Raw genomic sequence first — 70122 nt, 5'->3', positions numbered from 1 at the left:
AACACCCGCCGCTGGGCTGGGCTTGCGCTGGGGTTTTTGCCTTTTTCTGTTTCTTTTTTGCCGTGGCCCCCCTGCTGTGCTGTGACTCACCCGGCGGCTGCAGACACCAGTCCCTCGCTTAGAAAACCGCACGTCTGAAGAAGTTTCCCACGCTCTGCTCTTTAAATAGCTGCCGCAAGCGTGGCTGGACCGCGCCGGTGCTCGAGCATCGCTTCCCCCATCCTCTTCCTCTCCCGTATGCCTTCCCCTTTCCCTGTCACCCCCACAACACCCCACGGAGGGAACTTTCTCCCAGTGTGAACCCACCGCTGCTTCACTCCCAAACTCTCAGGGGTGCCCTGAAGCCCCTCCAAGCATCGTGTGGTGCTGCCCAGAGGTTTCCTTGCCCAGGCTGGGGGCTGCTCCCTGGTGCTCCACAGCCATCCCCTGCCAAATCCTGCCCGCGGTGCTGCCGTTGTCCCTATCACCTGCCACCGCCTTCGTGACAAGGCGCCCCACGGTGCTGCTTCCGCCGGGGCTCGCTCCTGACGCACTGAGCCCTCACTCGAAGGGTTTCAATGAAAAAAGAAAGAGCAAGAGAAAAAAAACTCGTGGTGAGAAAGGAAGGAGCTGCCCGGGGCCTCCTGCACCCTTCCAGTAACCAAACGCGGGGCCGTGGCCCTTCTGAGAAGCCGCAGTGCTGGGGGAGGCACGGGGGGGTTTCTGTGAAAGCAGGAGGTGTTGAGGGGAATCAGGTGCTGTAGGTGGTGGACGTGCCCCCTCCTGCGCATGAGCATCCCCCACCACCACGGATTCTTCTTTGAGTAGCAAAGGTGAACCCTGGACGTGCCACCAGCACTGTCTCCCAGTGGGTGGCCCTCGCAGGGCCCTTTGCATCTCACAGGGAAGGGCTGGGGGGTCTCGGGCTGTTATCGCTGTGCTTACATTTGGGGATGCTGCAGCTGCAGTGTTAAACCTTCCCCGCGCCGGCTATGGTGAGATGCCACCAATAATCATCAGCGTAATTTGGGCCGCAAATGACTCGATGTGTATTTACGGTGGGTGGAAGTTTGCAGAATTTGGCAGCTGGGGGCAAAGTGCCCCCATCCTGCTGCGAACGAGCCCCTGCTCCTGGTGTCTCTGCTCCCAGCATCCCCACGTCCTGGCTGCTCCCTGGCAGGGATGCTTGTTGCTCCAGGCAGATCCCACTGCAGCTCCTCACCCCGGCCATGCATGGCTTTGTCAGCCCCCAAATCTGGGGCAGCCATATTTGGCCCTCGATTGTTTTTTTCTGTGGTTAAAAGATGCTGTTTGTGTTTGAGCTGCCTTTGCGTGTGTCGATGGGTCTCTTTGTCCTCAGCAGGGTTATAGCTGCTTTGCACCAGGACAGGGGAAAAGCAAGTTTGACCATTGCTTTCCTAGGCCCAAGCAGATGAGGCTCTGCAGAAGCTGCCTATTAAGCAGCATCTCGGAAGCCCCTCGACCGCTGCCTGTCACCATCCCGCTGCCTGTCACCAGCCCAAAGCGCCATATTAAAACCAAAACCTGCCCGAGGTGATGTGGTGAAACCTCGCAGCGGTGGGTGCAGAGCTGGGTGCAGTTGGGTCACCCCAGGGTGCCTTTCCCAGGCAGCAGTAGCTCTCCATCCTCTCCAAAATACCAGCCCCACCTTGCAGGGGTGAAGTGACACAGGGGAACCTTCTGCCGACCTCCTTTTGGCATTGCCCTGCTCTGCAGCAAAGTGCCCTCAGGCCACCAATGGTGGAATGAAAGGGAATAAACGGAAAGCAATGAGTAAATACCTTGAGCTGCTTCTCTCTGTGCTTTCATCCTCAGGGCTCCCCGGGGAAGGTGGAGCTGGATCCCGCAGGTTCGGAGTCATGGCAAATGGGCTGGGGAGGGGATGGGGTTTGGAGCAGGGACTGCTCCTGGGAACTGGCCCAGACAGAGCCTCTTGTTCCCATTACAGCCCTTCCCTCCCTCCCTGCCACATCCCGGGCGCTGGGATCAGCCCTTCCAGTCTTCCACCCTCTTCTGCACTGTCAGTGGAGGATTGAGTGCAGATTTGCTACAGATGCGATCAAGAGCAACAGCTGCCTATGAGTGGGGAAAAAAGGACAAGAAAAGGAAAAAGAGTAATAAACAGAGGCAGTGTTCTTCTGTTTAGCAAGAGGGGTGTTGCACGAATGGGAACAGTACACCACGGGTTGAATCCTTTTAAATTCATCCCTGGTCTTTAAGCCATTAGCTCTTCTGGTTTGAATCTCTACTCTCTAGAGGAAAGCAAGTAACTCGGTAGTAATCCTAATGAAGATCTTGCCTCTGAAATAAAACACAGTACTTGCAATATGGATGCAGGAATGAATCGTGAGCAGCTGGTAATAAACTCTGTGTATTACTGTCACTGCAGTAGCTTTGGCCCCCACCAGGAGGGCTCAGGGTCCTTCCTACACATGGCAGAGCCAGTTGCTGCACTGGAGGCTGGTTGTGGGATTTCAGAGCTGGTGATGGTCAAACCCTCCTGGGATCAGGGATTTAACCCCATCCTAGTCCCCTTCCAGCACTGCTTTCAGGGATGCTTTCTGCAGGGTGGGTTCAAAGAGGATCTTGTTTCTGAGAGCAGATGCCTGAGGTCGTGACTGGGCTGGGGGTCAGACCCCAGTTTCTTCAATCCCAACCCACCACCTTAATAACAGTTGATTTACTGAGTGTTCAGGGGCTGGAATTTCCATCTTTCCTCTGAAGTCCAGGCTATTTCACATGAATCCATCTCCAAGCAGCGTGGGGCATGTGTGTGTGGGTTCTATCACCTGTTATGCGTGCTGGGTACCCACTGAGGCCATGGCAGCCCTGCAGCTCTGCTGGGCTCCCCCAGGGATGATGATGTCCCTTCTCTTTCCTTTTCCCTTTTTCTTTTCCCTTTTCCCTTTCCTTTTCCCTTTCCCTTCCCTTCCTTCTGTTTAGTAAAGTAAATCCAACCCTGTGTCCTGGGGAGGGAAACAAGAAAGCTGGAGGGTGATGGCAGTTTCCCTCAAGCTCTCCACATGTTTTTTCCTTATTAATGCCCAGTCTTGCAAAATACACTCTTAGAAATAAATGCCTGGAGCTTCCCCTCCATGGCCTCTGCTGCAGGACACCTCTGCTCTTGCTGCATGTGGTGGTGGGGCCATACCACCGAGCACAGTGGGGAATGGACCTCAGGCTGCTCCTGGACTCCTCTCTGCTGGTAAACCTGGATTGACTTCTGGCATGGTCATCCCTGATGGGAGACGTGTCAAGTGAGAACCCACCAGCTTCCTTGGGTTCTGCAGGAGAGTCTGCTTGGAGAACGTACACTCCGAGACCACAGACCAGACACAAAAATCCACCTTCTTTGCCATAAATTGTTGTTTGCTTTTGCCTTGCCATTTGTGAGAGCAGCAGTTGGAATGGGTGGGCAATCGCAGTACCATCCCCTGGGTGCTTCAGAACAGGCAGATGTATTTAAAGACAAAAAGGAAAGCAAATTTCCTTGTGCTTCGTTCCTCAGCCCCTGCACCAGCTCAGCATCGGGGCCCTGGGTCACCAGGCTCCCAGGCCCCCACTGAGATGCACAGGGAAAACAAGGCGGCTGTGATGGAGCGATCCCGTGGCTGGTCCTTGCTCGGGGTCAGGCGGCGTCGCTCCGCATGGCTGTGCCACTGCTGGGGTTACAACGCCGGCATTGTGCCTGCGCGGCTCCGCTCAGCCCAGGCTGTGTACCGGCCACCGCCATTCCCAGAGCGCCCTGGCGCCGGTGAGGAAGCTCCGGGATGAAGCTCGGACAACCATGAGTTGTTCCTGGGTCATGATAGTTTTCATGGAGCTGATCACATGCCTCCTTTCCCATTGCTCCAGGCAGAGTCAGCGCAGGGCTGGGTGCCGGGGTTGGCAGTGGAGCAGGGTTGTGCCGTCGTGGCCTCATGGCTCAGGCACATGAGTTGTGCCCTGGCCAGGCTTGCCTGGGCACCGCCACCAGCCTGGGGTGTTGCAGAGGGACCTGAGCAGCCCCTCTGCTTTGGGATGGCTGGTGGCTAAAACACTGCATGCTGAAAGGACACGGCACATCACAGACATGCCGGGCTCTGCGCTGTTAAGGGCACCACTTGCCTGCTTTCAGCCACCTCCCCACATGAATGGACATTTTAGTACCAATCATCTTCTCATCTATAATGTGAAAGTCACTGCCTTGCATGTAGCGATGGTGTCTGGAAAGCATGGAGCACTGCAGCAGTTTTCCCTACAGAGCACACCCATGGGTGCTAAAGCCTTTAATTCTTGCATTTCCCTGGCGCTTGGACTGCACAGGGTGGTGGGGGTGTGTGTGGATGGTGCTGCTGGACCCACTGCACCTTTGGGAGCACATGGGGGCTCAGTGGCTTTTTGGGTTTGCCCTTCACTTGCAGCAATGCCCGCAGAGCAAACCCAGAGCTTCCAGGTGGTGAGAGCCAGGGGGAAGTTTTGGACCTGGGGTTTTTAATGGTTTTTTTCTATCAATGTTATTACTGGCAGGAAATACTCATCCTCTGCAATGTGCCTGCGTGCCTCTGCCCACCACAAAGCTCTTCCCTTCACACAGTGAACAAACCCACCCGAAGCCAAGCCTGTGCTGCGGCTGCATGGGAGAGCTCTCACTGGGCTCTGAACAGGGGGGACCATCCCAGAGGCGGATTAATTGCACAAAAGCTGTTAATCAGTTATTCTTAAAACCTGCCCATTCCTGAGCCGTGTTTTGCAAGTACAACTAGAACAGCATCTTCGCTCCCAGAGGCTTCCTCAATCAGTTTAAATTCCCTTGTATGCTCTCTGGGATAGGTGTTTCTCCTCATCCTGGCTCGATTTCACAGCTCCCATGGTAACACCGCTCATGAAGAAGGACCCAGTTTTGCAAACGGATGTAAAAGGGCAAGAATTTAACATGGGTTTTGTCCTCAAATCGCTCTGGAGCCTCTTGGGGCTTTGGGGAGGAATTTTGGAATCTCCACAAGCACTGGTGAACACTAAAGCATTGGGAATGCCCCTGACTCTCACCGAGATGCAGGTAAATGTGTGTAATTAAGTGTGTTGCCTGGGCTGGTCATTCATTGCCCTGACATGTGCTAGTACCATGCCTGGATAACAAATGGAACCCCAGCAGGCTGCAGCCCCGTAACCCCCCTTACACCCGGCTGCAAGAGCAATTGGGCGCATTTTAATTTAAAACCCCACATGGGGAAAAAAACATGATTGGAAGGGGCAAGAGGAGAAGTTTTATGATAACAGTTGATTTGTGGATCACATGAGGATGATGGCCAGGACCAGCAGCCCTGGCTGTGCTAAAGAGGCTCAGCGCTACGTCCATGGGATGGCACAGCCATGTTTTAGGGAAAAGGGGATGGTTGGGAGGGTGATGGAGAAGAAAAGCCCCACCCGGAGCCTCCCCCAGTTAGTGCTGCTGAAGGATGTTTGGTCAGTGTGTGAACCAGCACAGCTGGACCAAAGCCCCCATCTAGCTCCTAACAATGTGGCGGGTGGGAAGCACCTCCCTTCCCCTGATTTTCCTCCTCCTTTGCATCCTGACTTTTCTCCTCACTGACCCCAGTGGGACCTGAGCCAGGTGAGGGCTGAGACTCTCACCCCTCTTCTGCAGGAAAGCAGCCATGAAGTCCAAAACTAGGCTGAAAAAAACCTGACTATTGCCCAAGAGCCTTGTGAGGCTGAAGCAGGCAGGGGTGCAAGAGGCATGCTGCTGCGCTGAGCTGCCCTGGTCTCCTCTGCACCACGGTGAGGGCCAGAGCTCCGTGTCCCCCACTGCTGGGGAGCTGGGGGGTGATGCCACCACTCTGGTAGGAGCAGTCTGGCTGTGTGTAGCCTCCCACCCTGTGGCTGGAGCTGTGGTTGTGGCGGGTGTCTGGCAAGCAAGACAAGGTGATGCTGTTCAGAGCCACAGACCCTACTCTGTACAGCAGCGGGTGTTTCCAGACTGGGTTGCTTTTCCCCCCCCTTTTGTGCCAGCATTTGCACAACCTCTGCCCCCTTCACTGTTCTGAAACCACTTGCCCCCCCCCCTTTGCTTAAAAGCAGCAAACAAGCGGTTTCAGCTGTAGTAAATACAAGCAGCTCTTCCCTCCCACCCCCAGCCTCTAATAACTCTGCAGCAATCTGTAATGTCTCAGCTGATAACATCTTGATACGTCTGACCACCAGCATCCATCAGATGAAAAACTCAACGGAGAATGGTTGTGGCAAGACGTGATGAACACCAAAGCCTAAATACCTTGAAATCATACTTTTCTCGCCAGTGTCTGCTGCCTTGCATCCTATGGCCTGTGGATTTTAATTGCTCAGACTTAGCTTGCATTTGTTTTACTCCAACAGAGAGCTCCCTTCGCTTTTTCTTACAAGGAGGAAAAAGAAAAGGACAAATATCATCTCATGTTTCAGTTCTACATTTCTTCCCATTTAGGGAACATTCATCTCCAAGGGTGATAATCGCAATTTTCTATGAGAACCCACCAGCCACAGGCGAGTCAGCATCTGGAGGCAGCTCCTGTTCCAGTCATGAGCACCTATCGGGTGCTGGTGTTTCTGTGGTCCAGAAGAAATGGCACCTTTAGGAGCTCCTGGAAATTTGCTGTACATGTATTACTGGATCGGCCTTATTACTTAAAAAAGCATATAAGAATTATCTGCTGTCCTTGAGGCAAAGCAGGAGGTCACTGTACCCACTGCCTTCCTTCTCCTCCTCCTCACCAGCCCTCTCTGCCTTCTCTTGTCCCCCCTCCGCAGCTGGCGCTGTTTATTCTGCCGCATGTGCTTCATATTTTTGCTTAATACTAATTCACATCAAATCCTTCTGAAGAAGAACCACCCATCTACACATATGGAAACAGTCTCGGCACGCAGTCCCCATACCCGGCTGGGAGTCGGGAAGTTGTGTACAGCTCAAAATTAGGATACAGACAAGTGGTGAATGTGGGAGAAAAGGCAGTTAAAAGGAGAAAACCACGGCATGTAAATGGGTTGTTACTTCAATCGCCCAATTAGGAATCTACGGGCTCTCCTCTTCTTTTCTTCTAAGGCAACAATATAATTAATTAAAGAGAAATGTCTCCATTGCTCCCGTCTGTCACTCAGCTGCGAGTCCGAGCGAGCCTCCCATGAACCACCAACTGCAAACCATAGAATTACTAGTAAAGCAAAATATATAGAGGGGAAAACCCCCAAACCCAGCACCCGACGCCGCAGGACATCACCGGTCCGGTGACGCCGCGCATCAGGTGATGCCGCTCTCCCACCAGCGGATGCTGAGCAGCAGCTCTGCTGTGCGACCACACAACCACCAGCCAGCCCGAGTCTACCTGCCACTGGCAGCGGGGCTTTCCTCTTCCTCTCCCGTCCCTCCTCTTCCTCCTCCCACCAGCCAGCAGCTCCTCCACAGGAGCCAGGATACGGGACGAGGTGGATGGCATCCAACAGCATCTTCGACTCCTTTGCCACCTACTCCTCAGTTTTCCTGCGCAGTGAGTACAGACCAGGCTTGTTTGTTCCTCGGCAGCAGGAAATGTCATCGGGTTTTGTATTTATTCACTTTCTTTGCAAAGTAGCAAACCAGCAGCAGGCTTTGGTGCAGCTTCACCAGCTCCTCACCGCTGCCCGCGGGATGTTCTGCTGCTGTGCCATGCTCCACGCTTGTCCAGGTTTAGTATTCATTTAGTGTTCATCTTGTTCCCACTAAATGAACACTAATGTCCAGGTTCACTTAGTGGGAAAAAGAACTGAACAGGCTTGTTCCTGTTTAGTTTTACCCTTTGCAGCACTAGGAAGGGTCGTGGCTGAGCGGTGCTGGGATGGATTTGTATGTGTCCAAGCCATGTGCTGCATGCCGGGCACAGCCCAAGGTGTCATGCAGGGGGAGCACAATGTAAATTGTTGTAAAGGGAAACCAGTTGGTGAGAGGAGAGCTGGGGAGACCACCGCTGCTTGCAAGCTTACTTTTAGATGTTTACTCATATACGGTACTCTAGACAGTTAATGCGTGTTTTCATATTTATAGTGTTTTGCTCAATATGTGACTCTGCTGGGTGATGGATTTGTTCAACCTGTTACTCCTGGCCCCGCCGCACACCCTGCAGGACCCAACGCTTCCCTCTCCCAGCTGCCCATCAGAGGAGGTCACTTCTCTCCACGTTCCTCCTCCGCTCAGTCCCAGCTCCCTTCTCTTGTCCCCAAAACCGAACCCGCCTTCATTTCACAACTGCCATCCTCTTGCCGGGCTGCTCGGGGTGAACTGGGTGGGCTGGAGCTGCTGGGATGTGCCAAGACCTTTGTAGGAAGGAGCTGGGAGCTTGCTGGGACATCGGGCAGAGCTCTGCAAACCCCTCTGCCTGTTCTCTTCATGATGCAGTTTAGGAGAAAAAGCTAGAACTTTTCCTTTTGGATCGTGGCCGTGAGGACCCAGGTCCTGAGTGATGTCACACTGAACCCAAGCAGATTGGGGAGGGTGATGATAAATCCCTACCTAAAGAGCAAAATGCATCAGGTCATCAGGAAATGCATCACTGCTGGCCAGATTTTGGGCTGGTTTTGAGAACACAAAAGGTTATGTGTCCTTTTGAGGTGGGTTGGCGGTGTCAGTCTGAATCATGACACCTCCATGGCTTTGAGTTTTCTTCTGAGCAGGGGATGTCGGGGAGGCAGCAGAAAGAGCTGGGGATGGGATGGGGGTAAATCCAGACTGGCTTCCCCAGACCCATCATGGACACACCAGGCTGGTGCACAGGACAAACAGGCAGAATAGCCACGTTCATCTTAATGCCCTCTGCTTGGAGATGGTGGCATTATAAATGTGTCCTTTGTACTCTGAGCAGCTAATTAAAGGCAGTCCCATGGCAAGGAAATAAGAGAAGTTTATAAAAAACATTTGCATGGTTCTTTTTAATCTATACTTCTCCCTCTACAAGCCAGATGAAGAAAAGCTGGGGTTTAACTGGGCTTGTTCATTGAAAACTAAAAAGCGAGTGAGCAACAGAAATATCACGTCTTGTATGCAATTTCCATACAAATAGGAACTCATAAAAGCAATAAACATCTTTGTTTCAGACATAATTTTTTATTAAATGGGGGAAAATTAAATGATTGCACCAAGGATGGAATATGGCCAAATGGTGAAACATTTGTTTAGTGTTAGGACAAGAAATCCTTGTTTTCTTTAAGGAGCTCAGTGTGTTTTCTCCTGCCTGGCTAGATTTGGGTGAGTACTGCAAAACATTCATGAACCTTCATTTGAATTCCTCATGGCTTTGGGGGATTCAACCGCATTCATATTTTTTGTTTGCTTTTCTGGGCACATCCACGAAAATGGGTGTTTTTTGCACAAATATTTAAGGAATGAAATGAAATATCCCAAAGGTATTCACTAGTGAGTCTGGAAACGCTGCTTTTTCTTTTATAGAAAAGGGATTTTTTGGCTTTCCAATGAGGCGGGCGAAGGAGCCCCACGTGGGAGAGCGGCACCAATCCCCGCTCACACGCGCCCATTCACATCCGAGTAGAGGATCTGGCGGGGACTGAAAGAACTTTGCCTCTAGTTGGCAGTTTTGGGAATAGAAACCCCATTTTTGGTGGGCAGTGCCAGCCCGGCTTCCAGAGCCGCTGTCCTGGTGGCAGCTGGTTCCCTCTAAGCCACCAAACCACAAATGTCACATCTGTGAGTCAGTTCTTGGTTACCAAGGGCTGTCGGGACAGGGAGGCCTCAGCCCCAGGGGCTGGCTTCACAACAGCCACCGCTGTGTCCCCAACACTGCTTTGGGCAATGCCGAGGGAGAGGCAGGTATGAGGGCACCAGGTAACACCGTGCACAGGTAATGGTGTCACCAGTGCTGTCACATTGCCCTAAAGGCAGGTGGTTCCGCTCATCCAAACGACTTTTATTTTCATGTGTGGGTCACTCAGCTCCCCACCAGCACCAGCGTATGTGGGAGTCGGGTGCTAGGGTGGGACACACGAATAGAGGGACCATGTCTGCCCGCAGCCAGGTACACTGTCTCTGTCTGCAGGAGGGAGACAAGTGAGGCAGAGCCTGTGTGCAGGCCCGGAGGGATGAGTGCTGGGCTCCCCATGGATGATTGCACACCCGTAAGCAGTGAGTCCCCATCAGTGTTTGCACACCTGTGAGCAGTGACTCCCCACTGGGCTTTGCACACCCGTGAGCATTGCACACCCAGGAGCTCCGGGCAGCCCCGGCTCAGCCGGATCCTGCTCTCCATCAGCACCCCAGGTCCCTTCACCCCCTTCCCTGCCGAACCCCTCCTGTGTCCCCCCAGCTCTGGGGGTTGGAGGGTGTGTGGGGAGCCCCAGTGCTGCCCCAGCCCCCCACACACATCGCACAGCACCGCCTGGCCGTGAGATCTGGTTTGCTCCATTCATCCTCGCAGGGCAGGCTTGTGTGCTCAGAGCTTGCTGGCTCCTGACTGACTGTCAGTGGCTCTGCCTTTCTAAGGGACCCTGCTGGCTGGTGGCTTGCCTTTTTTTTTTTGTCTTTTTTCTTCTTTCATATATTTGTATGTGGGAACGCATATAAATCCATTGTCTCTCATCACCTTGTTATGATCTAATAGGGGTAGAGAGACAGTGGCGTTCGTCTTTGCTGAGCACTTTAATTCATGATGATTTCTTAGACTTGATCTCCTCTGATATGTCGTCAGTGTTTGCGGTCCACTGTTTTGGCCGCAGAGGGTTTGGGAAACAAACAATGAGCTGTATGTTTGCAGGCTCAGATCACACATGGTCGGCATTAGAAGCAAGAATGTGTCTTCCCATCCGAAGCGACGAGCCCGAGCTACAGGCCGTGCTGTAAATACTCCCTGAACAACACTGAGCAGGGAGAGGAGAATGTGGCAGGACCTGCCAGAGGTCCCCAGTGCCACTGGGGCGCTGGTGAGGGGGCTCAGGGCTCATACTGGGGATGCGCATCCCCTGTGCCTCCCGCTGCAGGGTGCATTTGCACCCAGTTTTCCTTCCTGGGTGTATCCAGGGTGGGAAAAAAGCGTCACTGTGGGGGTTATATCCATTATGTCCATTATGTTGCATTTTCTTTGGCTCTCGTGCTTCATCCTTGACATGCTGGGGACAGAGCTGGTGTAAAGGCTGGACTTGAACCCACACTCCCAGCCCTTTCATCCCAGAGATCCTGGCAGCCTTTAGCTTCGGTTCTTGGCAAAACCCATTACCCTGTGACTGATATAACCAGGGACTCAGGCTGTCTGTGTGCTGAAGGGGGATTCCTGGTGCTCAGCTGCAGGGGAAGCTGGAGAGAGCAGGGAGGAGAAGGAAGAGTTTATTCTGGGGGAGATGTGCCCTGTCTTGAGAGGTCTTGGGGTGGTGGGAAGTTAAAATGAGTGAAAACCTGCTGTAAATCTGGTACAGTCCCCAGCTGAGTGCGGGGCAGCGGCGTTTGCAGCATGGGGAAGTGCTTGTCCCCAGCGCGAGCGGCTCTTGTCTTTCTAAAAATGCTTTATTTTATGATGGTGATTATTCTTTTCAAGAAAGCAGCCCAGCCGTCTGCGAGCTGGGGGGATTTTCCATAACATAAACACAGCAAAAAGAAAAAGGGAAAATAAAAAGGAACACTGATTTTTCCGTTCCCACTGGAAGCAGCGAGTGCGTTGGGAACATGAGGAAAGTATTATTCAAGCTATTGTAAAATAAAATATAAAAACAACCAAAATAGGAGGAGAAGGGAAAGATAAAAAAAAAAAAAAAAAAAAAGGCGCCTCAGTTGGGAAGGGAGACACTGAAAAATGGGCTTTTTACAACAATCTCTGTTGTGCAGGAGAGCCCCATGGAGACCTGACTTTTGCCTCTGGGATGGCTGGATCTGGGTGGAGGGGTAAGAGGCTCCTAGGTTTATATTTCGTAGAATCCCAGTCTGGTTTGGGTTGGAAGGGACCTTAAAGCTCTGCCAGTTCCAACCCCCTGCCATGGGCAAGGACACCTTCCACTAGAGCAGGTAAAACTTCCACTTGGGAAGATGCAGTCCTGCCCTTGGGAAGGGGCCTCCTGCCACCGTGGGTGATCCCATTACCCCGGTGAGGAGCATCCCATGAGGGATTTGCATCCCCAAAGTGCCACCAGTGCCAGAGCCATGGTTTGATGAGGGATGTGCAAGTGGATCCCCCCACCAGGGCCCGAGGCACCGACGAGGCTTTGTGGTGCCTTTGGCATCGTGGCAGGGTTTGGCCTTGCACCCACAAGCTGTTGGCACACAGGAGCCACATGCCCACAGGGAGCCTGGCAAGGAGGAGGCACCTTCCAAGGGTCTTTTTTTCCTGGTAATGGTGGGATTTGGGGCTCCAGGGCTGCTATTTGATTTTATTTCGCTTGTTCAGCCACTGTGTGTGGATGGCAGTTATATTGGGATGTGATTTCACAAGGCAGCATGGTTTCTGTTAAAATAGCTTCTAAAAAAAATCAAAACAAAATGGTAGGAATGATCTTAGCAGCACAACCCTGGATCAGAGTCTGCCCTGGCTCCTCACACCCACTGCGCCTCCTGGGTCCCGGCCAGGACTCAGCCTGGCACAGGGACAGACAGACAGACAACGGGTGTCGCAAACTCCGCGTGCCGAAGGAGAGCGTGTGATTGTGGGACAAGGCGAGCTGCTTGTGAGGAGATGCTCGTTGTGTTAACAAACCTTTGCTGGGGCTTTGCAAGAGGTTTCCCGCGTGGCTCCGGATGCACCTCCGGCATCTCCACATGGAGCCAGCAGCACGGGCTGTGTGTGTCCGTTCCATAGGTGTTGGTTAAAGAGCACTTCTCTTGCAGCATGAGGAGAGCTTGCTTGGTGGAAAACCTCAGCAAGCAGCTGGAGCTGTGGCTTTCTGATCTGTGGAGCAAGCACGTGGGTTATTCCCGGGAGCAGCACGTTCCCAACCCAGCAGCACACGCCTCCCATCCAGCCACTGCCACTAGCGGGGCTGTTGCAGGAATATCCCCAGCTGTAGCTCAAGTTCTCTCCCAATGAGAAGCCAAAGCGCCAGGGAGGAAGCTACAGTCAGCTACAAACACCAAAAACTGCTGTGAAAATCGCTTATTTCCATTCCTGCTCGTATTGCTTACAAAATATTTAAAGGAATATTGCTCCCTGCATCCCACACTCAGCCGTGTGGGTGCATGCGAGTGGTGAGAAGATGCTGCGCTGGGAGTGGGGCCACACATTGATGGGGTGCACGGGGCAGCCAGACAAGCTGTTCCTTCACAGCCTGGCACACATTAAATGCCAGACACAGGCTGTGCTGTTCCCCTTTAAGCTGAGAGCATCCACATGGAGATAATTTAAGGACAGAGCACGGTGCTGTAATTTCAGTGACTTGAAGTCAGGAATAAACTACTTAGCACGGTTTGGGAAAGGCCGTGCAGTTTTCTCTCATTAGGAGGAAGAAAGTGCAGGCCAGAGAATGTAAAGACTAAATCAGATGTGCTGTTCCAACACTGAGCCCTTGTTCTGCAGCTCCTTTGCATTGCACTGCGTTTTACTGGCCATTTTTGTGCCTCATTACCTTGAACCCTGTAATTAAACACCTTCTTTTATTAGCCCTGGGTCAGTTTGGAAAATCTCACTGAATGGTGAACCTACCTTTTTTCCATGTGGGGGGGTGCTGAGGGGTGGGTGGGAAAGAGGGGACCCAAAGCACTTACTGGGGACCCCCTGCGCAGCACATCTGGGGTCCTTGCGGAGGGCTGGCGCTGTGGATTGAAACCCAGGGTCTCACTGGCCCTGCCAGTCCTGGAGCCCACACTTCTGCCAGCAAGGGCCGGGTGCTCTGCTGGGGGAGCAAACACAAGAACATCTCCAAACCCAGCAATTTTGGAGGCTCAGGCGGGCGGGGGATGGCTCCGGCCCCAGGACACTGCTGAGGTTGCGTTTTGCAGATAAGATCCCCTGTCTCCCCGCAGCGGCTGCTCATGTGAGGCTGAAAGCCGCTCCCGTGTTGTCTGGGCAAGTTCTCCATTTCTCTGGTCTCCAGCCCCAACCTGCTGCTGAACCACCCCAACTTCCCGGGCTGCCACCAGGGCGAGGACGAGCTTGTGGTGTCCGCGGCTGACCCGGCAGACAGGCCCCTCCAGAACTGCTGTGAGAAACTGCTGCTGAGGGAAAAAGAGCTCATGCTGACGAGCACGGGGCTGGGAACTCAGTGGAGGAGCAGGCAGGTTCCCTTCCAGGCTGCTGGAGATGGATGAGGAGCAAACAGTGATGTAACAGTGGTCCCTAAATAACATCGTGTTTGATCTGTCTGAGTTTATAGCCAGAAACCAGAAAAGTACCTTCTGTATCGTGTTTGGCCTGTGAGTAATTCCTCCAATTTAGGTATTTGTTCTAGTGATAGGTCTGTAGGGAGGTGTCTGAAGGGATGCAGGAACGCGAGTGAATCCGCAAGGCTGGACCCTCTTGGGGGGTTGTTCTCTGGAGTTCTCTTGTTCTCTGGAGCCCCTCTATAGACTTATTGGAGGGGGGGTCTCGAGTAAACTCACATTGACAAGAGACTTTATGGAAGAGCAAATATGAAAGAAAATGTTTGCACTGGAAAAAGCAATCTGGGGAAGGAGCAGGAACAGCTCAACCTGGAGCAGCCCAAGTGCAGCAAAGGAACATCACCCGGAGTTAGTCATAACAGTGAAAATAGTGAATAATAGCAAAAAGCAAATGAACCTGGGAGAAACGGTGTGGGCACACCGGGCAGTTTGGGGCTGGAATCACTTCACTGTGGGTGAGTTGGAGGTTGTGTCACTGATGGAGGAGCCCTACAGCTGCTCTTGAGGGTTGCTGCAAACCTGATGGAGATGGCTGAGATGGGGACTGATCACACAGGGATGACAAACACCTTGCATGGGAAGAGCCAGTCCTTGCCTGGGACCTTATTTTTTGTGGGAAAGGGCCAATGTGTTGCACTGACAGATATGTTTGGGGTGTGATCCCAGCACAGGCACTGCAAAAGGACCTCATCTGTGTCTTCTGCCTGGACCTACAAGGCAAGATGCAAGTGATGCACGAGGCCACTGCAGAAAGCACATCTGTAGACTGCCCGGTTAAGGGGGTGTCTGCGGCTCTCGGGTCACCTCGGGGTGACGAGGCTGGGGTCCCTTTGCAATGGTGATGTCCTGCAGGGAAGTTAAACAGATACAGTGTGTTTGCACTTGCCTGTAAAGCTGCTGTTGTGAGACATGACCCTGAGATGCTCTGTCAGACTCGAACCAAAAAGGAGACTGGAGTTCCCTGTCTGACGCCAGTGCCCTCCTGGGGGGTGAGCACCCGCTTCCGTCCCCACGGCAAGGGGTGTCTGGGACACTGCAGCCCTGGTGCAGCCAAACCTGTGCCTGAGGTTTGCTAACAGCCGGGTGCCGGTCGCAGGAGGTGGGTGAGTGTGTGGGAACAGGAGCAGCTCCCAGGGTTCACTTTCTCCCCCTTCACAATTGACTTCCCCAAAAGGATCACTTGGCAGCCAGCGCCCAGCATGGTCTCGAGCCACCCCACCAGGGCTCGAGCACATACCCTGGTCACTGTGCCAGTACCAGACACTTCCCCAGGGGTCTCTGCTGCCCCCAAACCTCAGTGCAGCAGGGAAGCACTGACCACCTGTTTGTTACTCAGCATCACCCCAACGTTTTGGCCCATGCCGTAGGGAACAGCGCTCAAGAATGGTCTTTGGGAAACACCACTGCATGTTCAGCCACTGTACGGGGGCAGGAGGTCCGTTTTCCCATTGCACCAGGGATGGACATGAGAAATGCGGCAGGTTTTCTACCGCACGGCTGTTTTCCCAGGCAAGAAATGTCTTTCTGCAGCCTCTTTCTGTTGCAACAGCTTTGCTCAGCACGTGCAAGAGGAATTCCCTGCGCCCGGCCCTCGGCGCTCTGCCCGGGAGCCCTTCCGTGACAGCAGGTCCTCCGAGCACCAATCCTCACAATTAGAAATCACTCCGTGCTCCTCTGCGTCCACCCCATTGCGCTTGTCTTGTTGTCATGTGCCTTTCGGTTCCTCTTTCCACCATCCAGACATTTCCCCTTTTTCTTTCCTTTGGAATTTTTTGTATTTCTCCCTGGTGCGTTCAGGGTTTGAAGGACTTGGCACTGCTCCAGTGGCACGGACACGGGACAGGCACTGCCTGGCCCCGGTGCTCCATCCCTTCCTTCGTGCTTTCAGCTGTGCACAAGGCTCCGGGAAGGTCTGTCCGGGGATCCCAGGACCTCAAGAAAACTCACCACAACATCAACCATCTGCCTTCCAATGTGAGGAACAAACACGCTGGAGATGTCTCCATGCAAGAAGAGTCCTCATTCCCCACAGGGGCTGGCAGGGAGCATCAAGCCCCCTAAAACTCATCTGAAACCGCCGAAGAGAGAGAAACTCTGATGAGCTTGAATAGCTCTGAACAAAGCCCAAAGTTTCCAGTCGTGTTATCCACCTTTGGGCATTTCTGGAGGAGATGGGATGTCCTTAGGTGCTCCATAACCTTTGCATGAATAGTTCTTTTTCTCTGCATAAGCACATTCTTAAAGGAGCACTGGGCTTTCATTCTCCACTTACTTCAACCATCGTACTTCTCTGTTCACTTGTTTAAATCACGCATAAAGCTCTAACTGTTCTTTGAATATTTATGACTAGTTTTTATCTCATGCCATGCATACAAAACATACTTGATTTCTTTCCTAAAAGTTTTTTCAAGTGCAAAGTTTTAAAAACATGTGGCTTTTATTGCAGGCAGGAATGAATAACAGCATTCCACCAGTAACCACATTAAATGGAACAGTAATATTCATATGCGTAAGGGCAAAAGCTGCCTTGTTTCCTATTTGCAGTTGAACTCTGAAATTAATTAAGAACTAAAAGGATCTGACAGTCATTAGGATCTTTTAAAAAGGAGTGGAAGTGGCAGATGGGACCCACGCTCCAAAAAGCTCGGCCGTGCTATCAATAGCACAGAGGATGTGAGCCCTGAACATGCTCCTCGTTGTCAGGCCGTGGTGGGGAGAGGAGAATCGCGGTCCCGAACAATGAAGAATGGCACTTTCGTGACTTCAGAGCCACAGGATCCACGTCAATCGCACTCGTGCTCCAAAGTCACTTCACAGCTTTTGAAAACCTCATCCCGTTCCATCATGTTGGCGCTTGAGGATTTGTCTGCGCCTGCCAATGGCTGGTGCTGGGGGGTGGCGGGTCCTGGCTCCTCTGGCACTTTTCAGAGGGATGATAAATCCCCAACAGCAGCAGCATCAGTCCCGGCTCACCCTGGTCAATGTGCTTGGGGCTCCACTGCTCTGCTCCCCAGGTATGTCCCTAGGGATGTGTGTGGGGTGTCTCCCTGGGGATGCTGGTTGAAATGAGGGCTGGTGATAAAATGCACTGGGATAAACCGGGGAGAACTGGAAGGATGCGCGAGCCCCAAAGCTGTGTGGAGAGTCAATGACCACTTCTCAGCTGTGACCTTTTCTAGTCATTCAAATAATGGTGAATGAAGCCTGGTACTAGGTGGAAATCTCATTGATTTTCTGTGGTGACAGTATCTCATGTCAGGATCTGAAATCTTACTAATGTCCTCCTCCTCCTCTTGCTGGCCCAAGTGAGGATCTTAGATGCCAGGGCTGTGTATGCAGACAGCAAGGTGCAACTGAGCAGCTGTGGCTCCCATGGGGTTAATGGATGTCCTGGCTCAGGATTCGATGTCAGACCCATGAAGAAGGGGCTGAGCAGGGTTCCCTCACTGTGAGTACCGCCCAGTGCCTGGTGCAGCCCTGCTGGAGTCGTCAACAGGCCGGTCTCAGGGCTGGTTCCTTGCCCAAGCTCAGGCTTCCCCCTGATTTATGTCTGGGGCAGCCACCACCTTCCCCCCCAGCTTCCCTTTATTTCTTCCCCTGAGCCCCGCAGCTTCCTCCCGCAGGAACCTCTGCCTGCAGGGCCCGTAATTGCCCCATGGGAGCCCGTTTTAGCAGTGACACTCAGGGGTTAAAAACTGCTACCATCATGCACCCCATTGGACCCAGCATCTGTTGTTTGATTTATGAATTAATAGCACGCTCCCTCCCTGCATGCTGCTCTCAGATCCCCTTCCCTTAACTACAAAATAGATCCAGACACCCGCATGGCCCTACTGAGCGCCGTGCTCCTGAGAGCTCTGAGGCAGAGTTTGCGATGAATTTTTAATAGAAAGCTTCCTATAAGCCCCCGCGCTCACTTCCTCGCTGTCGAAACAAGTGGCTCTGCTGCTAAAGAGCAGCTCAAATGAATTAAAAACTACAGAGGAGCCTGTAAGGGAAGTAATCCCAGAGAGTAATGATTTAAAGAGCCGCTGACCTCCCTGCAATGTGAACAGTAGCTTTTAAGTATTTGAAAAGAGGCCCATGCAAATCCTGGGTCTTATACTCCATTAACCTCCTCTGGAGTGCAGGGAGGGTGGCAGAGGAATATTCCCCGTGCACCATTGTCTCCTGGTTTGCAGAGGACCAGAGGAGTGTAAGGTTTGTCCCCTCTCTGGGACTCTGAATCCCGCTGGGCTGACAAGGATAATTCAAATGAAAGATAATTCCCATTGAGGCTACCTGTGCCATGGGGCCCATAGCTCCAGGGCAGCTTTGCTCTCCTGTACACCGCTTTGCACCTCCAGGGGTCACCAGCCAGCCTGGGGCTGGGGGGAGCCTGGTTTGGCACCGCTCTGGGGTTTGGGTCTCAGTTTGTATTGCTGCAAGCCAGCAACTGGCTTTGCACCTACGCGATGGAGAGGCGCAGGGCTGTGCAATGGGTTACAGGGTAAGGCCGCATCCCACCACCCTGAAGTCAAGAACAACTCAGGGTGGGAGGTCAGAGGGTGCTTGAGAGTGGCTTTTGGGGAGGAAGCAGGACATGGTTCCCTTGGGAATATGCCGGTGAGCGGCTCTGCACACTTTGGGAGGTGTTTCTGTGTTGCTTTGAAGACACTGAGGTGATGCCCTTTCCAGCAGGCTGTTCCCAGTATGAAAAGGGAACAGAGAAGGCTGTGGATAGCCGGGCTGTAAGCAGACACCGGGTGTATGAAGCAGACAGAGCAGGAAGGGCAGGGATGTAGAGCTGGGAAGGAATAGTGGGGAGATGGCTCCATCCTTTGGGGACTGAGCCTGGTGTCCCTCCTGGGGCTCGCAGGACCGGGCGGGCAGCCAGAGCCGGGCTCTGCACGCCAGAGCGGGGCTGCAGCTCCTGGGGGAGGCAACCGGGTAACGCCGCACGGCTGCGCAGGGAGGTAGCGGGGGCACAGGAAAGGAGCCCTGGGGGTCGGTTCAGCAGCGGGAAGAGCAGGGCCGGGCCGCGGGCAGGAAGGCGGGCAGCAGGCGGGAGGGTGTCATCGGCCCGGACCCCGGGGCTGTCAGTCATCGGCCGGGTCCTGGGGTGCCCGTCACCGGCCGGGGCCGCCCCGTCCCGCCCGCCCCGTCGTGGAGCCACCACGGCGGAGCCTCGGCGCCAACTAGCGGCAGCTCCGCAGCGCTGGCCCCCCCACCGCGCATGTGCGGGGTGCCCCCTTCACCACCACCACCACCCCCCAGATCCTCCTCCTCTGGGGTACCGGGGGGCACCGGGACGGGCCCCGGCACACCCCGGCTCGGCGGAGCCTCCCCGCCCCTGCTCCCGGTCCTGCGCGGGTCCCCCCCGCTGCGAATGGGGGGTGAAAAATAGAACTAACCCCGGCAGGCGCTTTCACCTAAAAAGGGCAGGATTTCAGCGCCGGTAACGGCGGGACACGGCGGCCGCCCCGGGGCCGGTGGGGCTGGAGCTGCTCTCGGCACCGGCTCGACGGGCCGGGCGCTGCCCCGGGGGTTAACGGGGGCTGCAGCGGGGGAATCTCAGCTCCTTCCCGTTAAAAAAAATTACATAGTTTTGAGGGGATACATACACACAAACGCGGGGTTCGGGTCTTGCGAGCCGCGCCCTCCGGGCACGGCGGTTGGCGGAGGAAAACGTGTCTTTGGTTTGTGGAGGGAGTTTAGGAAAAGGGGAATTTGTGTTTTATTTTTTGGTGTTTGGGTTTATTTTTGTTTGTTTTAAGGAAAACCGCGTCTCACTGCGCGCAGCGCGGAGCCGGGAACGCTGCGGCCCGACGGGCAGCCCCGCTCCCTGTACACCGTCGGCAGCGGCCGGACGGAGCCGAGCCCCGGCGGGACACAGCGGGCAGAGCGGCAAGGGAACCTCCGCCGAACCTCCGGTTCTGTCCCGCCGCGGCCGGGGAGCCGCGGGCAGCCGCGGAGCGGAGCGAACCGCCGCCGCCGCCGCCGTCGTTGTGTTCCCACAGAACCGGTGGCTTCGCCACGAATTTTCTCGCCAACGATTGCGGCCAGAGCCGCCGGCCCTGCCCGCAGCCACAGCCCCGGGAGAGCTGCTGGGGGCGCTGGGACCGCCGGAGATGGAGCCGGTTTTCAATCTGGGGAGGGCAGAAGGTGGCGGTTGGGGAGCAGCGGTGTCCAGCGCAGGCCGTGGGGCGAGCCGCCCACGTCGGGGACGCGTGTGCCCGCGGTCCCTCGTGGTCCCCCGCGGCCGCCGCTCCCCCGATCCCGCCCCGGTCGAGCCCCCCCCGGCTGCGGGAAGGCGGCGGGAGCCGTGCTGCGTTCCCAGCCCCCTGCACGGCGGCGGGTCCGGCCCCAAACCGGCCCCATCGCGCCCCAAACCTTCCGCCGCCGCCGGCGGCCCGAAGCCACCGAGGCCCCGACATGCGCCCGCCCCGCCGGGCCCGCCGGGCTGAGGGGGGGCACATGGCTCCCACCGGCCACGCCTCCATTCAGCATTAACCACGCCCCTTTTCTCTGTGACCACGCCCCCTCACCCCGCAGGAGCCGGGCTGTGGGCGGGGAGAAGGACGCCCGCGGCCCCCCCATTGGCGGGACGCCCCGTCCGTCAGGGCGCTGCCCGCCCCGCCCGGGCCGGCAGTAAATACGGTACCGGGCGGGCGGCGGACACTCGGGAGCTGGTTTCGGGGCCGCCGGCTGAGAGAACCCGCTGCCGCTGAGGTGCCCGGCCGCGACGTGGCTCTGCCGGGGCTCCGCGCCGCCTTTGCCGGGGCGGGAGCGCAGCGGGACCGCCGGGGACGAGCCCCGGAGCCGGGTGGGAGCGGACAGCCCGCGCCGCTTTCCCCGCGCCGCCCCGCCGAGGACGGCGATCCGCCGGGACGGAGCGAGGCAGCGCGGGGCCCGGCCGCCGCTGCCCCCGCCGCTGCCCCCCGCCGCCGCGCCCCGCCGGGCCCCAACTCGCACCCCCCGGCCGCGGCGGCTCCCTGACGCCCGCCGTTGTGATGCGTATTCCCGTAGACCCGAGCACCAGCAGGCGCTTCACACCCCCCTCCACGGCCTTCCCCTGCGGTAAGATGGGCGAGAACAGCGGGGCGCTGGGGGCCCCCGCGCCGGGGGCCCGGGCTCGGCCCGAGGTCCGCTCCGTCGTGGATGTACTGGCCGACCACGCCGGCGAGCTGGTGCGCACCGACAGCCCCAACTTCTTGTGCTCTGTGCTGCCGTCCCACTGGAGGTGCAACAAGACGCTGCCCGTCGCCTTCAAGGTAAGCCGGGAGTTGGGGGGGATGAGGCTGCGCTGTAACCCCGGCGGGACCGGCCCGGCTCCGGGCTCGCCCCTCGCGCTTTAACTCGCTCCTGACATCACTTCGAAGCGAGCCCGGTTTATTATTTTTAATCACGTCTCCGCATTGCCCCGCGGTCACAGCATCTTAGATATTCCGTACAGTTAGGAGCTCTCAGGCAACTTTGAAGTTTAATGAGAGTGGAGGTTAATTACCTTCCTGGGAGAGGGAGGCAGGGGAGGCAGGAAGATCTAATCGGCACAAAGAAAGCGAAGAGCCGAAGCCCCGGCATCGGGCTGCGCTGCCCGGGCTCCCCGCGCCGCCCGGCTCCGCTTCCGCGGGACCCAACGGGGCAGCCCCGGGCCGGGGCTTGGCGAGGGGAAAGCCCCAACTTCGCGGGAGCCGGGCGGGACGGCAGCTGAGCCCCACGAACCCCGGGAGGTTGTTACAAACCGGCCCCCCACCTTCGGCCGTCCCGGCACCGGGAGCTCGGGGCGCTGCTCCCCGGAAGGGGCTCGGGGCTCCGCGCTCCCCTCCGCGGCTCCCCCGGGCAACCCCGTGGCCGTCTCGCGCTCAGCAGCGCCTTCCCCAGCCTCGAATTAAACAAAATAAAAGCACGAATGTCCCCGGGGGTAACCGAGGGCGGCCTGGTCCCCCTTCCCCGCCCCGCGGAAGCGCCTCGCTCCTTTTAACCCCGTTTTTAGCTCGTTTTCCCCTTCCCCACAGGTTTTCCAGCCCTTCTTGGGGGCTCGGACTGTTTTTGGTTTTGCTTTGGGTTTTTTGGGCGGGTTTAGGGGGAAAAGCGTAGAGCAGGTTAGCTCCAACTGCCGTTGACATTAGCCTAAAATTCTCCCGTTCCGCCTTAGGTTGTAGCCCTCGGAGATGTGCCCGATGGGACGGTGGTCACGGTGATGGCCGGGAACGACGAGAATTACTCGGCGGAGCTCCGCAACGCTTCCGCCGTGATGAAAAACCAAGTGGCGAGATTTAACGACCTCAGATTTGTTGGGAGAAGCGGCCGGGGTACGTACCGCCTGGGAAATGGTTGTCCTTTTATTTGACTTTTTAGAGGAAAAACGGAAAGGGGCGGGGGGGGAATAAGAGCTTCAGTTTATTTTAATTGTATTTTAACGGCGTGTCTCCCGCGGGCCGGTGGTTTCGTTGCCGCGGGCCGGGCTTGTCGCGCAGGAAGGAGCGGCCCCGCTCCTGCCGGGGGTTCCTCTGCCGCGGTGCAGGGCAATAAACCCACCTCGGTGTAGAGCCTCAGACGTGGAGTAGGGCGGCTGCGGCCCCCGCTCATACCCTCCCCAATTTATCTCATTCGGCCAGTCCGAGGGGCCACGGCCAGCGCCCGGCGAGGGGACACGCGCTGGTGCTCCCCAATGTGAACGGTGCGGAGCAGAGAGTCCTCATTTCGATGCCCCGGGGACTCCCCTCGTTTTCTCCGCTTTTGCCGCATGGAAAAGCGGGTCAGGAACGTCCCTCTCCGGCCGCAGAGTTTGGCTTTTCCCATTCATCCCTCCCGCCCCTCGCAGCCGCATCGCACCTGAATTGCAAAGAGCATAAATAGAATTTCAGCATCTCGCCACCGAGACGCGCTGCGGATCAAGGCTCTTGATTATTTTATTTAAACGAAAACAAGAACTCTATATTTTAATGGCCATATGGCAGCTTTTTCTCAAAGGCTTCGAGTGTATACGCACAATGTCAGATATATTTTGACTTCTCTGCATTAATTAAAAGCAGTGATGTTGGGAATTATTTGCATGTAATAACTGTTTACTTGTTCCTCTTTATGAAACTTGAATAGTTTACATTCTTTCATACATTTCCTTTTTCCTGTTGGCTCCTTCTCCATGCTGCAGTTTCTTTAAAACTCTCCACTTAACTGGTTGCAGGTTGATGGATGGAAAATGTTTTTCTTTTATGAATTAAGCTTTCATTTCTGTAATCAATTATTCTCTCGGGCTCTTTTCTTTCTGGATTGGGTTTTTTAATTCTCCTTACATAAATTTCCAAGCTGAATGCAACCCAATCTCAGCTTGAATCTAAATTCATTATTAACGCTCTCATTTAGCAGCAGTTTACAGTCTCGGAAAGCACTTGGGTGAACAGTCTCCTTCCAGGGGCAGAGTCTTGGCAAATGCTCATTACAGCAGTAAAAACACCTCTTCTGCCTCTACGGAGCTTTAGAGTGTAACTCGACTGTTGATTTTTAATTTATATATGTATATATATATTTCTTGTGGGATGAAGCTTTGTAACGTTTACGGAACAATAACCCCATCGGGCTCCCCGGGGTTGGTGTGAAGGTGTCTCAGTATGGCTTTGTCGCAGCGTGTGCTTAGTTTCCGGTGTACGGCCGTTTCTCCCGGGCACGGGGCTCTCTCAGACCTATCTAGTGTAAAAAATCGTTTCTATTGCATTTTAATTCAGGGTGTCCCGTTTGCTTTCATTTGTTCGGCTCCACCTCCGGGAACCCGGTGCTGATTTCCTTTATTCTGACAGAAATCTGGATTCGCTGCAGTAGATTTTTGCTGGGGCAGAGTTCTCTGTGTGTGTGTGTAAATCTTTGTGTAAATCTGATGTGTGGAGTGTGTGTCTGTGAATAGCCTGAGTGTGCACCTGAGCCCTGTAATATCAGAACAAGCTTTAGTTTGGAAAACATGGTTTGAAATATTTCAGAATTGGGCATTTTTAGTAATAATATGTCCGGGATTGTTCCCCGGCGCTGTGAGCTGGGAAGAGCAGGTCCTTCTCCACACACACACGCCCCGCAAAAAAAAATTACCATCTCCATATGTAAGACAAAGGCAGGGAGAAGGACCAGATTCCACCTATGCTTTGCTCTTACAAAAAAAAATCGACCTAAAACCACAAACCCCAAACCTTCTCTGCTCAGCTTGCACTGTATGAAATGAAAGCCAAGGCCAGGGGCGTGCTGCACTGCTGCACCCCAGCACCTGCTCTCCCAGTCGGAATATCCCACTGGAGCATCCCACAGAGCCGTAGGTGCTCCCAAACCCACCCAGGAGCTGGGGTCCAGCCCCGAGCAGCTGGGGCTGAGTAACGTCAGCCTAGCTTCCTGAGAGGGCGGGAAATGAGTAAAAATGATGCTAGGTACTAATTCTCATTTTCGATTCATGGGAGGGTTTTTGCGAGCTGTTGAGAGGCAGAAGTGGCCTGGCCAAGCTCCCGCGAGAGGTTTCGTGTCGGCTGCTAGTAAGGGTAGGGGGGAGGCTGAAATGCAGGGGAATTATTTCACATGGAGAATAAAACATCAAAATCGTAATTAATGCAGAAATCAGCTGCAGGAGGAGGCAAGGAGCGGGCAGGTTGCTGCCGGGCTCAGCTCTTCGGGCGTACGGGAGAGTTTGTGTCTCACAAGCCGTCCTTGCCCGCATGCCGCCTACCCCTCGCATGCAAACCAAGGGGCTCCCTCCCTCGCCTCTCCTCCCACGACATTTCCTAAATAATTGCTCTTAATAACCCTCATCCCTGCGCTAGGGTTCGGCGAAGGTTTTGCCAGCAAATCCTCGGTGTTGGTTGGTTACATGTGGCCGAGCCGGCGCCCGGGAGCCTCCCCGCTCTGCAGGCTGCGGCTGCAGCGCGGCTCTTCGTGGAGGTTGTCAGCGCAGCCGCGCCGGGATTCAGGTTGTGTTTGGGGAGGGTAAAACCAAACCTTTCTTGTGCAGAACATGAGCTGCAGGTTTGTGCGTTGTTTAGTCCTGTGCTAAAAGTGGAGGTGAGGCGGGGGTTGATGCTTGCTGTGCTTTAAAGCCAGCATTTTCTCCCCCCCGACACTCCCGTAGAGAAACTCTCCACCTGGGATAATTGCGGGATGGTCTCCGGAGGAGATAATTTCATTTTCCGTTTATTCTTTTTTCCTACTAGCTGTATAAATACGTTTTTGTTTTGCTACGGATGTTCTCAGGTTCAGCCCTATAGGTAGATGGTGGTCGGGATTTGAAAAACGCTTGATCCCCGTAGGGAAAAAGGGAAAGGAGGTGGTTTCTTGCTGCATTTCTTTGTGAAGCACAGGCTGGAAGAGCTACGAGCTGTTGCACGGGCACTTCCAGCCTGATTCCTGCTGGGGTTTATACCTCTGAAATACTCGGTACCTTTGAAATATCACCGTGATTGCTCTTGAGGGGCTGGTTAGAGTGGTTTGCTCCCTTGCACATGCAGCCTACCCTCTTTACCCAAGGGAGCATCCCATGGGCACCAGGACCCAAATCTGTCCCTCGTGGAGGGGGTCCTGTGTCCAGCACTGTGTTTCAGGGCTGGATTCCCATGGGAAAAGGAGAAGCATCTGAGCAGGAAGGCACCAGGAAGCTGCTGTGGGTGGAGGGGTCAATATGGGGACAGGGATGGGGAGGAGGGGGACAAGTGACTTTTCCATCTAGGAAGGTCCTGGCTCCCGCTCTGAACCAGGTCCAAGCCTCTCTGTGCTGCAGCCAGCACCACCCCAGCGGGAGCCGGCCAAGCTTTGTGTCTCGGCAATCATGTCTCATAAAATTAAATGATGTGTGTGTTGGAGTTCGGTGGATGTGGATATTTGTGTCTGAGCTTGCTCCAGCAGGAGCCTTTTACTCCCACAAGAGCTGAACCCTCATTTCTCTCGGTTTCGTTTTTCTCTCCCTTCACCTTCTTTAGGAAAAAGCTTTACCCTGACGATCACCGTGTTCACCAACCCCACGCAAGTTGCTACCTATCACCGAGCCATTAAAGTGACTGTGGATGGACCACGGGAGCCACGAAGTAAGTGATGTGTTTTATTTGGCAGCCGCTGGGACGCGTGGAGGGGATGCAGGGGCCAGGCTCTCTGTGCCTGAAGGATGCAGGATCTTGCTGTGGTCAGGCCAGCCAGGGCAGGCACCGCTCACAGGGCTAATGTGAGTCCTGGGAGCACGTGCTGCGTGGCACTGTATGGATGCTTTTATATTCTCTGCACAGGGAGCATGTCGCGTGTCCCTGCCTGCTCTTGCCACCTCCATATCCCATTGTGAAGGGATGGTTTCATAGCTCCAGTCTTGGTAGTGGCCGGGATGTAGGGAAAATGCTGTGGCCATAAGGAGGACTTGAACGTGGTGTTGCACAGGGCATTGCTGGGGGTTCGCAGCCAGAGGTGTGCCTGCCATCAGAGGCTGAACTGTTGGTTATTGAACTAGAATGTGTGTAGGTTTCCTTGGCTGGGTTGGTCTTTGCCTGTGTGTCTGCAGGGCCCAGCAGAGCTCGGTGAGCACCTTCCCCTTTGGTCGGTGCTGGTTTCGCTTTCGGGTTGTCGGAGGCTCCGGCTGGCAGCGGCTTCCGAAAGCTCAAGAGATGACTGAACCACAGGAACATCTCCGAGCTGTGGCCGCTCCCAGGGTGCAGGCAGGTGCCTCTTGGCTGGGGAGAGCTCTTTGCACAGGCGGCTGCGAGTCACCCTGGTGTGGCTGGGGGTTGGCACTGGGCTGATTTGAGCTCACCTTGGCATCTCCTGTGACCCAAGGAGTGCAGGGAAATGCTCCGGTGCCATTGGATGGAAGAGTTTCCTTTTGCCACAAGTATTATTTGCTCTGTGAGACCCCCCCCCACAGTGAGATCTCATCCCCAGGGCCTCTGTCTTTGGCTTTTTGCTCCAGTTTCACCTTCCTGCTCGCTCAGCACCATCCTGGGGACTATAAAGCAGAGTTTGTTCCCTTTGCGTGTAAAGCTGCCGGTGCCCAAACTGAAGGGAAACGGTTTGATCCTTCTAAATATGCTTTAGAAAATATTTTCTGTTGATGCTGTCGCGGGGCCATCAGTGCCCCTTGATGTCAGGCCAGGTGAGGGCTGTTCCCTCAGCGAGGGGGTTTTATTTGCATCAGGGTTTGTTGGGGTTTGTTCCCCCTTGATGGTTTTTTTTCTTTTTGGAGCACAAGAGGCTTCACTGGCATTCCCAGGATTTACCAAGCCGGCATCCAGATAACACCGTGCTGTTGGGTTTTTAAGGCAGGTCCCTGTGTGGGGCTGCGGCAGTGAGCAAACATGGGTCGTGGTGGGTGCTGCAGCCACTGGGATTGGGCTGGGAGGGGAAAGCAGGCAGGGAATTTCACAACTCTTCCAGGTCAGGAATAGAAACCAGGTCTTCTGACTCCTGGCTCAGCCCTTTATCTGCTGCATCAGATCGCCTTTCTAATAATAATAATAATCAGGAATACATAAATAATAATACAAGGTGAGATAGTTGCTACTCTTGGCGTTTGGTTTGCTCTGACTGCACTGATAGCCAGCACTCACCAAGCCCTGCTGAATCACACCCGCTCCTCCTGAATTTCAACATCCCATCCCATCGCTCCCATCTTTAATTTACATCCCCTGATACAGGTGAGGGCTGGGGGGCTGCACCATTGGGCTGCGGCTGAGCCCTCGTTTGGTTACACCAGGCAGAACCAGGGATGGAGCAGCTCATCCTGGCTCCATGTGCCCAGGGATGTGTTCCCCCGGCTGGGCTGCAAGGTCAGTGCTTCCCTGGGGTTTGCTGGGTTTGGTGTGTTTCAGGTCAGATATAAGGAAGCTCTTCCCTGTGAGGGTGGTGAAGCACTGGAATGGGTTGCCCAGAGAAGTGATAAATGCCCCATCCCTGGCAGTGTTCAAGGCCAGGTTGGACAGAGCCTTGGGCAACATGGTCTGGTGTGAGGTGTCCCTGCCCATGGCAGGGGGTTGGAACTGGATGATCTTCAGGTCCTTTCCAACCCAAACCAGTCTGTGCTTCTATGATTCGAGGTGAAGGCTCCCTGAGGAGCCCTGCATGGTGGTTGTTTGCTGCCTTGTGTACACCCCGAAGGTCAATCTCTCCCCCATTCCTGCAGCAATAAATTGCTTGATCGAAGGAGTTCAGACCCAAGTTGTGGTTTTGGGGAAGTCTTTCAGATGATCATAGGTTTGTTGGCAGTAAAGAGCATATTTGGACTCCCAGTTTGGTCCTGGGGCTTAAATTCATGACTGAAAATCCAGTGTCTTCAACAGGAAGAAGAAAAATACACACACACCCCGCCCCCACTCTTTCACCAGTTTGGTTTGTATTTTTGAATGAATGTGCCCTTCCCTCCCTGCAGAAACCCTCAGTGTGGAAATACCGGCTGCAAAATGATCCAGGTTCACTCCTGGAAACCCAGTGTGGTTTTCCTGGTTAACCTGCCACTGGGTGGCTCTCAGGCACAGCACCCGTGGGTGCTCCAACACCCTCCAGCATCAACAGCCAGCAAAGCCCAGCAGTGGCCAGCGCTGCCGGCCCTGCTTGGCCTTGGGAGGTGTGGGTATATATGTTATATATGCTTTTTAACACTTGTTTAAGTACATATGTGTGTGTATATGTGTGCATAGAAATATCTGGGGTTTTCCCTCTCCTTGGTTCCAGTGTGGCAAATGAGTGGGGCATGGTGCATGTTGGCTCCTGTTGTGCAGGGTCGGCCCTGGGGCTGGAGGCTGGATGTGGGGCTGGTGTGAGCAGGCAGAAAAGCACCCTTAATGCGGAAAGAATTGATCATTTGTCTTGGTGTGCTGGGAAAGCCCTGGGCATTGTCTTCTCAGATGCAGCAAAATCCCTCCAGCCAATGTTCTTGTGGGGTTTTTGGGTCAGAAATGCAGCTGGGCTCTGTGCCCCACCTCTGAGCATCCCATTCATCTTCCACCCCTGTCCCATCACTCCATCTAAGGCCCTTAAGCAAGTCTTTTAACTAAAGCTCTGCCCAGAAAAAAAGCTTCTGAGGAGCTTCAAATGGAGTTGAGATGGGTGAGAAATCGCAGGGAAGTGGGTGAGAGCCAGAGCCCCCTGCGGGGCCTGGGATGGAGCCTGGAAGGGGGCACCAGGGGAGCTGGACCCAGGGTGCTGAAGAACCGAGGGTGCTGGTTTGAGACCCCACAGCCACGTGAGAAGCGGCACCAGGGCATGTGGGGCTGGTGATGCTGGTGGCCTTGGCTGAGCTGCTGTGGTCCCCAAGCATTCCCGCCAGCATCACTCCAGCCCCTCCGAGTGCCTGCTCGCACAGAGATGGTGTTTTCTTGTGCTCAGTCTCCTTCTGGGTTAGATCTGGAGAGAAAAAGCACATTCTGTCAAGTTGGCACCTTAGCTCTAAACAAATAGCGCAGCGGGTGCCAAGTGTTGACATACTTTGTACAAACAGGAAGTAATAAAATATTTGAGCTTCCTGTGAAATTTCCTTCTATTTTTCCACCACCCCCCCCCCATCCGTCACCTTCTGTGCAGCTCTTGATTTAGCAAGAGCCCGGATCGGCCAAGCTGCAGCCCTCGTGCAAAGCCCTCTCGCACCCACAGCTGCTTGCAAAATAATCCACAAGAGGCAGAACATGGGAAAATGAATAGCTGGAAGCTGTACAGGGATGTTTAGTCTGTTCCTGGGCAAATAGGAGCATCTCCAGGGCCTCCCCCATCACATCCACCTGCTGGCTCCCTTCCCTTCTACTGCTCTCACCTCCTCCCTACTGTTACTCTCCTCCTCCCAGCTCCCCCTTGCAGCACCAGCACCTTTCAGCCCATCTCCTGGGAACTCTCATGCCAAGTAACTTTGGTTTGGTTTGGTTTTCCCTTTAGATGCCTTTTTCTTGCTGCCATTCAGTATTCCTTAACCTCTCTTTGTTCCTTTTTAAATCTCCTTTGCCCTTAACCCCTTGTTTCTGATTTCCACCCCATCCTTGCTGTCCTGGCCACCGTGTTGAGGAGGAAAGGGAGACCAAGAGGGCTTGATCACCCTCCATAACCCTCATGGGGCAGCACACCTTCACCCAGCCATGCTCACCTGGGCTATAAACCATTCATTTGGCTGGGAGAATGAACAGAGCCCTGTGTGCCAGTGCCGGGGACGTGGGAAGAACAGCAGTGAAGGCAGCGGTGCTGGGATGTGCAGAGCCCAACCCACTTGCATGGCAAGGGCTTGGAGCGCTTTGAGTATAAAGTTGCTTTCTGAATGATGAAATGGAGGGAGGGATGTATCTTGGATGTTCACCCCTGAAGAGCAAGGGGTAGCAGGTCCTCCTGTCCCCCTTGTTGCCACAGCAGCAGTGAGAGTGCTTGTGGAGGGGCTGGTGGTGACTGTTCGTGTCTCCAGCCCTGCTCATTCTGGAGGTGTGTGTCAGAGATCCGATGCCTTCAGTCATCTCCATGCTTGGTGTGACAACAGCAAGTGCCAGGAGTGTGTCCCCATCCTGCAGCATCCACTGGCTGGGCCAGGAGGAGGATGATGGGGCTCCCCCTGCGCAGCACGTAGCCGTTGTGAAAGCGGGGTGAAAAAGCTTCTCACCTCTCCCAGCTCTGAGCTGTTTCCAAGAACCAAGAACGACCACTTCTTGCTTTCGTACTTTCAAGCTTCTGAGCAGGGCGAGGGTTTCCCTCCCCGTGTGCAGCGTCAGCTCGAGCCACAGCCCTTGGGTGGGAATCGAAGAGCTTGGGACATACAGAGGATGCAAACCCCCTTGTCTGTGCCCGTGCAAGGTGTTAATGGAACCTGTGTCACCAAGGTGCTGGTGGTCAGTGGCTGCAAGGCTGTGGCTTGGGTGCTGGCTGCTCTCGAGCACCCCACGCATGGGGACCTCTTGGCTTCAAGTATGGGGTAAAAAAGCAAAAGCAAACCTGAAAGATTAACCATAAAGGGGAAACCCATCTAAATCCTGTGAAACCCTTGTAAATCTCCTGTAAATCCAGCCTGAAGGGGCTTTGCTGCTGCGCACCACAGGGTGCTGGGGTGGCTGCGGGACAAGGGTGCCTGTGGATGCCCCGGCCCCACTGCAAGGGCAGCTCTTGCAGGGAGGGAACAGGTTGTCTCGGCACCCACTGGGGATGACACACACCTTGTGTGGCTTCTTCATCCATGTCGATAACCGAGCGCCTGAGCCCGGCACACCCCGTGTCTCACCCCACGCCTGGCGCCTCACTGGTCCCAGCTCCTGGCATCCCAGTGCAGCCCCAAACACCCCAGAAAAGCCTTTCTTTATTAATTTATTTAAGGTGCATCTGGATCCATTTGTCTTGAGCTCAGAGGACTCTCTGGTGTGGGGTTTTCCCTTTTATTCCTAGTGGATGCTCTACTTTGAGGCTAGAGAAAAAAGGATGTGCAGGGCTGTGCTCCAAGTCAAGTGATCCCCCCACTACTTCCATGGCTGTAGATAAGGCTGAGATTTAATACATTGCAGAGTGGTTATTTATTTCCTTGCTAAGTTTTGGGTTGTAATGTCTTCAAAAGCATTGATGGTTTCTGGTGGGATTTCTGACCCCTTGATAATTGCTTGTAACAAAGAGCATCTTGTTGGGGCTTCCCTTGTTTGCACGGGGTTGGGATGGAGGGAAAGAAAGATGAAGCAGGAACATTCCTGTTACCTTTGGGAAAAGCGTCTGACCCATGAATTCACTCATCACTGCGCTTCAGGGAAGGGCAATGGCCGGAGCTTTTGGGAAAGGCAAAGCCACTGTCAGGGAACAGAGCCGATGCGGGAACCCCCCTGCAGAGCTGGTGTTTGCCCCCTGGCTCCATGTCTCATCTTGCAGAGCTTTGTCCCATGGACCTGGGCTATGTGTGGGGGGTGTAAATCCACACGGAGCTTCCTCCACATGGGAGAAGGGGGAAAGGTTTTCTCATGGTTTTGTAATGATTTGAAGCAACTTTGAGAGGAGACGGGACCCAGAATTGCTCTGCAGGGCTGGAACTGTGCTGCGGGAGGCTTGGGGCGATACACTGTGCCAGGTTCTTGATTCCGGATAATGTAGCTCTCCCGTTCCTGGGATATGGGGGAATCGGGATCTACTGAGTGGCAGACATGGGTGTGGGTCAGCGGGCAACAGCCTGAAATAGCTGAGGATGAAGAAGAGAGAGTGAGGCAGTCAAAGGGGTTACAGGATGGGAGCCAAAGAGGAACGAGGGCAAAATGATCCCCTCTTGCCATATTCCTATGGGCTATCTGGGCTGCAGCATGCCCAGGGCACCTGTTTGCTGTGCCTCTCACCCTCAGAGATTCAATACGGCTTTGGCAAGTGCTTGGAGAAGAGAGAATAAATCATTAGAGGGTCTTGTGCTTCCCAGACGCTCGAGTGGAGACCCAGGACAGGGCTGCTTGTGCCAGTATTGTGCGAGTTCAGATCTTTATCTTGGCAGAAAGGCTCCCTCATGGGGTGAGCAAAACTCAAACTGGAGAGGTTTCTATGATTAAAAGCAGGCTCAGTGCTGAAGTCCTCCTGTGGGGTGACAGTTTTGGGTATTATTAGGGTCTTTTGTTTTATTCTCCTGCTCGTTCTTAGCTAGATATAAATACATGGGCATTTCCTAGCTCGGCTGGGAATTAGGGGGAAGAGAAAAAAAGGAAAATGGCAAAGCAAAAGGAAAAATAAGAGGGGGAAAAAAGAGACAACTAAATCAATCAAACCAACAAGATCATCTAAATAAATAAATGACTTCACCGCTTCCAGGACAGTTATTTGTCGATATAAAATAGCTACAAAATGTGGTGCTTAAAATACACTGATTTCCCACTTCTTGAGAGTTGTCCCTCTCCCTGAGGAGGAAGAGGAGGAAATCCTGAGTGACACTTTCTTGTTTCCCTATTAATTTTCTGCTCTGGACACGCTGCAGCTCCTGGAGATGAATGTTTAAAGAAACCCTGTGGGCTCCATACGACTGTGCAGAGCTCGTGGGTCTCTGATCCAACCCTGCAAGGCCCTAAAGGAGCAGCAAAATGGCTTTGGATAGAGTGTGGGCTTTTGGGGGGCCTGGAACACGGCAGGCAGGGGCAATCCTCAGTGGGAATGTAGTATTTTAATAGTTCACTTTTATTGGTGTTTTCTCTGCCGTCCCTCCAGCTCCAACCTCCTCCGTGGGGTGGTTGGTGCCTGGGATGGGGCACAGAGACTGTTCAGCTCCATCCCACCCTTCCCTGTCCCGTTTACTCTTTGCATGGAGAAAAACGAAAAGCAAATGCTGGGTGATGGCACCAGGCAGGAGGCAGAGGCTGGTCCCGCATCCCGGAGCGGGCGCCAGGGAGCGATGAGCCGATGCGAGGCTCTGGGTTCCTTCAGGATCCTTTGCAAACCAGCACTTGCTGCCACGGGGGATTTCTCTGTTTGTATTCCCATTGCTAATGTGTTTTGATCCCAGGGGGAAGTTTGCACCCTTTGGGATTTGCCCAGACCAACCGGGGCATTGTTCTTGTGCAGAGGCAGCTCGGACACTGCCGATACATGCATCGCAGGCAATTATGTTCAGCTGCCTCCTCTTGTTTCTTATAGGCACTGCCATCCAGTTAACCCCTTCGGAGTCCCATCCTGCAAAGATGGGGTGAGGGGGAGCTGGGGCTTGGCTCTGGGAGGATGATGGATAAAAAGCCCTCAGGGAGAAAAGCAGCTGGGTGCTGGGTTTGTGTGGGTCAGGCTGTGCAGGATCCCCAGCCCCACGTGGGACCCTCTCACCCCTTGCCAGGGCACAGGAACACCCGGGGGACACCAGAGCATTCCCTCGGAGAGCAGAGCAGGGACAGAGGCTGCTGACCGCGCTCAAAATGATGGGTTTACATCACCTGAGCCTTTGGTGCTACAGCTCAAGGCTGTAATCCCAGCCTCAGGTATTAACAGAGCAACCAAAGTTATATTGGCTCCAGTAAATTTACCCCTCTAATTATTTTATTTGCCACATACAGTAAATTCCACCTCTCCTTTTATAATCACCTGACGCATAATAAGTTCAGATCATTTAATTTAAAAATGACCAGTATTTTCTAAGCGAAGCCGTATTGGGAGTCAGAACAGGGAAATTATTTTTGCTTGCATTGTACAAAGAAATCTTTGTTGAAATTGGTTGCAACACCTCCTGCTTTTGAAAGCTTTGGGAAAACCCCAGGGCACGATTCTCAGCTGGGCTGGAAGAGGCATTCCTTCTCCAGCTTTGGGGATAAATCAGAATCAGAGAAGCAGGAATTGATGAAGTATTTGGAAGAGATGAAACTGGAGCAAAAGGATTCTCTGGTGGATGGGGAACGTTTGGAGAATTAAGTTTCATTGATGCTTCTTCCAGAAGGCTGTTGGGGTTTCGATGCTGGTGCAGGGGCAGTTGCTGGGTGCTGTACAAATAAATAGCAAAATAATAGCAAAAGGAATTCCCACTGGGAGCAGTGGCGGCCTGAAGGGAGCTGTGTGGAGGGACTGGTGGGATGTGGGTGATGGGACAGGTCAGCATGAAAAGGAGCATTTGTGAGTGTTGGGGGAAGGATGTCGGTGACCTTCCCTCCTTCGCAAAGTGACCGTGTTTTGCCCTGTGCCTCAGTTTACCCCCTTGTAAAGCAGATCTAACGACCTGGTGGGCAGCAGGCGATGTGGGAGCATTGCACATATGTGGAGGCTGTTGCTGGGGAGGATTTATCATGCTGTAGCTGGGACTGCATCGTGCAGGGTTATTAATGCACTGCGGCCCCATGTCCCTTGGGCAGGACTTGTGAGCTCAGGACAGTGCAAAGAGTCACAGGCTGGAAAAGATGGGGGGAGGAAAGAAGTCAGTGCTAAAAGGTAAGTTTAGTTTCAAGGAAGGCAACAGCTAAAGCTCCAGAACTATCAAACAAAACCACAAGATCACATCAGATGTCAGGGCAGGACACATCTCGTTTCTCCCTCTCGAAAGGGCTTATCAGCGCAACCAATCACTTTAATGATGTGGCAGAGGGAGGAAGAGGATTTGACTCAGAGTGAGATGAAATTTAGTTCCTAAGACCCTTCTCTTCCGCTGCCAGAGACCAGTCACCTGCTCTGCAAGAGATAAATCATATCCTGCAGCGGAAGGTGCTTAGACGTGATTTTGCATTATTTTACCTTACACTTTCCAGTGAATCTACGCACTGTAGTGGGAGGAGGAGGAAAGAGGGGCCCAACAAGCAGAGAGCATCCCCGCTGCCTGCCTCAGCCTCTGAGCCCTTGCAACAAGGACTATGGCAATGGGAAGGTGCTGAGCAGCTGAGCGCCGTGCTCCTGTACCTCTCTGCAGGGAGGTACCCAGCCGAGCATATCCCAAAGCCCTGCCTGTGGTCAGCCCGTGTACAGCTCTGCTGCTTTGGCTTTGGGGGAGCAGCACTGCAGAGAGGACTGAGGGTGCTGTGCAGGTAGCGTGGCTCTGGGGCTCTCGCCTGTAGCATTGTGCTGTGTGTGCTGGCAAAGCTCGTCAGCAGCAGTAATTATCCGACATACCAGCCAGTCTCTGGAGGTGGAGCTTGAAGCTCAGTCCTGGGATCGGGGGATATTAGTATTCAAATGTCAGGGCTCAGCTCCAGCTCTGTCCTAGGGCAAAGGGGAAACCCAGCGCTCGGCATCCTCAAACCTTGGGAAAGTTGGGTCTGTTTTGATGGAGCCCAGGACCGGCAAAATGCTGCTGTACCTGGTCATCAGCTGCATCTCGTGTGCATTAGCACATCCCTTGCATAGGTCTGAACCCAGCAGACGGTCTTCCCCATCCTGGGCAGGGTATAACCAGTGTCATCCAAAGGAATTTGATGTGCTTGCCCTAATGGAACAGGTTATGAACTGGGAAAAACCAGCTATACTGGTACCACACGGGTCCCATTTCAAGTTGTTAGATAGCAGGCATTAACTCACTGCAAATTGGCATCGCTCCACTGATCTACGGAGTGACAGCTAATGTATGCAGCTGAAAATCTGATCTCAGACGTGGCTGAGGCAATACCAGCTGGATGTACTTGAGATCTGTCTGCTTCCTCCCCAGCACCCAGCTTTGAAATCTTTGAATCAGGGGGTTTGCCTAATTCCATGAGAACTGGATCACAGCCCATAAATGAATTTTGCTTTCCTGGAATCAGGAGCAAGTGCAGAGGAGCCACCGAGGCTGGTGCTGGTGGGGTTTGCACCCTGCTCTGAGAGCTGCCGTGCTTCCCGCACACTGCACCGACCTGTTGGCGTGTGACACACGGGTGGAATTCTCAGATCTGCAAATCAAAGCTCTTATGAGGCACCTAGTTCACTCTGCAGTCCCAGAGCCAGGTTTTCAGAGGTCTTTATGGACAGAAAGGTGCAGGAAAGCACCCGTGGGGATTTTCAGCAAGGCACGAGTGAGACAAATGCTTAAACCTGATGAATTTTACCCAGTCTGTTGCTGAGCATGCCCCCAGCTTTCTCTGTGCTGAGAACTGCTTTAAAGTATCTTTGAAAATCCAGGAAGACTCAGTCTCTCTGCTGAAACCCTGGGAACGGGGAACCCGTGTCCTTCAGGGATTTGTGCTGAAGGTGCATGGAAATTTGGGCGTGATGTTCCTCTGGATTTGAACACGGACCATGGCTCCTGAATCCTGGGGGCTTTTGGAAATGCTACCCTAGATTTCTGTTTAAATCTCTGAATTAATACCCTGCTTTGTTTTCCTTCCAGAGGGCTTAGTTTTGGGGTCTCCCAGTGTAATAAAAGGCCACAACAGGATTTATCAGAAGGTGCCCCTATGGCAGGGTGGGCAGGGAGAGGCAAAGAGACTAACCCAGAAGTGAGAGGAGACGAGGGGCTTGCGAAGCCGCTAATCAATGCCAGGCTGCCTAGAACGAACATCTCCCGCTGCTGGAGCTTCAGACAGCAAAAAACCTACTGTAAATGCAACATATCTCTGTGCTTCCTGCCAGCTGGCCAGCAGCCAGCCTATTTCCTTCAAAAAGAGGGATATTTATTTTCATCCTTTTAGAGGCAGCCAATTCATCTCAGACCACCACCAGCTAAAAAAGCTTTATAAATTAGCAGCCCTTTTTTTTTAATTCTCTCCCCCACCCCCTTCAATATTCTTTTCCTCTCGTTGTTGGAGTCGGTGTAAACCCTCTGCCAGGACGTGCGAGCTGCGGCGCATTGCGACACACTCCCCTTTCTCTCCAAGCTGGAGCAAGACAGTAGCGGTAGTGTCTCACGAAAGCCAGAGGAAACCAAAGCAAAGCCTCGCCGTGACTGATTCTCTTTCCAAATGGCGTAAGCAGGCCAACTTCAAACATGTGAATAATGAGTTATCTGTGCCTCACTTTGTTCGGCAGCAGAAGAGACAGTTCCTTCTAACATTTTCCTCCTGCTCCCTCCTGTGAACTTCTGGGCTTCAATTTTCAGAAGAGGGGTGAAGCAGCTCTGGCACTTGCCGGCTGCTGCCTCTCACTGGGGCTCAGTGGAGATCTCCACTGTCCTCCGTGGAGGCATTGTATTTGAGTCCTTTTCCACTATGGGCAGCCAGTTCCCGTCTCCACACTGTCCTCCCCTGCCTCTTCTACTGGCCGTGAGCTCCACCAGATTCTTCTTGGCTGGGAATTTCCCATGGCGAGTCTCGAGCTGGAGATGGGTTTCCAGGGAAAACCTGAGGGCTGTTCATATCTTGTGTTATAGCTGTACAAAGATGAAACCACCCCACCATCTGCTGTAAGGGACAGACCTGCTGTTCCCATAACACAGGCATTTCACATGTGGCTTGTTTCTGGAGCACATGCTGGGACTTGATAGTCAAGTCGAGACTAGGAAAAAATTCAACCCTCTGTAGAGGATTGGTGTGTCTCTGAAGTACCTATTTTGAGGGCTACAAGTGGGATTTGAAAGGTGTTTTGTGCGTGGAATGGAGTTCTATCTGCTGCTGATTGCTTTCTTGTGGTCCATTCTCATGGACATGTAGAGACTAAGGCACTGGATTATGTGCAGCGTGGCTGCACGTACTGCTCCCGGCGAGCTCCTTGGCTGGGCTGTGGCATTTGGCTGTTGCTGTTTGAGCAGAGCCTTTGGTGCAGGAAGGTGGGAGCTTGTTGGTGGGATGCTTGGAGCCTCGCTTCAAAGGTGGACCCGTGCGGTCCCTGTGGCCACTGATGGCTCTGCTGGAGCTGCTGCCATCTCCTGGCTCTGGCCTCCTCCTCAGTGGAGCTAAGGAAATGATCTGCAAATGTGTGTGTTAATGAAGATCCCCCCGGAGCTGAAACACCACGTTTCCTTCGCTCCAGCTTGCCGCCAGCGCTCACAGCAAGACGCCTGGGCAGGGCCAAGCCACTTCCCACCATCTGCTCTCCCGCCCTTTGGTAGCACGGGGCTACGGTGGGGATGGGGACCAACGTGGCGCCCAAATCTGAGGTGGGAGAGCAGTGCAGCTCCCTGTCTCTCCCAACTGTAACCCCTTTCTACCTTTGATCAATTTTATATGTAATCCAGTAATCTGGGGAAATAAACTGCCTTTGGTGAACACCATGGACACCCCCCACTGCCTGGAAACCCCATCCAGGTCCCAGCTTCGGAAGCCACATCAGGTTGCACACTCCTACAAGGAAGAGCAGGATGTGTTTAGTCTTTGAAATGTTTTAATGCAGAAAGCATGTCTTTAAATCATAGCTTTGAGGGCTTGAGCTGCAGCACGGCACACACTGTTTCGCTGTCTGCATTCCAAGGAAACACCCAAAACTTCCAGTATGCTTCTTATTACCGGCCTAAAGTGTCAAATTCACATCGGCTCTTCCAGCTGGGAAGTGTTCAATGGGATCGTTTGTTTGATATGCTGATACAGATCTTGTTGTTACATCGGGATCGTAGGTGATCTCTCAATGTTTACATCGTGTCGTGTTCAATATTGGAGTGAACTGACTTGGAAACCCAATTCAGTGGTGAAACCCTTGTGCTGCTGACAAGAAGTGCTGAAGGTCAGAAGCTGCCATTGTTTTATAGTACTAAGGACTTGTTTCCATAAACATTGGCCCACCAGCCAGTGCTAGCATGCCTGGAAAGGCAGCACAACATCTCCAACCCAGCAGCAGGTTTTGTGCCCCAAAATTCACAGGACGGGGTGATTAAGACTTCTCAGACAGATTCCTTGGGATAAGGTCTGGAGCTGTTTGAAGTCGATTGAAAATCCACCCACTGGCTTCGTGAGGCTTTGAGTCAGTCCTTGGGTTAAGCTAGAAACCACCTTCCTCTTCTCTAAGGTATGAGCTATTGTTCACTTGACGGCATTGGTTTCCTCTCCATGGCAGCTGTGGGTAGATGGGGAAGGGCTTTTAATGAAGTCAACCGCTGCAGAAATTAAAAAGCTCAGGTTGTTCTGATGAAAGAAACCCATTAACAGCGATTCTCTCTTGCGTGACAAGGTCTGACGTCCCCAGCTCTAAGTGACAAGCGGCAGGAAGTCCTGGGCAGACAGCCTGTACCGAAGAGGGTTGGCAGCCCAAGGTGGTGGTTTTTAACTCATTCGCTGCCTTGTTTCATGCAGTTTATTGCTGCCAGGTCCCATGCATGGAGATAGGGTGAGATACAGCCTGGAGAGGATCTAGGAGAGCTGGAATGGTCCTGATCCCCCCACAGCTCTCCTCTGGGTTTTCACTCCTAAATGAACCCCCACGTTTGCTGTGACTTACACTTGCATCAAGTTTTCTACTTTCTTTTCCTCAGGATGGTTTTAGGTTTTGGGAAGGTTTTGCTGGTGACTGCTGGGTCTCCCCACAAACCAGCCCCTTCCCGAGGGTGCAGGTACAGCACTGCCGCTTACTTCAGACTTAAACCCTCCTAGACTGTGGCCAGCTTCAGCAGTCTGGGGACCAGGGCAACCAAGTGCAGCTTGATGCAGCCACATGAAGCCCTCGGTCAAGTTGAGCGACAGAACCATCTTTAAAAACATTCCCAGCAGAAAGATCACTTGATGTATTTTTTTTTAGGGTTTTCTCAGTCACATGCTAGATGCTTCTGCAGGATGGGGTTTCAGCTGAGATAGAGGCAGAGAATTTATTTCCCGTTAAATTTATGTAGAAGTCGGTCTTTTAAGTCCTTTTGGCTTCTCTGCTAAGCTCTGCTTGAGAAAACTGCCTGAAGGTAGAATGTAAACTGATTTTTCTTCTTCTGTGCTCAAATGTATACTGAAATAACCAAATGTGGACCAAAACAAGACACCTCAGTGCACATACTTCCCCCCTGGGGACAAGTACTGAGCAACAGATGCTGCTCCCCTCCCCAAAGGCCCTCAGGTAAGGCTGAGGTGCATGAGGTCCAGGGATGCACAGAGATTAGAAGAGATCATTTCTGGTGTAGATTTGAGGTTTCCTTGGTTTTAGTTCACACAGCAGGGGAAATACATTTTCAAAACAGAGCTGGATTTTGCTTTTTGCTGGGAGTTTGCTCTTACCAAGCTTTGCTCTCTGGCATCAGTACGTTTCTGTTTGGAGTTTCACACACCCAGGAGCTGGGGGATTGCAGGGTTTGGGGGAGTGGTGGGGGTTCACCTCGATGTGGAGCTCCCAGAGGGGCAAAGCCCCTCAGAAGCAGAAGCTGGGGGTGATTTGCTGTTGTGGTACCCGTGGAGCAACGCCGTGGCAGGGAGCTGAGCTGGGAGCGCGAGATCCCCTCCGGAGCTGGTGCTCTGCTCCCTCCCAGCGTCTCTGCAGACAGTCCAGCAGGACGAGCCAAGCAAAGGAGATCAGAAGATACCACAGAGTAGGTTGAAAGAGGGTGAAATGTGGGGAGTTTCTGTGACTTTGCTATAAACTGACACCAAGCTCCCGCTCCGCAGCTGCGAGGGGCAGGGAATGGGGGTGCCAGCAAGAGGAAGCTGCACTTTTCATCTTTTAAATGCATCGCTTTTCTTCTTAACAGCCACCGAGAACTGAGCTTGACTCGGTTGGGCTGTAGGGCTGGATCTGATAAGGCCCAGCAGCTCTCAGAAGAGCTGCAGAAGGATTTCTTCCCAGCTCCTTGCCTATCTCCCTGGCGTGCCCGCACACCTCCAGTGCCCCGAGCCCTGCGCTCGATCGCGCTGGGATAAGGCGTTTGCCACCTTGGGAAGGTCCTTTCATGGCAGGTGCAAGGAGCTGGGGGTGTTGCTCGCGTGGTAAAGAGCAAGGAGAACCCAAGGTCTGAACCTGGCACCAGCGTAAAACCAAAGCAACTCCGGCTTCTCTGGAGTCCCTCCAGCTTTGTGCGGGTGTAACTGAGACTGGAATCAGGCCCAGAGAGAGTGAAGCCATTTGGTGATGATTAATATAGTAAAATGCAAGAGTTATGTATCAAGTGTATTTCATGCGCCTCTCGCCTCGGGACACTTAGCATAAATTTAATCATTATTGCCCTGTGCCAGCAGCTGCTACCTAAGGAGCTGGGAGTGCTTTACAAACGCTCATAAGCTGCTGCCCTGCCCGGGGAGGTGGGTGAATAGTCTCCCCATTTGATGGGTAGGAAAAGAGGAACAGAGAGAGAAGCAAAGTGAGGTGGCCACAGCATGGTACTGGGCAGCTGTTCCATCCCTCCCACAGCTCCTCCAGCCCTGCCTTGCTCTGACCCCACATGGGCAGACCTGGGGACAGGGCTGGAGCAATATAAGAGTTTGTTCTTTGTGCACTGAGCAAACACTGTAGAAAATACTTAAAATTCAATGTTTCCTTTGCTGTTCCCCAGTCACCACCCTGCCAGGAGATGGGGTTCCTCTTCCTTGCACGTGTCTCCTTCCTTGCTCAGAGTGAGCAAGGGCTGGTGTGGGCACGGCACAGGGCATCCTGACCCTGGTGCACACATCCTGCTCCTTGATCAGATGCTGGCTCAGTGGACCATCTGGGGCCTCCTGTGTGGGTCAGTCCATGTCCCTTCTTCAGCAGGCTCTGCCTGTCCAAGCCGCAAGGTCTTTCCTCGTGTGCTCTGTGCAGAGCCCCACGGAGCCAATCTGCACCGGGGCTGCCACGCACTGCCCATGTGAATTAGAGCAAACCAGGAAGGTGGAGGCTGTGCTGAGTGCGTAACCAGGGTGCTCCAGCCAAAGGGTAACTGATTAGATATCAGACTCTCTTATCATATTCCAGGGCACAGACAAAAGCTAGAAGACCAAGCCAAACCCTTCACCGACCGCTACGGGGAGCTGGAACGGCTGCGCCAGTCCATGAGAGTCACCCCAACAACACCTAACCCCCGCGGATCCCTCACCACCCCGAGCCACTTTGGGTCCCAGGCTCAAACTCCAATACAAGGTAACTGGCTGGGTGCCCCAGCCTGGCGTCACACCCCAAACCCTTGTGCTTCCAACACAGCCAGGCAGGGAATGGAGCCGTCCCAGGCAAGCACACTTCCCTCCAGATGCTGTTTTAGGGTTGGAGTCCAGTTCTCCGATGGGTAAGGAGCCCTGCCTGTGGGACAAGCCAGCAAGGGGTTTGCTTGGGTTTCTTGACCATAGAAGCCCTTTTGCACCCATTAAATGAGCAGATGGGTGCTGAACCGTAAACCCTGGCATTTTTGCTTTAGATACAGAGTCTTAGGGAAAACTGAGCAGTTTCTGCAGGAACATGAGAGAGATCAGAGCAACACACGTTGAATCCAGTAGCTTCTTTGACATGAAGGCACCCGCGTAGACGGTTAAGCATCAACTAGAAAGGGTGTATTATACTTTACATGCTAATCCAAATGGTTTCTTATCTTGTTGCATTGTGTTTATGCCAAGTCTGGTGATCCATCACCCAGCTCCAGCATAATTCCCCACACGTATGCACACCTGCATGGGCGCACGCGTGTGCACGCACACACACACAACCTTTGCTCTTCCCATATTTGCCATCAGCATAGCTGAGCCCTCGGGCATTCCCCAGGCATCTGCATCAAAGCTTGGTGCCAGAGGTAGGAATTGCCACCAGTTACCCAAGAGAGGTCAGTCTGGTCCTTCCCATGCACCCGAATCTCAGCCCCAAACTCAGCATTGCACTGGAAATACCCATCTGCCTCCTTGCTCCCAGCTTTCCGCTCAGCTCAGCACAGCCACATGCTACCAGGATGTATTAAGAGACTGTTCGGTGTGCGAGTGGGACGTGTTCCTTTTCCATACATTTTTAATCTCGTGGTGTTTTCCTTTGAACATCAGCAGAAATACGAACAGGGTTTTAAGGGAAGCATTTAAGCTGCTTGCACTTTGAGTTTTGGTGAGAAGTGGCCCTTCTTGAAAGGTTTCATGTGAAAACTTCCAAAAGCCTTTGTGTTGTGTTTCGAGGAGTGCTGCAGATGATTGAAACCCTCAGTGTTGGGGCAAAAAGGGTGTCTCAGGCACAAAAACATGTTTGAAAACGTTACCTGAACGGTAAAGCTGCCCCGCTCCTCCCAACTCCAAATTACAGTGAAATTTAATTTATTTCTCATTGAAATGCAAATCTCCATGCTTGGAATTTTCACTGATATTAGCACGGTTTGTGAGAAGAACCCAGGCACTTTGTGTAGGATTATCATTTGATTCTTCTTTTAAAAGGCAAGAGGGAGGGAGAGAAAGAGCTTTATAGGCTTGTCCCGTTGGCTGTAATAAAGAGTTCTTGGGGGCAGGAAAAAGAAAAAGATGCGTATTTTAAATTAGCACAGTCCCCTGTAGTGCCAGAAACCCAAAGAGCATCGTTTGGAGCAAAGAATCAGGTGATGACACAAATGCAGCAAGACAAAAACTGAAACTGGCCACAAGCTGCTGTCCGTGCCAAACTCCCAAATGTCAAGCGACAGCAGGAGTGGAGACACACAGAATTAGCCATCTAAAGTCATTCCTGTGGAGGGAATCCAGAGTACCAGGAATGCTGCAGAAGGCAGTTCGTGCACGCTCTGCTCTTGGCTGCCTTGCTCCTGAGTTGGAGGAACTGTCTTAAAATTACTGTGGGTTCTTCCCAGCGTAACTGGGAGCAGAATCAGCTCGGTCATTTTAATCTCAGCCCTGTCCTTTTGACACAACACTGACTACAACCAATATAATAACAATACTACTGAAAAACCCCAAACTCTCCCTCACACACACACGGCTTATTCACCAAGATCATAATTTTTACCCAAGTAAGTGGAGCCTGGCCCGTGCCAAGAATAACACCGGAGTTAACAGGCCTGTAATTCTCACGACTTGGCACGTTCTTAGGTAACACACACGAGAAGCCGATTAGCAAAAAGCATAACGAGATACGGGTTAGGAGGAGCCAACGGGGCAGGCTGAGGTTCATCCAGCACCGCTATTCTTTACGTGGTGCTTCCCAGCATTAGTGTTCCCAGCACTCCGTGCCGGGGGCCAGTGGAGAGGCAGGTTTTCCCTTCACGACCGCCCACCTCCTGGTTCTGCTGACCGGGCACTTTGCACAAATGCTTCCTAATCCGCTCCTGGCAAAGACGAGATGCTCAGAAACAGCTTCAGGCACTGAGAGGGGGATTCAGGCACCTCAAATCCCTGAATGCAATATGTGGAGATTGGGCTTCGAAGCAGAAGGGCACACAGGAGACAGCGTTGGTCCTTGACGTCCTCTGGAGATGTGTTTGCCCTGGCCCAGCCCAACCTTTGCTCCTCAGGAGCAAAGGCTGTGGCTGTGGTGGAGATCACAGCAAGGACAATGGTGTAAATGGGAGAAGGATCTGGCCCTGAGCCATTTGCAGAAGACTTTCAGTAAAGCAGCCCCCGGAGGTTATAAATAGCCCCCGAGTAAAACGATCCTCTTGAGGTTAAATGGTCTCAAACCAGAAACCTCCCGGTAAAAGCAAACTGATCATTTCTGAAGGGCATGCCAGGAAACATGGGAGGAGACTGTGCTCAGCACTGAGCCCAGCGGGTCACATCCTGCTCTCGCCCCAGGTTCTGCTGCCCAGTGTCAGCGTATTCCAGTGGCTTCAGTCTTGCCCTATCCCATGCATATGGGCAGGGAATCGGTCCCTTCCCCTGCCTGTCCTTTGAGCAGGACAGACATTTGTAACCCTCCTCACACCAGGATTCATTCCTGCTTTGGGGGAAACCAGGGCAATTGTGATTTCACTCCAGTGTAGCTGTGATGAGAGCTACATCTCCTTTCAGCAGCGCAGCTTCCCTGGCCTCAGCAGAGCGGAGCCATTTGCCTCCATTGAGGATTTGGCCTAATACTTCTCCAGTGAGGTCTGGAAAATGTGAGGTTTTGAAATCCCGGCTCTCCCGTCTCCGCAGCAAGACACCAAGCTGTCATTAGGATGTCTTGAAACGGTGCCTTATTACGGGGCATGCGAAGCCAGAGCCTTGCGTGCTTGCTTCATTCCGAGTTTTGTCTCCTAGCTTAAAAACAAATCAAGTAGCTCTCAGAAGTGAAGCAAGATGTTGAAGGAACTTGCTTCTGCGCCTCTGGCTGCTGCTCGGGCCCTTGCTCTGGGGCAGTGGGGTGGTGACAGACGTGTTCGCCCGGGGGGAGCAGCCCCAGCAGCCCCCGGCTCTTGGCACAATGCTTTGCCCCTGTCCCAGCAGTGGTTCATGCTGGACCGCTTTATTCCCATTGCGACAGAGGGGACCGCCCTGGCAGCGGCTCCTGCGCTCCAGCTTTGTGGTGGAAACATCTTCAACCGCTCAAAAGCAGTTGTGTGCATTGTCCAGCAACGTGCAGGGGCCTTGTGTGCACGAGGGCAATTGCAAAGTGATCTTAAACTTGATCTGCTCAGTAACAGAGCAAGCTGCTTTGATTAATGCACTTAGCATCCCCTTACACACTCGTTATACTGCTCCAGCGAAACCAAATTCCCTTGGCTTCACAGGGAGAACAGTAAATGCTGGATCCTTCTGCAAACTCTGTCCTGCCTCCCCGAGCCCTGTGTTTGCCAAATGGTTTGGGAGACGTTGTCTTTGCTGGTGACGAGCTTTCAGATCTCCTGAGCTGGAAACTGCTCCACCATAACCAGCTTGATTTCCAGTCCACTACTTCAAACCAGTGCAATGTTTTTACCACAGGCCAGTCATCGGCAGAATGCCTCACCATGTGCGTTTAAAGTAAAAGCTCTCTCTCTTTTTCTTTTTAAATGCACATTTTTAAAGTATTACATTACTTTTAAGAAGCCTCTTGGCATAGGCAGCGAGTGCCCTATTGTTTCCGAAATGCAACGTGGCTCCTCTGAGGTTAAGTCCTGAATTACGGTCCCAGAAAATACCCCGAATTGCTGCTTCCTAATCCCTGTCCAGATCGACTTATGGTTTCTTTAAAATATCCGTTTCTTAATGGATAAAAACATTCTACCATGGGCAGAGACTAAATTGTTTCCAAAGGAAGCTAGGCAAGCATTAGTGGGAAGAAAACATACTGTGGGATTCAGCTTCAGCCTCAGAGGAAGGAACATGCTTAAGATGGGTTTCCTGCCTGCTTTCAGGCTTCTGCGCCTATCCTTAAACTGCTTTTCTGCTCCTCAAAATTACTTTTGCCCGCTGCACAGTGGATGTCCCTTAAATGAGTGTGGCTTGTGACAGTCAAAGACGAACCACAGGCCAGTGCTGGACGGGAGCATCCCCCGGGGAGAGCCCAAGCCCCCGCGGCCGCTGCCTTGCTGCTGACATGCAGCCACCTCCGTGTCCCAGCTGCAGCTCAGATGCCCAAGTGCTGCAGCTCCTGTGAAACAACAGGAGAGTGGAATAGCACAACGGGCCCGGCCCCAGGCTCCACGGATGCTGTCCTGCCTTTGACATGGGGTTTTCGGATGTGCTGGGATCCGCACTGCCAGCCCGGGGTCCGCTGCAGGAGGGCACTGCCTGCATTGAACCCCATCTTCTATCACCCCATCAGCCTCCGCAATCAGCCGCTGCTCCGCAGTGGGTTTCCCATGGCAGACTTGGCCTGGTCCAAACCTGCTCAGCAGGCAAGGTGGTCTAGCTGCAGGCTGGGTTGTAAATTCAGCAACTTCCTTTTATGTAGTCAGGGCTTGTTAATTTTGTTAATACCCTTTGAATGCAGGTAAAGAGAGAAGTGCAGGCAGGCCAGAGGAGGTGCCTGCCATCAAGGGCACGTTTCCTGTTCAGCCCACCCACCCGCTCCAGTTAGCACCGTTAGCTTATTCATGAGCTGCGCAGGATGGACTGGCAGGGGTAGGCTGATGCAGCCCATGCCAGGCAGGAGAATGCCGAGGGGAAGAGAGGAGCTGCTGCGGGAGAGGAAGCGGGGAGAGCCCGGCTTGTTTAGTCTAGTGAAGGCAGGCTGGGAGCGAGCTGATTGCACTGTGTAAATACATCCAGGGGGTAAACAGCAGGGAGAGGAGATAATGTAAGCTATGAAGGACACTGCTGGCACAGGAGATGGGGCTGAACTGGCCCTGAAAAAATCCAGACTGGACATTACAGGCAGTGTCCTCCTGAGAGGGCAGGATGGGTCCAGAATGAGCATCCCGATGGAGGAGTTTGTAGAGGAGGCTGAGACGCAGTCATGATCCACTGAGCTGGGAATACCTGGGAATCTCCCTATCTCCCTGCCTGTGTAGAGCAGGAGGCTGTTGCCCGGAATATTTGGGGTCTGATGGGAAGTGAGGGGAGAGGACTCGGAGCGAGGACTTGCGTTGCTCACCGGGGTACGTGTGTGTGTGCGCGGCAGCACACGGTGTCTGGAGAGAAGATGAGAACTGAGCCGCAAACGTGCTCGGCAGCCTCGAGGAGGTGCCTGGCGATGCTGCGATAAGCGACCTGAGTGTTGTTGTGTTTTGGTTTGGGGTTTTGCTTTTTTTTCTCCCAAACTCTGCAGAGGAAGTACTTGCACCCAGTTCGTGAGCTGGTTATATCAGATACAGAACAATCGCTCCATGGGCGTGTAACAACGGATGCTGTTCACACCCTCGTGTTTTGTTTTTTTTTTCAACACCACCCCTCCATCCCCCAAAATAAATTTTTTGCTCTATTTTTCGTGGTGTGGGAGGAAGGGGCCGTTCTCTTTTTTAGTTGGCCCTTACTTGGAAAGGAATGAACTTGCTAACCCATGTGACAGAGGCGTGAGAGCCTGCCTGCATGTGTGGGTGCAGAGGAGAGCAGCGCGGCTCTAGAGATGAGCTGGGTCTTCACAGACCAAACACATCTCATGCACCTTCCCATACAGAGCAGATTCTCTCCATCCTTGGCCACCTGCCTCTCATGCTCCCAGATGGAGCTGTTACGATCAGGGGAAGGAAGCAGAGAGGAAGAGAGGTCAGGAAAATGCTGAAAGACAAGTTGGAGGTCCAAGCATCACAGAAACTAGTAGAGAAAAAATAGCCAAAGGTATACACAGAGAGAGAGTTTCTGTCCGCGCTCCGTCTCGCACGTGCATGTGTACTATATACATAAGAGTAAAGTATCATTAGTGTTTACACTGTCGTCAATCATCATGGCATTAGGCAGGAAAGGAGGTTTTTTTTCCCCCCGGGCTAGATTTTTCATGACAATTTTGCAAGGCACGTATATGCATATAAATAAAATGGTGATATATGGCCAGGCTGTAGATATTTATATATTCTATACGCTTGGAGAGTGCCACACTATCAAGTTCCCTTTAAATTTCCTTTATTCTGTCTGTGTGTACCACACACTGTGAGTATTTGCGTGTTGTGTACTACACACACACATGCTTAAGCTCAATAGGCCACCGCGTGTTCCCCACATCTCTAAAATGTGGACCAGAGTGATGTCATGAGATGAGGGCTGAAATAGAGGGGCAGCCCTGAGGTTCAGCTCCCATCGCTGCAGAGGCAGCTCTGTGCATCCTCCTCCTTCCCATCTACCCAAGAAAAGACCTGTATTGTCTCCATGATGCAAAGCAAGCTGCCGTGTCACTCGGGTGCAGTTGTTTTATCTGGAAGGAGCTGAGCAGCTTTGAAAGCCTGTTTCTGTCCAGCTCCATGTGTGGGGGGACTTGGGGTCCTCAAAAAGTGCAAATTGCAGCTGCACAATTAAACGCTGGGGTGTGTCCTGGCCTCCGTGGTCCCCCAGCAGCACAGCCCTAACCAGGAGACAGTGGCATTACTAATCAGGGCTTTGACCTTTACATGGCTTTTATTTAATACACATTCCACACTTCCCCAAACTCCCATCCAAAACATTGACATTTCCGCTGATAGATTGGGTCAGATTTTGGAGTAGTTGGGGGACTCAATTCACTCTTACAATGGTTAAATTCTTACAGCTAAATGGGCTTATTCAGTTAGTGCAGCAGCTGGTGTGATTTCGAGAAGAAAATAAACATTTCCTTCAAATATTTTGATTGGCAACTGGACAACTGAAATACTCAAGCTCAGATTGCCAGGGCCCAAAAAAGCAAATGGGGGCTGGACAGTGAGTAAGGGAGGCAAGCGTAGTAAATCCTCTGCAGCAGCAGCATGCACATGGGTGAGAGATGCGCTGGGTGCTGTCCGCACCGGGGACAGAGCAACGGGTGATGGGTGATGGGGCGATGGGGTGATGGAGTGACAAGCAATGGGTGTTTTACAGCTGGCAGTCGGTGGGGGCTCAAAGGACACGCAGGGCCCATGGTTCATCTTTCACCCATGCCTGTTTCCCTGGCATTTGCTTGGTGCATCACTTGGTCATTGTTTGACACTGTTTGACTGCCGGCTGAGCGTGACAGAAGGTTGCTTTGCTGCTGAGTTGGGTGGTTATGGAGGGTATTAATGGCGTGGTTTATTTGGACCTTGCTGGGGCTGTTTCAGTAGAGATCTCCTCAGCTGCGAGGCAGGAGGGACAATGAGGCAGGCATGGGGCTGCGTGGCTTTGACCTGTGTGGATTCATGAGGTGGAGGGGTAGCCAGAGGTCAAGGAGATGGGATGGAGGGGCAGCCCGAGGTGAAGGAGATGGGATGGAGGGGCAGCCCGAGGTGAAGGAGATGGGATGAAGGGTCAGCCCCGCACGTTCCGGCCGCTCCCGCACCGAGCCGCGGCTCCCCCTAGCGGCCGCCTCCGCCCCGCGCGCGCGGCGCCCCCTGCTGGCGGTGGGAGGGCGCGGCCGGGGCTTCCTCTCGGCGTGGCGGGGCAGCACTGGGGCAAGGGCCGCGCTCCGCCGGGCAGCCTGTGTCTTGTCGCGACACGGTGTCGCGACAGGGAGCGGGTACCGACCGGCTTTGCCTCCCGGTGGCTGCTAGGGCGTCACATGGCCCGGTGCAGGGCTGCCACAGCCCGAGAAGGCTGCACATCCCACCCTGCATAGCACAGTGGCAGATGCAGCAGTGGGGTTGGTTTTGGGGGTATTCGGGGGTTTTTAGTCTCAGACCGGTCTGGTAAAGCCGGAGCGTTGTTCTGCGACCCTGAGGCCGAGTGAGGATGAAGATAGCAGCGAGCGCATCCCTGGCCCCACAGCAGCACAGGCAGCCTCAGTGAATGTGCTTGTGTCTGAATCGGTATCAAGGACCCGCTGCCAAGTGTTGCAAGTTCAGGCCAATATAACTTAGACTCTAGAAAAACACCCCAAAACCCTTTGAGTGTGTTATAGAGAAAAAGGGAAATGTGCCCTGAGCACTTGGGGTTTATTTCGATTTGCATTTTATGGAATATTATTTACAGGCATGTGAAAGCTACCGCAGGAGCGCGGCGCGATCGCTGGGGAGCGTCGTCTGCTCTTGGGAACGCAGCGAGCAGCAGCCTGGGGTTTCGCGGGGGGGTATTTCGAGACTGCTTTATCTCAGTGAACGGCAAAACAGCCCAGCTACCTGTGCCGCGACGGGCTCTGGCTGAAGTGACGGGCTCTGGCTGAAGCGATGGGCTCTGGCCAAGCTGTTTCTTGCAGAGCCGGTCCCCACACCTCGGCTCCCCGCGCCTGGCAGCAGTTCTGGTGCTGCTTCTGCAGTAGCGCGGCTCTGTGATGGGGCAGAGGGTGCTGCTGGCGGGCTGAGGTGTGAGATGAGGCGGGGTTGGTCAGTTGTGAGCATTTTTTGCTGCGTTGTGCTTTTCCAGCCAGCCCAAGCACGCTGAACCCTCCGCACGGCGGCCAGGCTGGGTGTGAGCAGAGCGGCTTTGAGCTGCTCCTCTCTTATCTCGCACCAAAGCCGCAGCCACGTTCACAGACCAGGCGCTCCCCCACCTTTCTCCTCCTGGAGCCTGCGTGGGAAGATCCCGCAGAATGGCCGGAGGCGAGGGAGGAACCTCCCATCCCCTTCTCCTTCCAGCGCCCTGGCTGAAGGACTCACCTGGGATGAGAAAGAGGGTTCAGCTCAAATCCCCTCCCTATCTGCTCCTCCACGGCATGCCCTTGCCACTAGTTAGCTGGAAGGGATTAGCTCAAGCGATTTTTCCTGGGGAAACACCGCAGGGCCTGGAACACCAGCCCTGAGAAGTTAAAAATGCTTCATCGTAATAAATATATATAAAGCACACATTCCTATGCAGGCATAGCAAATAGCCACATGAATGCATGTGGCTATATATATATGCATATCTAAAACCAACAAGCATGTTTACCGTGCTCATTTCACATGTTTTCATGCTCTGAGTCGATTTAAAATCCAGCTGATGTGACAAAAAAAGGCCACTGAGGTCAGATGACATTCCACTACCAAAGCAGAAATGTGTGATGCCCCTGCTCTTAGTAAGAGGAAAAAAGGGGTCTTGGGAGCAAACAGAAAGGATGCTCGAGCTGGCCAAGGCCTTGGGCTCGGTGCACCAGCCAAGCACTTTGGGCTAGAGCTGCTCTTTCTAGAGGTTTTCCTCTCATGAGGGTGCTGGAAGGCTGAGGAGGGCACCGTCACAGCGTTTCCAGCCATGCTGCCCTGCATAACCCGTGCCAGAGCTTGGCGTGCCCTGCTGATGTCTTAGGGACAGAAGTTTCGCTCTGTTTGCTCTCCTTGTAGAGCAAAACTCATTTCTCTTTGTCTCAGATGCACCAAGGCCAGAGGTGTGCTGGGCTCTGTGAGGAGATGGCAGCAGCCTCGGGTCAGCTGGGACTGCCACAGGAAAGCTTTGAAGTCCCCAAAGGATCTGCTGGTGTGGATTCCCATCTCTAACATGGGCTTCCTGCAGAAGGACGGGACCCAGCAGCACCAAGGTCCTTTTCCAGTTGCAAACTGGCTGTGACCCCCTTGGGTTTAGACCCCCCAAGAAAAGGCATGGGGGGGCTCCAAGGGAGCTGGATACCATCCCCACCACTCTGACCCCAGTCTCCCTTCCCCCAACAGGAGAAAGCCTGACTTTCTCACTCCCTTCATTCTCTTGGAAGGAGAAAAATACACAGAGAAATCAAGCGGGGGATACTGTGGCTCCTGGCTTGGGAGTTTTCAGCTGTGTGTTTATCAGCTTCATCCCCTGATGGTATCAGCATGAACAGGCCACCCACAGAAGGCTTAGCAGGCTGGTCTGGACTCCAGCTTTTCCTCCTGGTCTCCGGGTGTGTGTATACACACCACCAACCATCCCAGGGACCGGCCGTCTGGGGCCTGCATCCATTTATTTACTACACAGCTGATGTAATGGCTAAACAGTTTTTTTCTGTGTTTATGGGGTGTGTTTTTTTAATCTGCCAGAGATGAATCGACCCCTCGAGAAGTCAGCTCGGTCGTGTCCCTTCTTGGATAGGAAACAACAAATTTTAGGACAGGAAATGGGAACAACTTAAACAAATGGCTTTAGGGTTTCTGTATTTAAGTTCCCCGGCAGATCCAGGAGATGCTTTTCCCTCTGTCTTTAATGCCTGGGGCAGGGAATGGTGCAGGCTATAGGACAAATTCTACCAGCCTCCAGGACAGAGCTCTAACCACCCACTGTCTTCCTGCATCCCAACAGGCACGTCAGAGCTGAGCCCCTTCTCTGATCCCCGGCAGTTCGACCGCTCCTTCCCAACGCTGCCGGCTCTCACCGAGACCAGGTTCTCCGACCCGCGGATGCATTACCCCGGCGCCATGTCCGCTGCCTTCCCCTACACGGCGACTCCCTCTGCCACTGGCATCGGGGGCATCAGCATGACCAGCATGCCCACCACAACACGCTTCCACCACACTTACCTGCCACCTCCCTACCCCGGCTCCACACAGAACCAAAGTGGACCCTTCCAGGCCAACCCCTCTCCCTACCATTTGTACTACGGCACGTCTTCAGGCTCCTACCAGTTCTCCATGGTGGCGGGTGGCGAGCGGTCACCCACCCGGATGCTCTCTTCTTGTACAAGTGCCTCAGCAGGGAACAACTTAATGAATCCCAACCTGGGCAATCAGAATGATGGGGTGGATGCAGATGGGAGCCACAGTAACTCACCGACAACCATGACAACTACTGGGAGGATGGATGAGTCGGTCTGGAGACCCTACTAAGGAGGAACTCAGCTGGACACCGATACCTTTAATTTAATCAGCCACCGTTACGTTACTCCCTTTGGTAGTGAATAGAGCAAAATGATGTCTAGGGAGAAGGTAAACCAAAGTGTCTCAAACCAAAAGCAAACCAGGATCTCTGCATGCAAGCATAGGCAAACATCAAGCGAAGATGGACCAGGACCTACATTACATTTCAAGATGAACATCCACTTGAGGCTTGAATTCGTTGCTTGATGTGGTTCTTTTCATATGTTTTAAGTGTGCGGATTGTACATAGGGGGAAAAAAAAAAGAAAAGGACGTGTGGAATCAGATGTTTGTCTCTTGCAGAACACTCCTCAATCATCTCACTTGCACCTCTTCCCCACACAAAGCATTCAAAAGTTAGGAAAAGCTCATCCTTCTTCTGCAGAGTGTTTCAGAGAAGAGAGCAGGGAGTCATCCAAGGCCATCCCTCTGCCAACGCAGGGAGACTGGACTGAAAAGAAAAAGGAAGAAAACAAAAGGATAACCCCTATTGTGCCCTCCCCTTCCCTCCTGCCAGCGCAGGGCCCCGACCACCAAAGAGCTGTGGGCACCGCGAGAGGGTCGGGTTTGCAGCACCGCTGCGGGTCAGCCACGTGAAGGAGAGCTGTGATGTGATTGTTGTGACTTGCTGTTGACGACAGAGGTTGTATTGTTCTTTTTTGTCATTGTCGTCACTTTTAACCAGTAACGTGGCTGATCCAGGCCTGGCTGAGCCCTCACCTCGATGTTTACATGAGATGTACTTTTCATGAGACGTGTTTCAGTTTTTGTTTGCTCTCCTGTCCTCACCTCACCATTCAGCTCTTTGCTCCCCTTAGCAGATCTCAGTGATGGTGGCTGCGGTGAAGGCGGCATTCAGGACAATCCAAGATGTATGAGATGCACTTCCAAGCGCGTTAGCTGCAGAAGGGACTCGGGAGCCTTTGGCATGATCCTGCCACTGGTCTCTGGGTCTTCCTTTCATTCTGTCTGAGGGGCAGCACATGCAGCTGGTGGCAAAGCACCATATTTCTATGATGATTCTTGCCCGTGTTTTCACCCAGAGCGGATGGACACATGATGACTTTGTTTTTGTTAAGAAGCGACTTACACTTGTCAGTTCATACTGAAAGCTCTAACTGAGATTTGGAGAAAGGAGCAATTTCTACTCAGTCCCTTGGTGGTGGGAATATCATGAAGCAATATTATCTATCTAGCCTTTTCCAGCCCCTCACCCTCCAGTCCCCCGAGCGACCCTGAGCACGGGTGTCTTGCTGTGGATGAATAAGCTGAAGAAGGGGCACTAAGGGTACCACCAGCCTGTTGGTAGCTGGTTGCATCATGTGGCTTTAGGAGGAATCAGGTCTCCAGGCACCTCACACCCTTGTGTGATACCAAAGAGATGGGAACCCAAGCAGGATGGTGGCAGGAGGTGGCAGGCAGCTGGAGAGGTGGCAGGGCTGAGGTTCCCAGGGAGCACATACCTGTGGAACCCACTGCCCTCCAGCACCAGAAGGGGACACAGATGGCCCCAGTGCCACCAGTAACCAAGATTTTCTTGGGTTTTTTTCTGAGCATAAGAAAGTTGAAGCTCAGAGCTGCCCTCCCGGCCCCTCTGTCTCAGTTACACCATTACAGCCCATCACCAAATCTCAGTTGGCAGCTTGTCAGCACTTGGTTGAGGTACAAAGCATTGCAATTGCACTACCCCATCAAGACTGGAGCAAGACATCCTGGCTTAGTTGGAAAGATGCAATGACCACTCATGAGTTAAATAAGCAACAAGAAGAACAACTCTTTTAAATAATAATGAAACTAAAAAGCCCTACCCCAGCCAAACTGCAACCTTCACTTGCCAGCGGTGGAAACTGGACCACGGCAGCCTTGTTCTGATGCATTTACATTTAGCATCTGATCGCACCACTGATTGAAAGCACAAAGAAACCAAGGCATTCGTAGTACTAGGTTAATTTAAGACTGTTTGTAGTGAGTTTAAAGAATAAAATAATAAAAAGAATGGCAATGATGTTGTTGTTATGACATATCGTCATGTGAAGGTGTCGATGTGTGCACCTCTATTGTATGCAAGTGGCCACAAGACAGGCCAAAGGTTTTTGCTTTGCACTATAATTTGCTTTTTTTAAAAATGCACAATCGCTTGTACAGTAAAACCCCTTTGTCTGGCTCACAGAATATTTAACTATAAAATCTAATTTTTGGTCGTATTTGTTATAATAATATAATTCTTAAATGTGTTGAAGGATCCAATTCTTAATAATGCTTCTAATACTTTTATGTGCAGGGTAAAATAACAACAGACAGCTAAGGAGATGAGAACAAAGGTCTTTGTAGATAAAGAAGGCTAAAGTTGTTGGTTTTTTTAATGGTGTCTTACGACGGACATTAAAAAAGTGCTAGTGATACCAAATAATGTGGTTATTTGTGTAATATACCAGCCCTACTTGAAGGTAATGCCCTATATTTAATATGTAGCCCATCTTTTTAACCTGTAGCACTTGTCACTGGGGATGGGGGAGGCGGGGAAGGAGGAAGAGGAAGAGAAGGGGCTGCTCCTGTTGAAGTCACTGGCAGAAGCTCTCTCTGGAGGAGTCTCTGCTGTGCTGGCTTCAGTGAGAACAGAGCTGGCTCCTTCAGGAGCACTGGTACGAAGCCATAGCAAAGTGGTCAGTTCTGCTTTTCTGCTATCGGTGTCAATGTTCTTACCCAGTGTATGTGGTTATAGCGTCAGGCCTCCGTGTAATCATTTTAATGACTTTCCATGTGGAATAATAAACATACAGTTTCAAGTCTCGCCGGTGCCTTCTGCCTGCTCACTTTTCATGGTGCAGAGGGAGGCTTCTCGCTCTGCTCTTGCTCCAGTCTGGTGGTGGCACCTCTGTGAGCGCCCCGCTGCCTGGCTCTGTGTCTGGTGGGTCCCAGCTGCTGCAGGGGTTCACAGTGAGGCTATGGGGGGACCCAGGCTCCAAGCTCTGAGCCAACCCCTTTAGGTTTCTCCAAGGAGGGGTCTGGACCACTGGCCTGCACTGGGCTAGACCTGGTGACCCCTGCATCCCTAGCCCAGCATCCCACACACTGGCCGCTGCCTGTCATCAGTGTGCTGCTTCCCACGACACAAAAACTCCAGCAGAAATCTTAAACCAGGCAGTCTATTCCCAGGCAGTCCTAGCTCAAACCCCTTAGAACTCAGCTCTCGCCTCCAGAACCCAACTGAGACCTGTAAAGCAAAAAATTAAAGGAAATCCCAGCCTACAATAGCATGTAATGCCAGCCTCTGCTTTGCAGCAGCTCTGTGAGAGTGGCCCACAGCAGTGTCCACACAGAAACAGTGAAAAAGAGAAAAAAAAAAAAACAAGGAAAAGCCCAGACAAAGGCACAGTAAGTGCTAATATGGGTGAGAATCCAGCTCCACAGCCTGGCCAGTGGAAAGAGTTTTCAAGGCAAACCTTAGACATACCCGCCTTTTCTTCACAGCTACTGGGAGAGCAAACACCCCGAGGTGAAGCTGTTCTGTACAGGAACTTCCCATTCTGAATCTGTCCATTCTTTGCTCACAGCCTCATTTAAAGCTGTAATGAAAAGAGAGAAGGAAAAAAGGACAAATAAAAAGGGCTTCCATGGAAAAGGGGCTTTTGAGGGGTGCACCCCTCTGCAACCTGGTTTCGGTGTTAGTGCTGATGGTAAGAGTGAGGCTGGGGCTGGACCAGGCTCAGGATGATGCTGAACCAAGCTGGTGTTGGGGGGCCTTACAGCAGCTAAAATGGAGCTGGGAGGCCCAAGGAGCCGATGGTGTTAAATGTGCCCAATGCCTGAGAGCCGGAGGGTGTTACTTCTATATGGGCGTTATTTTTATATAGGCCACCTACCAAGCACAGCATCCAGCCTGCTGCAGATGCCGGGGCTGCATCTTGCTTATAGTTAGGTTTCACACCAATTTAACGAACTTAAATGGAGAAGCTGGATCCCAGCATGGCAGAGTAAGATGTGGGGTGCAGCTGCCTCTCCCAAAGGCCTCTTGAGCATCCAGAGGGCTCCTGCTGGTCCAGGGAGACAGTGGAAACAAAGCCAATAGTAATAGTGTGGGGCAGTCAGAGCAGAAATGTTTGGGGTTTCATTTGCAAATGAAAACTGAAAAGGAGAAAAAAAAAATCCCTGGCGCTTGGATGACTTTTTTGAGCATTCAGACATTAAATTGAGTGGAGTTTGGGCTGAAAAATCTCCTAGGAAAAATGAAGAATGTTTCCTTTGAGAACAAAAGTCTCAGCAAAAATCTTATTATATTCTCTTTCCAGACCAAACTCTAAACCCCAGCCTCTGGTTTAATGACTCTGTTGTTTCCAAACTGCCTGTCTTAATAAATAAACTCTCAACTTACTTACAAAAAGTCTCTATGCTGCACAGTACATGGGAAAGGAGCCTCCTCTGCTGCTGCAGGGATTTGCCTGGCCCACACCATCTCTTCCCTTGTCAAAGCCCTTAATGAACCTTGCCCAAATGAGCAATCAGCACCCTTAACGCACAATCCGGTTCCTCTGAAATAGTAGGGACGAAGACCCCTGCGTGGTGCTGAGCACGCCCAGGGACTCCTGAACCAGCAAACGCCACCACCCATGGACACCCATCATCACCAGCTCCCAATTTGGCATCACCTCCATGGGCATCCATGGGGGTTAATCCTGCTGCCAGGCCATCCTGCTGGAAAGGATGGGTGCTTTGTTGGGCTTGGGTTGATGTTCTGTTTAAAAACAGCCTATTTAGAAGCTACATGGTAGAAAACATGGAAAATTCATTAGGGTGTCTGGGAAAGTGTTAGGTTACACGTCATCCACATCTACTTGCTCAGCGGGACCTTGCGCCTTGGGGGAGATAGATATTTATATACATGTATTTTATATATAGGAGTTCTTGGGGTTTTATTTCTCCGTTCAGTTCCCAGACAGGCACAAAAATGAGCCTTTCCACTTCTCAGAAGCTCTTCCAAAGCAGAGCTGTCCGCCTTCACCCATGCTGGGTTGTGTCCCTGCCCACCCCTCTGCACCACCGCCGATGCTCCCGGTGCCATCCCCAGGGCTTGGGAAAGGCAGGAGCTGCTCCTGTGAGGGGCAGAGGCACAACCACGCCAGGACCTGCTGGCCATGGGCCCGGCTGGCGGGTTCCTCGGTGCTGCTGGCGCAGGGCTTGGCGCGGGTGGGAGCTTGGAGAGGAGCCGGGTGGGAGGAGAGCTGGGACCGTGCCTGAGCTGTAAAACCTGACAAAAACAATCCTTCATCCCCGATTGCTCAGAATGTCTCGAGTTTGGTGCAGTACAAAAACAACCCCATAAAAACATCGTTCCGGGGTCACAGGAGCTGTTTTGTTCGGCTGCAGCCGGGATGTTTCGTTTTCCGGCTTCGCTACAGCTCCTCCACTGAGCTCTTTCTCTCCTGAAGCCACCATCCAGCCCTGAACCACAGCTTGTTCAGCTAAAATCACCCCAAATCTTTCCATGTATTGCAGAAGGGATTCTCTGGCTCAAAAAAAGGCCGTGTTTTCCCATAAAGAGGGCTCCAACAACAAATCCTCGCTGCTCGGCTCATGTTTTCTCCTGGCTGGGGCAGCCCAGCCCATGTGAATAGGGCTGTGGAATGACTCTGTAAGGGCTGCCCCATGGCACGTTGGGGCTTCAGGCACTGGGTTGTGGGAAGGAGGCAGCAGCCAAGGCCGGGGGAGCTGTGGTTCCAACGGCAGATCCTATCCTGGGTGCACTGTGGCTCTCCCGGGTGGGAATGGTCCAGTTGGAACAGTTTGGGTTCATTTTTAGTGAGTTTGGATCGCTTCTACAATGTCAACCTTGGAAATCTCTCCCTAAAGCCAGTTTGAGATCGAGAATGCACTTGGGGCTAAAAGAGCCAAAAAAGCTGTTTAGAATTAAGCACCCAAATACTTCTGCTCAGGAGTGTTTCCCAGTGCCAGATTTAAACCCTATTCCCTGAATCCCCATCAGTCTCCTCGAATCCCTTCCACCCCACAGGGATGTCACCGAGTGGGGCCATGTCACTGGGGCACGTGTCCCAATGGCACTGAGAGCAGCAGCCACATCTGACAACCCCCCCAAAGCACCACCTGTGCCATCCTGCACGAGGGCTGTACTTTAATACACTGGGCTGTATTTAAGCCACGCAAACAAAGTCTCCTGTGTAACTGTGAATTCCCTGGCAGCAGCACGCTCAGTGCAGGGAAGGTGTTTTCTTGTGCAGGGCTTGGGCTGGGCCAGGAGATCAGAAGAGTTTAAATTAGAAAAGGCTCATGACCCGTGAGCCTTTATTCTTGGCTTAACCCACAGAGGCTAACAGTGATGTTGGTGACACGGTGCTGGGATCCCGGCTCGCTGCACCGACAGCGCGTCAGGAAAGCAGCTCGACTTCAAAGGGCCGGGGCAGGGAAGGACGGAGGGCGAGGGCTCATTAACCTCGGGAGCGCGTTAGATGGGGCGATAACGGGCTTTAATTAGGCCGGGGCAGGGGAGACGAGGCCGCGTCCCGGCGGGAGCGTGCGCGCGGTGCCGGATCGGCACAACCCCAGGTGAGCGCCCGCGGGCTGCACCTGCCTGCGTGGGCTCAGCACACGCGTGACGGGGCATGTCCGCGCGCGGGGACGCGCCCGGCGGCACCCGCCAGCCCCATGGGATGAGCTGCTCCCACAGGGATGCTCCGCTCTGGCCTCGGGAATGGATCAGGACCGTGTCGTTCCCCCCGCCCCGTCCCGCTCCCACTGCTCCAGCCCCCGGGGGGTTCTGTCCTGCGGGGTGCTTCCATGGTGCTGCTCTTCCACATTAGGAATAAATTCTTTACTATGAGGGTTGTGGGACACTGGCACAGGGTGCCCAGAGAAGCTGTGGCTGCCCCATTCCTGGCAGTGTTCAAGGCCAGGTTGGACACAGGGGCTTGGAGCAACCTGCTCTAGTGGAAGGTGTCCCTGCCCGTGGCAGGGGGTTGGAGCTTTAAGGTCCCTTCAACCCAAACCAATCTGGGATTCTGTGATTCTGTGAAATCTCATAATCTTTTGGCTGAGCAACCAGCCCAACCCTGTGGTGGCACCGGGGACAGCAAAGTGGTCAGGCGGGGAGCGGTGAAAGCACCGGCTGCTGCCCGAAACGCCTGCCTATGGCACAGTGCAGCACAGCAGGAGGGACTGGAAAACACCCGTGACCTTTTTGGACTGGATTACCCAAATCTTGGCTCTGTCAGCACCGTGATGCTGAGCGGGTGAGCGGCTGAGAGTCAGGTCGGGCTCTCTATCACGGCGCAGAGCTCCACGGATCCGGTGAACCCCTTCTCCAGCCCCTGCCTGGGCTCTGGCTGAGCTCCAGGAGGGATATTTCACACCGGTGCTACCAGGCAGCATATTTCCTTTCCATTCTAGCAACTTGCAAAGCCCCCTGGGTCCCTGCAAACATATACAGCTAATTCTTTAAGATGGGGAGGAAAATAACCACAGCAGAGCTGGATTTGGCTGCAGAGAGGGACCTGGAGGTACCGTTCCAGGTGCCGTCCCCGGGGTGGCTGCAGCCCGTCCCCCCCTTGGCGGGTTTCACTGTTTGTCTTTGCAGCCGGAGGGTTTATTGCGGCCGGGAACACCCACCTTTTCTTCACTGTCTGCCATGAAATCGATACAGCAATTTCATTTCTCAGTCATAAATGAAATGAGCTGTAAAGTAAAGTTGGGTGTTTAAGCCAGAGTGAAAGAATGAATTGTTCTAATGGGGGATGTTAACGAGGGGATTAAATGGTGCTGCGGAACCCGGGGGTCCCCGGGCTACCCTCAGGGCTACCCAAACCCCGGCACTGGTTGGAGCTGTGTGGTCCAGCCCGGGTGGGCACCCTGCAGCACCGGGGCTTTGGGTGCTGGTGGCCGAGGACAGACCCAGGGGAAGGTGTTTGTGTGGATGGAGCCATTGCTGCAGCTCTGCCGGTCCCTCTTCACCAGCATCATCATCACAACAGCAGCTGCTGCCACATGGAGACAGAATGAAAACACATGGGAAAAAAACCCCAAAGAAACCAAAGAGATGTCTCTTAACATCAGCGTTTCAGCTGCCCCAAAGCACCTGCTTTTCTACTCGTGATTTGGGGGGAGAGGGGGCATGAAACCCATTGCGCAGAGGTTTCTGCTCCCAGGGCTGGGCAATTTGCAGCACATGGGATGTTTCCCCAGGTTCAGAAGGCTGGCACTGGCCTCTATCACCCAGGGTTCACCCAGCTCCACACCATCGACTATTAAGGCCAACATCTGGTCTTTGCTTTCCTGCCCGCAGCCCAGCCTCAGGCGCCCTTCTCTCCTGGGACCCCATCTCCCCTCCTGCCCCAGCTCCATCATCTGTTTTCCAGTGAAAAATAACCCAGTGCTGATCCAGGGCAAGAGCGAGCACGTTGACAAGTCCAAAAATACGAGGCCATATTATCTTTAAACCATTAAGCCAGCCCACAGTGAAAGCCCTATTGGGCCAGGAGGAACTCCAGCCAAGTTCCCTGCGTCCGCCCCCCACTCCAGTTGTATTCCCCTGGAAATCCTTGCAAAGAAAAACACAGGGCATGAAAAAACTTGGTTTTCATTAAAAGCCCTCGAATGTGAGGGGTTCTGTAGCTTTCAATGGGGCTTTGATTCCTATAGATGGTGGAATGTTTTCAGAACATTTAAAAAATGTTCTCCACCTTCCTATCTTCTATCGGCAGCAACCGCGGCGCTGCAGGGGCAGACCCTCGCCTTCACTTACCTTGAGGCTTTGCTTTCAAAATACAACCATATTTTCTTGTGGCTTTGGAACCAGAGGAGATAACCCACATGGGCGGAGGGGGGGGAAGGAAACGTGCCGAAAACGCTGCAGGAATTTTCTTGAAGGGGGATTTTTATTCATTTTATTTCATTGAGAGAAAGCAGGTCACACAGCAGCCCCGAACCAACCTGAGCACCAGCGTCAGGGAGCACAGAGGCATTTTCAACCCTCCAAGGCATTGCTGGCTTCATGGAGATCATTGTCTTTGCCTAAGAATATGATTTATTGCTGTTCCATCAGTGCTCCTGGATGCACCAGCTGGTGGCTTTGCTAAATGCCCCTTTACATGGCACGAGCCTTTTAGTTTAATTTCTTTAGTGACTGTAAAGTAGGTTTCTGGCCTTTGCATTCTGAAGCTGAGGTTTAGAGGGCTGGACTCAGCCAGGGCTGGGGGAACAGACCCTTTCCCATTGCTCCCACCTCCGTCTGACACCATCTATGCCCAAGAAGCCCAACTTGGCCTTGAACGCTGCCAGGAATGGGGCAGCCACAGCTTCTCTGGGCACCCTGTGCCAGCGCCTCAGCACCCTCACAGAGAAGACCTTCTTCCTTATATCCAACCTGAACTTCCCCTGTTTAAATTTAAACCCATTACCCCCTGTCCTATCGCTACAGACCCCGATGAAGAGTCCCTCTCTCACAAAGAGAAAGCTTTATGCTTTCTCCTGCAGGATAAAACCAAACCGGCTTTGATGCACTTGGCATCTTGGAGCTGTGCGAGGAGGTGCGAGCCCAGCCCTGGGCGGCTTGTGCCGAAACACCCGGCACGGGCTGGTTCGACCGGTTGTGCTGGCTGAGCAGCGCCGGAGCACCCAGACACGCCGCGTTCACCCCTATCTCTGCTTCTTACCCCCCTCCTTATGTCAGCTCACCTGCTGGGGTGTATTAAAGCCTCATCTCAATTACAAGAGTCATTAGTCAACACCCAGGAAAGGGCCACCCAGTCTGCGGTGGCTGGGTGCCACCGTGGGTGCCCAGCCCCTGCCCAGGCATCACCAGCAGCGCTCCCAGCCTGTATTTATCAGCGATTCCTTCCATGGTGATTAGAGGAAGCTGAGGGATTTGAATAATCCCGAGGGAGCCACGCACACGCCGCCACGGAGGCAATGGGTGCCAAACCCCAGGATGCCACAGCTCCAGACCCAATGCCTTTGGAAAAGCAGCTGCCAGCTGGTTGTGAAAGCTGCTGCTGCAGTGGTGTCCCAGCGCATCGGTGTCCCGGCACATTGGTGTCCTGGCATGGCAGTGGGGTCTGGCTGGGGCTGGAGACATGTGGGCTCCACTGGGCTTCGCCTGCTGCTCTTCTGCAGGCAGCGACAAGCCGCTCTGCCTGCAGCCCTGTATCAAAGGGGTGGGAAGCACCATGGAGTTAAAGCTTCACTTTCACCCCCTCCGGGTGTCCCTGGGCTCCCCCAGCCCCTGCCCCAGCCCTGGCAGCCGCTGCCCATCCCAGCACCCGGGAGGCAGGTGCAGGCTCTGCCTGCCAGAGCTCACGTAGGCAGGAGGTGCCGCCTCAATGGGATATGGGGTGCTGAGACGTTCCCCTCGCACAACAGGCAGCAACCGGGAGCCAAAGGCATCATCAACAGGAGGTGTGGCTGGTCCTCATAAGATGTGAATGCTGAAGCCCCCTCCCTGCCTCTGAGAGCCCACTAGCCATGAGCAGACAAATAAAAGCCACCCAGCTCTACCTACCACAAGAAATACAAACATAATTAACTTTTTATATATGTATAAAATGAACTTTTAATGTGTTACTCTTGCGCTAGGAGCACAGTTACCACCTCTGCGGCTGTCACTTCAACGCCGCACATAAAGAGGTCATAAAACACCTTCACGGAGCCTTTATGGGTTTGAGGATCCAGTTAAGCAGCAGCAGGGGTGGGCAGGGTTAATGGCCAAGGACCTCGCACGTGTTGGCCACACTCCATCGCAGCATCCTGCAGCCGGCAGAGGCAGATGCTGGTTTCCCTGGAGCTGGGAGCCGTGTCTGGGGAAGCTCCGAGCCCCATCAGGTCCCTTGTGTGGCTCAAATCGAGCTGAAATTATCCAAAGCAAACGTCAAAGGCCCTTCTATAACCCGGCGCAGGGTTGTGCTGCACCTCCATGAGCTCCAGCACTTGCCTATAGGGAAAAATTGCTTATTAGATTAAACCCAAGTCTCTCTTCATGAATCCTCTCCCTCTTCCTGAGCCCAATGACTTTAAAAGGCAGAGGTGGAAAAAAACAACAGGATGGCTTTAAAGCGACTTACCCTTCACAGGAGATACTTCAGCCTTCTGAAACCTCACAAATAAACTTTGCTTTAAAAGTTTGACTTGTGGCACAGTTTTGGCAAATTCAGACCCCTTAAATACCCCGTTTCCTGTGTTCCTGATTGCTATCTGCAGGCTTGGGAAAATATACAGGTGGATGGAATAATTTTAACTCTTTGCTCCCTAACCTGGCCCTCTGAGTTGGGAAGATGCTGTGCTGATGCAGAGCTCAGGGCTGCTCCAGGAGGGACTGACATTCCTAGCTGGAGAACATGGAGCACATGGAGATGCTCAGGGTGGGCTTAGGGAAAAATAGGAATAGGGCCTAAAGGCAAGGGCTGGAAACCAGGCTCAACCCCAGCTTCCCACTGCCTGTACTGCAGAAAACCTGAGGAAAACCTCCACCTGAGCAGGGTGGAGGGGACAGAGTCCCCGCTTCACCAGGACTGGGTTTGCGTGTCCTGCCCCTTGGCAGCAGCCGGAGTCAGTTAATGCCCGTTTGCAGGAGCCCTGCGGGACTCTGGCTTCAAAATTGCAAAGGAATTTTTATTCTTGGTTTAAAAAAGAAAAGGGTAATAAACAATAATTATAATTTATGGGATGCTTATAATTACTATTTATGGAAGCCCAGGGATGGAAGGCATCCGCCAGCACCGGTGGTTGCAGAGCTCCATCCTGCCCTATCCCCACTGAGCTCCAGGGTGTGGGAGGGACCACAGGATCAGGGAGCCCATGGAGCTGCACGAAGCCAGGTCCAGCTTTTGGACCAGGATTAATTCCCCCAGTAACCATCCAACCTCACTCTCTATGGGCAGAGCTTTGCTTTTAGCGAGATGCTCAAGGTGCTTGTCCTTCGACTGCGACAAGTGGCCTGACTGGGAACCTCCTCCCCTTCTGCCAGCATCAGCAGCCTTGGGGGCCTGGATATATCCTATCTTATCCTACCCTGTTGTACTCTATCCTATTGTACCCCACCCTACTCTCTCCTCTTCCTCTCTTTCTCCCCCTCCCCTCCCTCTCCCTTTCCTCTCCATATGTGATAAATAATCCCACTATTTCCTAGTTATTTCCTCTCTGTCCACCTCTCAGATGCTGCCCAGGCCATTTCAAAAACCCTGGGGCTGTTGGCTCTCGGCCCTCCCCCCAGCCCACCCAAGGGTGACCAGGGATGGAGCAGGATGGGAAGGGGGGATCAGGGAATGATGATCTGGATGCATTTGCCAGCACCAGTCCCTGAGGTTCAGCTCTGGAGGTGGAAAATGAGCAGCTGGAAGAAAGCACAGCCCTGGGGGAGGCTCGGGGGGATCTGCACTGCTCAGAGTTGGGCACTGAAACGCAGTTTGATTTCCACCTACAAACACCAGGGACCTGCTGGACAAAGCTTGCCTGGGAAGCAAAATAGACAGGCCTTAAATGTTGATAATAAATTAAATGTAAAACCCCCAAACACTAAAAATGCAGCCAGGCCCCTTGCCCAAAGTGAAGCATGTATGAGGGGGTCTTTGGTTTTATTCTGCACCATGACCCTGCAACTGATGTGCATGGCTGCCCACAATGCAGGGCAGTGCAGGCAGTGCAGGCAGTGCAGGCAGTGCAGGCAGGGCAGTGCAGGGCAGGCAGGGCAGTGCAGTGGCTGCTCTCTTTGGCTCCTCAAGAAGGCAGAATCCAGCCCTGGCTTCACCATCGCCTCCTGCAGGGCTTGGACAAGGCCGTGCCAAGGCAGCGCACAGCCCTCTCCTTCCTATCTGCTTAGGCTGCAGGTTTTTAGGACGAGCTTTTTGCTTAGGACAAGCTTTATGTCTCTGCCAATGTAAAGATCCTTTCTAACCTCATGTTGGCACAAGGAGCTTTGCAAGAGTCAGAACTCACTCCTGTTCCCACCCCGCTGCCGTCAGCCCCAGATCAGCATCTTTTCACTCAATTCAGCTCCCCCGGAGCTGTGTTTGCTTCCCACGTGACATCAGGATGTGCTCGGGGACCCCATGAGTGATGGACCCTGACACCAGCTCAGCTTCTGCCCCAAAAGCCACCATCTGCTGCCCATGAGACACCGGCTCGCTTGGCTCTGCTGCTCCATCCCACGTCAGCCGGGCTCCAGAGCGGTACAATAACCCTGGTGCTGCCAAAACCACGGGGGAAATAAACATCTGTGAAAAAATAAAAGGAGAAATTGGGGGGGAAAAACAAAACAAAGTAGTCGCAGCGCTGTTCCTTTGGTGGGAGCCAAACCCAGCCTCAGGGCTGGACTGAGCACGAGGAGGAAATTCCAGCCTTGCCGCCTGCCACCACAGGAAGATGCTGAAGGTGCCCAGAGAGACACTGGTGAGAAACGTGCTGTGCAGAGGCCGGGCTGCTTGGGGCAGCGGCACCGGGTCTGGCCTTTTGGTCTTTGGCTTTTCCCCTGCAAGCCCAGACATTGGCCTTGGCCTTCCTTGAAGACAGACAGAAACTCTGACAGGACCTGACATCTCATCTCTCAGCCAGCACGTTGCTGAGAGATGGATGTATGTCGTGGATGTCCAAACAACCTTCCCAGAGGAGCAGGAACATCCAAACTTCCCATGTGAGCACAAGCAAAGCCACAGGGATGCGGGATTGGGAGCAGGGAGCCTCTTTGCTGGTCCCCTCCACTCCAGAGAAGCCGTTTCCCATCGCGCAGAGCCCGGGCAGCTGCAAGGGATGGGGTTGCTCATCCCCGCAGGGTTTGCAGCTGGTTCCCTCCCTGGCCCCAGCCTCCCCTCCCAACAGGATGGAGCTTTGCCTGGCAGAGGCCAGCCGGGACCTCGCTGAGTCAGGCAGGAGGGATGCGGGATGCAGCCGGTTCCCACGGCTCTGGCACGGAGGGAGCCAGAGCATCGCTGCAAACAAGGGCAGATGCTGTCCATGAGCCCTTGTCCAGCTCCAGCCTGGCAGGACAATGAGCTCCAGACTCACCCATGTCCCCTCCACACCAGCCATGCTTTGCCCATGTCCTGGCACACGGACCCATCCCAGCATCCTGGACCTGGCTTCCCCCGACACACCACTGAGGTTCACCAGGACAAGAGGAGAGCTCAGCCCGTCTCACCCCACAGCACTGGAGGGGAGAGGAGGAAAAAAGGAACCTGAACCCAAACCCACATGCTGCTGGTTTCTGGGAATGGTTTTCATTGACCACAGGAAATAGCACACATGTCCACACAGCCCTCCCCTGTTGAAGGCAGGAGGGATGAGCCATACCTGACACCACACACCCAATTGCCCTCCTCTCCCCAACAACGCAGCGCCACAGCTGCCGAGGGGTTTGGCATCCCCCTGCATGCACCAGAATTCAGCAAGAGTATTTCAACTTGGAGAACCACCAACCCACTCCCAGCACACCAAAACCAGCGTGGTTTGAGAGCCGTGGTGCAGCATCATGTCTACTCTGCACACCAGCCTGTGGCCGCAAAGCAGCAGGTGCCCAGTGGGTCCCCAGCCATCCCCTTCACTGCCATCAGCCATGCAGCCCAGCTCAGCCCCACAACCTGGTTTTCCTTGGCCAGACACACCAGACCAGGAACTGATGTGACCTGAGCGGCTACACCACCCCCAGCTCATGGGGGCATTGAGGGGGTACCGGGCAGCGCCAGCGCATTGCGCAATATCCCTGGTACCAGCCTGGCTTTGAAATGCAAAGGCAGAAAGATCTGTTAGGTGCAGGTAGTGCTGTTGTGGTCTAGGGCAAACAAAGTACACAATGTGAACTGGCTGCAATTGCTAATCAACGAGCAGATTCAGACCAAGAGGCAGCTCGCATGTAAATCAGATTTACCGCTAATTAAATGCACAAAGGAGATTTTTCCAGGCATCCAAGGTTGCTCCTGAACACCCACATGCACACACCCAGCACCTCTGCACAGCGACGGCTTTTTTCTGCACACAAAGCAGCTCATTTCCATGCACGTGGATTGGGCAACGCGGCGTTCCTGTGTTGCCTTCCCTGCTCCCGCCAAGGGCACGCATGGCCAGCACAGTGGCAGCACCCAACCCGCCACCCGCTTGGTCTCCCAAGCTTCCCCCTCCCAGGGGCAATTTCAGGGTATCTGGATGGGAAACGCAGGGCAATGAGGCAATTCCAGCCCACTTCCAGGTTTGTTGAGCCGGTGAGGTCCTGAAGGTTTGGGGGAAACAGCTGGTTTGAGGGACAAGACCCAAGAGCTCCCATTCCCCAGAGGAAACCCTGAGGTCCAGCCACTTGCTGGTCAGCACATGTACCACAGGGCCATAGGACAAAGTCATGTGTTGGTGTGAGGACACATCACTGGTAATGCTCCATGCGCCGTACAAGGGGTTGCTCTGGCACAGCACCCAACCCAGGCGGTGTTTGCACACACCAAAGTAGGTGCTGGAGGGGCACTGGGAGGTTGGAGCTTCCTTCTTCCCACTCTGTACAGTGACAGCAAGGGGCAGGAGGCACAACCCTGTGTTCAACAGCCGGGTGTCGGAGCCCAGGAACATGCAGGGATGGCTGAGCAGCAGACCTGGCCGTGTCTCTGTGTTTCACAACTGCAGTGGCTTGTGCTCCCCCCCGCCACCACCCACAGCTCGGGTGTGTTTGAAATATCTAGATGTCGACTTTGTATCTCCTGCTCATCTCCAGTTCAAGCATTCCTTCTTGTTTACTGGTGCTCTCCCAGTCACAGGATCCCAGTCAAGGGAAGAAGCTTTCATTTCCTAGGGACATCTTGCATTCATTAGGACTTGTTGTTATTGACTTACAAGGCTGCTAACTCTCAAGGTCCAATTTAGCCCTCAAAACCACTAACATGTGTGTTGGGGAGTTGCTACATCACTGCCATCAGCCAAATGCGCTGGCCAATGCAGCACGGCTGGGCACAGAGGAAGCCCCAGGTTGAAGCTGTCTTCTCCATTACCTCGGTGGGGCAGAGGTTTGGGTCCTCTCTGCCGCAGAGTGCAGCAGTGATGGTTCTGCAGGAGACATGGCTCACAGACAAGCTCAAATGTTTGCCCTCTGCAAGTGGGAACAAGAGTCAATGAAGAGCAGCCACGATGCTGAGGGAGACACTGCAGGGTGACAGGGACACTGGGTCCCCCACGCCAGCACCACTGTGGGGCCACGGGCACAGCCGTGGAGCTGCAGCCCCTGACCTGGAGGTAGAACACAAATCCCTGGGGTGGGAGGATGAACCCGTCTCCCTGGGGCTGATCCACCCGGAGCGGAGCACCAGGAGACAGCGCCGCAGACGCCGGCTGAGGAGCAAATCCAAGTGGTTTGAGAAGTTGCCTCAGCCACGGATGAACTGCAGCGACTGACCACAGACAGGCTCCTTGTCTGGGCCAGCACAGAGTCAAACAGGTTTTCCTCAACTGCCCATCGCGGGGTATCTCTCCCTACCTGCGGTACATGGGGAGCCCGCGGGGAGGGCAGGTTCCTGCGCCGCCTCCCCGCAGCCCCACACACTATATTTAGTGATCCCAGCTCCATTGGAGCCCCTCGGGGCGCTGACTCACACCAGGGGTGGATTGAAGTGGGGCGGCTG

At 53.4% G+C, this 70122-nt stretch overlaps 1 protein-coding gene across 1 annotated transcript; it reads left to right on the top strand.

Moving 5' to 3' along the window:
* Window positions 1-21233: 21233 nt before the first annotated feature.
* On the top strand, window positions 21234-56327 carry RUNX3 (RUNX family transcription factor 3). Its single transcript, XM_030504885.1, has 5 exons — window positions 21234-21543; window positions 22428-22584; window positions 26218-26322; window positions 42347-42511; window positions 52984-56327. The coding sequence occupies exons 1-5, from the start codon at window positions 21283-21285 to the stop codon at window positions 53505-53507; spliced, it is 1212 nt and encodes a 403-aa protein (XP_030360745.1). The 5' UTR covers window positions 21234-21282; the 3' UTR covers window positions 53508-56327.
* The last annotated feature ends 13795 nt before the right edge of the window (window positions 56328-70122 follow it).

Source organism: Strigops habroptila, chromosome 12 (assembly GCF_004027225.2).
Source record: "Strigops habroptila isolate Jane chromosome 12, bStrHab1.2.pri, whole genome shotgun sequence".
Lineage (NCBI taxonomy): Eukaryota > Metazoa > Chordata > Aves > Psittaciformes > Psittacidae > Strigops > Strigops habroptila.
Note: the sequence above shows the minus strand (reverse complement) of the source record. Positions and strands in the feature narration are given on the sequence as shown.

Excerpts from the sequence above, each read along its gene's own strand:
- RUNX3 (XM_030504885.1), top strand. The coding sequence starts at position 21,283 with ATGCGTATTCCCGTAGACCCGAGCACCAGCAGGCGCTTCACACCCCCC. Across the intron at positions 21,544-22,427 it reads CGCTGCCCGTCGCCTTCAAG|GTTGTAGCCCTCGGAGATGT; the intron begins GTAAGCCGGGAG and ends GTTCCGCCTTAG. Across the intron at positions 42,512-52,983 it reads GGCTCAAACTCCAATACAAG|GCACGTCAGAGCTGAGCCCC; the intron begins GTAACTGGCTGG and ends GCATCCCAACAG.